General features: G+C 33.3%; 7 protein-coding genes and 2 long non-coding RNA genes across 9 annotated transcripts in view; 5 read left to right on the top strand and 4 right to left on the bottom strand.

Annotated features, from left to right (window-relative positions):
• The window catches only part of LOC105170817 (ABC transporter G family member 28), an 8,170-nt gene extending 5,586 nt beyond the window's left edge, over window positions 1-2,584 (top strand). Inside the window, exons 11-15 of the mRNA XM_020696776.1 lie at window positions 128-616; window positions 843-991; window positions 1,295-1,584; window positions 1,666-1,796; window positions 1,962-2,584. Coding sequence (XP_020552435.1) covers window positions 128-616; window positions 843-991; window positions 1,295-1,584; window positions 1,666-1,796; window positions 1,962-2,118 — 1,216 coding nt within the window. The 3' untranslated portion in view covers window positions 2,119-2,584. The remainder of the gene's footprint in view (window positions 1-127; window positions 617-842; window positions 992-1,294; window positions 1,585-1,665; window positions 1,797-1,961) is intronic.
• Window positions 4,744-9,609, top strand: LOC105170275. Its single transcript, XM_011090958.2, has 10 exons — window positions 4,744-5,046; window positions 6,301-6,351; window positions 7,079-7,195; window positions 7,316-7,762; window positions 7,839-8,269; window positions 8,371-8,470; window positions 8,567-8,632; window positions 8,736-8,825; window positions 8,911-9,030; window positions 9,133-9,609. Exons 1-10 carry the CDS (start codon window positions 5,002-5,004, stop codon window positions 9,442-9,444), a joined length of 1,779 nt encoding a protein of 592 aa, XP_011089260.1. The 5' UTR covers window positions 4,744-5,001; the 3' UTR covers window positions 9,445-9,609.
• LOC105170818 (lysM domain receptor-like kinase 3) lies at window positions 11,969-13,726 on the top strand. The gene has a single exon (XM_011091739.2). The coding sequence runs from the start codon at window positions 12,251-12,253 to the stop codon at window positions 13,553-13,555; it is 1,305 nt and encodes a 434-aa protein (XP_011090041.2). The 5' UTR covers window positions 11,969-12,250; the 3' UTR covers window positions 13,556-13,726.
• LOC105170276 (110 kDa U5 small nuclear ribonucleoprotein component CLO) lies at window positions 15,626-23,068 on the bottom strand. The gene is made up of 11 exons (XM_011090959.2): window positions 22,912-23,068; window positions 20,506-21,261; window positions 19,764-19,832; window positions 18,457-19,650; window positions 18,230-18,328; window positions 17,999-18,157; window positions 17,770-17,855; window positions 17,495-17,693; window positions 17,057-17,167; window positions 16,740-16,946; window positions 15,626-16,164 (listed from the first exon to the last, which is right to left on the bottom strand). The coding sequence occupies exons 2-11, from the start codon at window positions 21,247-21,249 to the stop codon at window positions 16,066-16,068; spliced, it is 2,967 nt and encodes a 988-aa protein (XP_011089261.1). The 5' UTR covers window positions 21,250-21,261; window positions 22,912-23,068; the 3' UTR covers window positions 15,626-16,065.
• On the top strand, window positions 32,799-38,750 carry LOC105170277. The gene is made up of 5 exons (XM_011090960.2): window positions 32,799-33,026; window positions 33,941-35,441; window positions 37,045-37,445; window positions 37,548-37,608; window positions 37,976-38,750. Exons 2-5 carry the CDS (start codon window positions 33,948-33,950, stop codon window positions 38,438-38,440), a joined length of 2,421 nt encoding a protein of 806 aa, XP_011089262.1. The 5' UTR covers window positions 32,799-33,026; window positions 33,941-33,947; the 3' UTR covers window positions 38,441-38,750.
• On the bottom strand, window positions 49,598-50,951 carry LOC110012613. The gene is made up of 2 exons (XR_002287833.1): window positions 50,845-50,951; window positions 49,598-50,051 (listed from the first exon to the last, which is right to left on the bottom strand). It is a non-coding gene; the product is annotated as an uncharacterized LOC110012613 (long non-coding RNA).
• Window positions 55,159-56,065, bottom strand: LOC110012597. The gene is made up of 2 exons (XR_002287817.1): window positions 55,905-56,065; window positions 55,159-55,649 (listed from the first exon to the last, which is right to left on the bottom strand). It is a non-coding gene; the product is annotated as an uncharacterized LOC110012597 (long non-coding RNA).
• LOC105170819 (alpha carbonic anhydrase 7-like) lies at window positions 61,640-64,223 on the top strand. Its single transcript, XM_011091740.2, has 7 exons — window positions 61,640-61,839; window positions 62,455-62,672; window positions 63,148-63,254; window positions 63,350-63,452; window positions 63,555-63,722; window positions 63,833-63,886; window positions 63,957-64,223. Exons 1-7 carry the CDS (start codon window positions 61,749-61,751, stop codon window positions 64,038-64,040), a joined length of 825 nt encoding a protein of 274 aa, XP_011090042.1. The 5' UTR covers window positions 61,640-61,748; the 3' UTR covers window positions 64,041-64,223.
• LOC105170821 (lysM domain receptor-like kinase 4) lies at window positions 64,948-66,759 on the bottom strand. Its single transcript, XM_011091741.1, has one exon. The coding sequence runs from the start codon at window positions 66,757-66,759 to the stop codon at window positions 64,948-64,950; it is 1,812 nt and encodes a 603-aa protein (XP_011090043.1).

Here is a 72,089-nt window from a genome sequence, read left to right on the forward strand (position 1 = left end):
ATTCTAGATATTGCTTATCATCTACTTGTGAATATATATGTTCTTGAAAAAGTTGATTTTACTGACGACTCAAAAGCCTAACATTCAGACATTTCTGATGTTAATCATTGGCCATTTCTTTCTGTAGTTACACCTTATTCAAGATGTTTGATGATTTGATACTTCTAGCTAAGGGTGGCCTTACGGTATATCATGGATCAGTTAAGAAAGTTGAAGAGTACTTTGCAGGCATCGGGATCAACGTCCCTGAAAGAGTGAATCCTCCAGATTACTTTATTGACATCTTGGAAGGAATTGTTAAACCACCCGCAGGCGCAGCTGTTAAATTTAATGAGCTTCCTCTCAGATGGATGCTCCATAATGGGTATGCTGTACCGCCAGACATGCTAGATTCTGCGGGGATGGCATCACCTGCGCCTGGAGGTTCAACCCCCGGAGCAAGTCCAGCTGCTAAAGCTGTTGAAGAAATATCTTTTGCTGGCGATCTGTGGCAGGATGTCAAGTTTGCTGTTGGACAGAAGGCAGACCAAATATTGCATAATTTCACGAAGTCTGCAGACTTGTCGGAACGACAAACTCCTAGCATCTTGCAGCAGTACAAGTATTTCTTGGGAAGGTAGTACTTTTATGTTCTTGATTTCGTGCTGTTAATATGGTTTCATACAACTGTCCCTTTCATGGCATGCAGTGATATACAGTGAATGCTTGGTTGTATGGTGAATTCAGTTTGAAAATGAAAATGATGGCGTCTTTTATCTTCGATTGCAGATGGACTTCATTTAGTGCTTTTTTGAAAAAATGGCATCTGGTTTGATCTTTTGACTGAATTTCTCTTTTCTCAGAGTCGGAAAGCAGCGACTAAGAGAAGCAAGAACACAAGCTGTGGATTATTTGATATTGCTACTTGCAGGAATCTGCTTAGGAACACTCGCCAAAGTGAGCGATGAAACTTTTGGTTCAACCGGATATCTATACACAGTCATTGCAGTTTGTAAGTTCAGAACTCCAATCTTGATGCCTTTTATGTTCCTGAATTGCACAGGCTGAAGTTTCATGCTTATAAGTTTATTACATTCCAACATCTTCTCCCCAAATTTCCATGTCTATCAATGTGAGATCTCATCCTTAGTCTTTTAATCATTTCTCAATAGGCGACAGAAATTTCATGAAAATCATACACATTAAGTACCTTTGCAGTATTAGTGTTTGTGCTCTGAAACAGATACTAGTTCACAAAATATTTTCCATGCCCTCTGGGTTCTCAAATCTGACATGTAGGACATTGTTTTCATAGCTCTACTCTGTAAGATTGCTGCATTGAGGTCATTTTCTTTGGACAAGTTGCACTACTGGAGAGAGAGCGCTTCTGGCATGAGCAGCTTGGCATACTTCCTAGCAAAGGACACAATCGATCACTTCAACACAATCGTGAAGCCTGCTGTTTATCTATCAATGTTCTATTTCTTCAACAATCCCAGGTCTACCATTTTGGACAACTACTTGGTCTTGCTCTGCCTAGTATATTGTGTTACTGGCATAGCTTATATTCTTGCCATCTACTTTCAACCTGCTCCAGCCCAACTGGTAAACTTTGTTTTTCCATGAGATGTTATGGATTGTTTTCAAGTATGAATCAGTTTTACATTCTAGTTCTGATTCTTGCAGTGGTCGGTGCTGCTCCCTGTCGTTTTGACTCTTGTTGCCAACCAAGAGGGCGATTCATTTATCAACAAAGTCGCAGATTTTTGCTACACTAAGTGGGCTTTGGAAGCTTTTCTGTTAACAAACGCGGAAAGGTTTGAAGTTACAACCTTAAATACTATGGCTACAAATGAGCGGATAGATCCTCCCTGAAAATTAAATTTTTTAAGACAAAAAACATGAAAAAGAATGAGTTTGAATTGGCCTATGATCAGAAACCATCTTACAAGTCCGTCTAATGGTTGCTGTTCCATCCGCAGGTACTCTGGAGTATGGCTTATTCAAAGATGTGGTGCACTAAAACAAAGAGGCTATGATCAAAAACACTACTATCCCTGTCTAGCATACCTCATAGCCACAGGCATTGTCAGTCGTGCGTTTGCTTTTTTCTGTCTAGTCACATTCCAGAAAAAATGAGTGAAGGGAATGAACGACTACGCATCTGGAAATGGAGGGAGATTGCAAGAACCAAGAGTTGGGAATCCTCAGACGAATGTTGTTGTTGGGTAGACAAAGGTTTTGCACTGAATGTTTGTTCTGATGTTTCATCGGTGAATTCTTATTGTGTAAATCAACGCAAGGCAATGAAACTAGAAAACATGAGAAAAGTTGTTGAATCATCTTATCTGATCAGCAAAATACACCATGATCTATTTATCATTACACATGTGAAATGAGCAGTTCTAAAACGCAGACAACACATATTAGAGGCCAAGGGGACCTTTTGAAAACGAGGCTGAGAGATTTGAGATCTGCAGGGGTGATTCGATTCTGGATCATACCAAGAACAGGCTTCTGCTCCTACCTTCGACAGGATGGAATTGGAATCCCTTACTTGCAGTTAATTTTAAAGTAGTCATGCATGCAACCATGACATGTAACGTTTTCATAATCACATAACTCTAAGTAGGGGTGACTAAAGTTGACTGAAAATGCCATTAAAATGCGCTTAAGCACAATGACTTTTGTAGAAATTAAGATGGATATGATGAATTCAGACATTTTCGGATATGACAATCGACTGACGGACAATAATTTTTTTCTAAAACAAAAGGGAAAAAAGATTTAAATGTACTTTGCCAGTGAGATTCTGTTTTGCAGCCGTGGAATACAGAATTCTCAGTTCTAAATTCAGCAAACATGGAAAATATTTGCAGTCCTAGGTTTGTGATTGTAATAAAATACATTTTCTTTCTTCTTTTTATGTTGAAGAGCAGTGCAACTAAGAATTTCGACTAATCAATATATATTTATATATGAAATCCAGAAAAAAAGAAAAAGAAAATATATGCCTTCCACATAGCAAAATTGTAATCATAGGGATTAAGAAGAGTAGACACTGAATACTAGCAAGAAAAACGAAACATAAAGCCTAGCATGGTCACATATTCTATGTATGTGCTTAATTTTATTTTTATGTGAAATTAAAACAAAAGAATCTATTTTCATGTGATATATATACTTTTTCATACATATTTTTGTTTGAATTAATTATATAAAAAACATAATGTTAAGAAATAATTTTGATTGGAGAAGAGATAATAAAAAGTATATGTTTAGATGAAAGAGAGAGGATGTAGAGGACCCCCCCCCAAAAAAAAATTCAGGATAAAGAAAATTATTATTGGCTACAATAATAGTGATATGACTAAATATTTTAATCATCCTCACAAAAATCATGGCCAACAACCGTTGCATGATCATAGTTAATAATTATTTACTAGAACAATTTATTATTAACCACAACAATTAATCCTAATTAAATATTATAATTCTTGTAGCGTTTTAGGAATTTTTTTATACTTACTTTAGGCTACATATGTTACCCCATAAATAAATAGTAAAATTTAATAATTAGATACATAAATAAATAAATGCTAAATATCCTTAATTTTTACATAGTCTTATTACCAATAATATATAGTACTCGAAGCATATATTCTAATTCTGGTATTTATGTCAACCAAAACCCAAAATTTCAATCATGACAGAATTATTGCTTACCTAATTTCAATCATCAAAAATAAAAAAACAGAAAAAAGAAACAGTCATTTTCAGTTGAATTAAAGTAAATTAAGACTAATAACATATTCAATTATTGGATATTATCATTATTTATGAACGGCCAAACTCATCATTACTTTTTAACTTTACTTAAAAGATAACACAAATCTCATCTCTCCAACCAGATATTAATTACAAATATAAATTCACATAACCTCAATACAATAATTCAAAACCCAACAAAACCATGAAATCTTATGTTGTATATGTTTTCCTGTTCTGCAGAGAATTAATATAAGTACCAAATTTCAATAAAAACAAATCTTGTATAAATAATGTCTCGTCAAATTTATTATCGAATGTGTTCTTAAAGTGAATCAATAATATGTAATAAATATAATTCACTTGTCATGTAATAAGTATTAGATTTAGCAGATTAGATCTGGGAATGAACTTCTCTATTTTTATTAATTATAAGTACATATGAAGGAAAAAAAATTAGGCAGAGCCATATTCAGTCAAACCCATAAAATCAAATATGATTTAACCAAACAATTTCTCAAATTATAAAACAATCTTAAACACTTCCCAAATAAGAAGTGGCCCCATCTCATTTAATATATAAAACTACTCCTAATCTCCATCTATATTTCAATTCACAATATTTCATACACATAATATATATTATATATATATATATATATATATATTTATACAAATCCAAAACAGCAATCATTTTTTTGAAAAAAAAAAAAATCATTCTCCAATTCATTTTGGATCTTCTATTAAAAAGAATTAATTGAGTATAGTCAAACCAGATTTATGTAATAAGTTTTACCTATAAAAGAACCTTTTTAAACACTTCCCCAACAAGAAATCATCCCTACCCCCCACCCCACCCCACCCCATCCCCACAAAACAACCTGAAAAATCAAAAACAACAATTGCAAGCTACGCGAAAGAGCATAGGGCATGATGTCCCACCAAGAGCATAGGAGGTTGGGTAAGTACCAGAATATATTTGAAACTGCCCCTCCTCAACCTGATAGCTCCTTCTCATCTATTATTGAGCCTTGTTCTTCTTCTTCCTCCTTAAACTTTCATCCCTCACCAACTACATTAAACTACACTTGCTTCAACCACAAGCCTCTTCGTTTTACAAGACTACCATCTCCACCACCCTTTCCTCAACATCATCATCATCATCATCCTAAACTAACCGCCTCCCGTTGTCTGAATGTCTTTCCAAGGCCCGCTTGGCACAGGTTGAAGCTCTGCTTTCGTTCCTTTTCTCTCATGGCCGCCCATGATGATCTCTCCGTTCATCTTCCCACTGAATTCGTAAGCCTTTTAATTCTATATATGTATGTGTGCCCGTGTCTGAAATGTGAATGCTAGACGTACAATTTGGGTGCGTCATATAAGTGTGAGTGATGTATTATTTGTACACGTAAAGTAATTTTTTTTTTTCCGTTATGAATGTGTATGGTATCAGTTGTGGTACTGGATCGTGGTAAACTGGTAATCTAGGACGTTTTGGTATGTAGTGGTACGATGTAGTATGAGTTCGTTTGAATTGTATGAGGTTTTTCTTTACGAATAATGTGGACTTATATATTGGTTAATCTCCCTCTCCATATATGTGTGTGTGTTGCTAGATATTGAGTTGAGTTTGTGTGAATGTGTATTGAAATATGAATTCTAGATATGAAACGGGCGCATGTCACATAAATGCGATATATTATTTGGACACGCAACAGGAAACTTTTCCGGTATGAATGTGTGTGGTTACCATGCTATTATTGAATAATGATAAACGAGCATGTTCAGTTACATATGGATACGATGTAGTATGAGATTTTGTTCGTTTGAATGTTTTGAATTTTTGTTTGAGATCATGAATATGAACAGGCCAAAATTTTGATGAGCATGTATATGGTGAGTTAAATGTGTGGTTAAATACTTTTTAAAATGGAAAATTATAAATACTTTTTAATTATAAAATAAAACTTTATTTTACTAATTCATATATTTATTGAGTTTATGATAACTGAAAAAAGGTAAAATTAAAATAAAAAAAAATAAACCTTAATTATATAGAAAAGGAGAAAAGTAAGGAGGGAAGAACGAAAGAAAAATACTAATTTGACATTCGCTTTTGAAATAGGCTTAATTTTAAAAATATGTTAAAAGAGGTATTTTTGTTTTATTAATAGTATAGAAAATTAATTTGACTTAAAAAAAAGATATAAAACAATATAAATATTTAATATCTTTAGCACTAATTTTTCTAAAGAAAAAATGTAAGCAACCTATGTGATATTGTAAATGAGTAAATTATCCTCTTATGAAAAAAAATAGCATTTTATCTCCCAGTATTTTTTAAACTTCTCTATATTTTTTAAAAATAAAGTAATGTATTTCGTTAGAGAAGGAGGTAAATTGCTTTATTTTAAAAATATAAGGAGATAAATTACTAATTTTTTTCAAAGAGAGGTAATTTATTTATTTTTAATATCAAAAGAAGGTAAATTACTATTCAACCCTTTTTCTAATTAGTATTACTTGATTTTTTGTAAATTTGGTATATTTCAGAGAAAGAAGAAATTCATTGGACAACAGAGGAGGGAGGAACTTGAAAGAGAGGTACGGACATAATTCCATCATTCTTTTTCCATTAAACTGTTAAGCGTGTTGGTGAGAATCTTTTATCATATTTTGTTATAATACACTCGTGTTGTACTAATATGTAATTAATATGTATTCCTTTTAAAAATTAAAAATCATAATTAAATAAATTTGTAATGGTATGTAGAGTACGGAAATTTTTTGCTTAAATTAGATTTGGCCGGATTAAACTAATCACAAAATAAGTGTATCATACTTACTATGTGATTGGTAACTTTTCTTAAATTGTACACCATTGATAAGCAAATGTATTATACTTGCCATATGATTTGGTTCAAATTCAACAGCATCGGAATTGAAATAAATTTTTCCTTAGAGTACTTACTAAAATACAAAATACAAGCAAAAGTGAAGGGACTGGTCTAAAATTTACTCATAGAAACTCGATAAATTTGTATTATCAATTTAAAGTTTTTAAATTTTATCAATTTAAGAAAAATTCTAGCCCGAATTAGATTTGGTCTAACCAAGTGTGATATTCTTGTGATGGATCACTTTCCCCTAATTGTACATCAATCACACGACAAATGTATTGCACTTGTTATATAATTAATTCCGGGCTAAAATTTCACTTCAATTCAAACACAATCTGAATTTCCCTTCAATTCGAACACAATCTCAATATTGTTTTGCGAAAAACAAACAAGGTGGCATGCTAATTTTCAAAATTTTGAACATTGGACAGGTTTCTGTGCTCCACAAAATGCTGGCTCATGAACAGAAGGTGCACGAATACCTGGACCGGCTCCAGCATCGACAGAACGGTTCTGCTCTCACTATTCCAAACTTTCTACCACCAAAAGTAAGTCTTCACAACTCGGATAATTGCTTGCAATTTCTACAGTGTCCGAGAAACATGAACATTAATACAAGATTCTTGTTCTTACCACATATATGATCACAATATACTAAAATTTGACAGATGAAAGAGATACTAGCTGAACTAGCAATGGTAGAAAACGAGATAACTCGATTGGAGAGCCAGATCAAGCAGCTCCGATTTGATGTGAAGCACGAAAAGGAACTCAACATCGAAACCAAGTACAAGGAATGGGGGCGCGGAGCTCTTAAGAACCACCGTGAGTCGTCTCCTCTCCCACCAAATCCGAACAACGTTGGCAAAAGGTCGAACGACAAGGTAACGTTTGAGACCAAGGCCCTGCATTTCATCAGCAAGGCCATAAAGGGAGACTATCACATAAGTGACTTTAGCATGAACGAAAAAACGATGAACTCAAAGGGATTTCCCAGCCAGAAGGAGAATGCATATAATGAAGAGGGACCGACGTTTCGTGAAAAGGTCTCAAAACGCAGCGGTATCATCAAAGCCCCCTCCCCCTTGAGAGAGCCAAGAAATCCAACTCCGAGAGTACGAAATTCTTGACATAAACAATTTCACGTCGCATTTGTGTTGATGCTTATTGAAATGAACTCTGTTGTTGCAGAGGGACCGTTATCTCGACATTCCCACTGATATTCCATCGAGAGTTCTCTCAACTCCGTTGCACACAGAAGACGAGAACGTCCACAGATGGCCGCCAAACAAGCTATCCGAGAACATAATGAAGTGTCTCATTTTCATCTTCGTCAGGCTGCTCCGGACGTCTAGAGTGATGGAGCTAGAGAAATCCGGGCCCATTGCCCGTTCTACCAACTTTTCCCTGAGTTTCAGGGCAGAGACAGGCTCGAGCTCGAAAACGAGCCTCATGTTTCAGAAAGACTCACGACAGCAAGATCCTTATGGTATCTTTGACTCAGAAGAGTCTATTCCGAGGGACATCGGCCCTTACAAGAACTTAGTCAGATTCACGTCGAGCTCCATTGACCTGAAATGCATCCAGAACTCGAGCTCAGTTCCTCTATTTCAGAAATTAAAGTGAGTACGTGGCAACAAGATCATGTGGATTTAGGAACAAAAGAAAGAGAATCATACATTTATTGGAAGCTTATTTTCTTGCCTTTTTTTCTGACATCCAGGGTGTTGATAGATGGTCTTAAGAAGGTGGACTTGAGGTTCTTGAGTCATCAGCAAAAGCTGGCCTTTTGGATCAACATGTACAATGCTTGTATCATGCATGTAAAACCGTTTATTTTTTTGCTTAATACTTATATGTACAACAAAGTTTCATTGCTGTTTGAACTTACAGGCATCATTTATGTTTTTCAATTACAGGGATATCTTCAATATGGAGTTCCCTCTGTTTTCAGCCCTGAGAACCTGCTAGCATTAATCAACAAGGTATGATTAATTTAGTAGAAACGAGGTTGTTTTCTAGCTGCATCGTTGGTTGAATCAATCAGGCTATATACTCATTTCTTTCTCTGATGTTTTGATCAATCAGGCTACTCTGAACATAGCCGGCAACACCATAAATGCTCAAGCGATTGAACATTTTATCCTGAGAAAACCCGACGACTCACTAGTCAAAGAGGTACCTTTACACTACCGTTGCGTGCCTTCCAACAGTTGCACCACTATTTTGGATTCTCTAACAGAAACCTAGCTGTTTGGATCAGATTCTTGGCAAAGGTGAGAATGATGGTAAAGAAATGATCGTTCGCGAGCTCTATGGGCTTGAAACGCCTGATCCCAACATCACATTCGCCCTGTGCTGCGGCACTCGCTCGTCTCCAGCTGTAAGTTAACTCGGACAAAATCACCACAAACTCGTAATTAATTATGATCAATCAGTCCATTTTCGTAAATTAAGCTTGCTCGTTTTTCTTTTTATCCGACAGGTTAAGATATACACGGCTGATGGCGTGACAGCTGAGCTGGAGAGATCGAAGCTGGAGTATCTGCAGGCAGCAATAATAGTGAATAGCTCAAAGAGAATCGCGCTGCCGGAGCTTCTGCTGAGGAACATGAACGATTTCGCGGGCGACAGGGAGACGCTGATGGAGTGGGTGTGCCAGCAACTGCCCACCTCAGGCTCTCTGAGGAAATCCATCGTGGATTGTTTCAGGGGATCAGGTCATAGTGGCAAGGCATCTGCAGTTGTGGAGAAAATACCCTATGAATTTGAGTTCCAATACTTGTTGGCCATATGATCAATTTATATTAGTCTCCGATTTTTGTAGTTGAATAAATTGGCAACTACGCTAATTAAGGCTTGTCCCTTGTATTCTTCTCTTTCTTCATTGTTAGAGATAATTTTTTCTTTGAAAAATAATGTCCTTTCTTACTCATTTAACTAATTATATATATACCATCAATCGAGTTATATATATGTATATATTTATTTGCAATTTATAATGTGTTCTTGTAGTTGTATTTTTTAAAAACATTCATATTTATGTCAAAATTTAGTTTAAAATTAAAATAAAAAAATTAAAATTTTTTATATTTAGAATTATCCAAATATATCCAAAAAAATTATTATAAAACATCAATAATTTAGATTAAAAAACCCATTTAAAGAAATAAATAATCAAGATATTATTATAGAAAATAGAGATAGATATATAATTATAAAAATTGAAGACATAATCTTTCCAAATCTTTAGACTTGCGTTGGTTGATTGGGTGGCAACTTGACAGGATCATCATTAATTTATTGCCGAAAGCCGAGCGTGGGGTAGGGATCTTCACTTTTTGAGTTGACTTTTGGTTTGGGATTCATACTTGAGTTGAGTTGAGTTCTACTTCTTCTTTTTCATCACTCTGTGTGGGAATTAAGAGAATAATCATTTGACTGAGGTAGATAAGAATAATTGTAATTTTAATTAATTTATTATTTTTTTAAAATAAAAAAAAATATTTGAAATTTTACTTAAATGAGTGTCTCATAAATATTAAAGATTAACTAATAAGTAATACAATAATATTGCGCCTTCATTTCATATACAGAAAAATTTTCAAAACATACTTTTTTGGTAAGAGATATATGAAAAGCAATGAGCACTATAATAATTTATTTAATTTTATTGGCGTGGAGGATAAGAGTGCAGCATCCAATTCCAAGGTCGATACGTTCCCCTGTTTGACCTGCCAAATTAGGCGGCATTCACTTCATCTTTTTCTTGCTTTTGTAATTTAAATGATGATGATGTCATCAATGAAGTCATATTCTGACAGAATTAAGATAAGAGTCACAGACCACTACACATTCAAAAGGGCAAACAAAAATCATAAGTGCTCAAGGAAAAAAATAATAATATAGTAACAAAAAATCGTTTTTTTCTTTCATAAAAGGGACTTACAAGATCAAAAATAAAAGTTGAGATGTAATGTAATTATATGTAGTTATGAAAAATCATTGCAAATGCCGTTGATATTTGTTTTCGTGCAATAAATTAAATAGATCTATCAATTTGTAAAATTTGCTGATAGTAAAAGAAATGAATGAAAATTCATATTTATCTTCCCATTGATTTACTATAGTCTTATTATATTTCAAATAATTTTTTTCTAATCAAATTATGTATATTTATGCATCTTTATTACTAATACATGTAAAAAAATATATTTTCACCCTTAAATTATATATACAAACATCGAATTTGCTGCTGTTAATAATTGATTGTCATTGTTAAGTCGTGTATCAACATATAACATCTAAATGAAAGCTCTTATATTTGGTTTGAGCCACATCTCACAACTACTTTTTTATTCTTAAAATAAAAAATTTCATTTCCAAAACAGTATCTATACTATTATAAAAGAAAACATTTTGTCGTACTAATTTTTGAATACTCAAATTTATCATTCATTTCATATCTTTTCTTTAAAAAAAATTGATCAGATTAGTAATTTCAATATTTTTTAATAATCTCATAATTAAATTTTTATCTCTCTTAACTACCCACTATTTCACATTTATCTCTCACCTTACTCCTCCACATTTATTATAATTATAATTTATTCTTTTTCATAGATTTCTTTTTTTATACACGCTAAATTTTTTTTATATGCTTGCGAGAATAGTGTACAACGATAACTAATATCATTTAAAAGTATTAATTCAACACTACACTACTAATTTAAACACTGCTGAATTGAAATCCACACTATATTTTAGAGATGTTTTATGTTACAGATATTAGCAAGAAAGGTATACAGAAATTTAGTGTAGCGAGTGCGGGACAGGTGAAGAAGGAAGTTTCCAGTTGGAATTAGATTATTATTTTATTGGGTAAAGAAGAGCACAAATTGGGTGGGACAAATCAACACTTTGCTATCATTCACACTTTGATATACTAATAATAAAAATTATGTTTCCTTGGGACTCCTGTCCTTATCCACAACACACAAACAGCCAACATCCCAAACAATTTGAATTTAGAGTTAATTAGATTAAATTAATTATATTATACAAATTAGTATACAATTTAAATAATTTTTCATTCATTGCATAGTTTACAATGCAATTGCTATGTTTGGTTTATTCGATATCGCTTTAAATAACTACAAATACAATCTCTAAAATCAGCTTGCAAAATAGTTGAGAAAACTTGGGATTATTTTTTTAATACGATTGATCGAATGCTGGTGAAGTAAACCTAATAATTCAGTAACAAATTTCCATTATTCCAATCTATTTTATGTGTCTGTGTGTGTATATATGTATATATATATATATATTTCCTGGAAGCAGGACCAACAGCCTCAGTTTTGTTGCTGCGTACCAAATTCGCAGCCCATCAATTATTTTTTCTAATTCAAATCATACCAAATCTTCTCATGCTTTCTGCGGAATATTATTTTCATTATTGTTGACGAAAACCTATTTCATTGAATCGTTTCTTTTGAATTTCTCATCGATTTTTTTTCCTATGACTCCAATCCTCCCAGATTTTGATTCCTCGACCTCGAATTCCCAGATATCTGTCGCCATTTCGACAATCTTGTTCTGTTATGTGTAGATCGAAAATGGCGGTCAGAGCATCGGAACCCGTGCGGAACCCGAATTCAGTCCCCAGACCAGCCATGAGTGATCCTTCAAGAACTCCTAGAAATTCTTCATCCAAATCGCAAGGAGAGAAACCCTCGTCCTCATCCTCGAAAACCCCCAAAACCCCCCTCTCTGATCCCTTCCGCGGCACCTCCTCCTCATACACCGCCGCCTCCACCTCCTCGTACCCCCCCCCCTCCGTCTCCAGCCATGCTTCTTTGTCCAGCCTCCGCGATACTCTCCCCGAAAGCGCCCAAATCTACGATTTCTCTGAAATCCGCGCCGCCACCAACAATTTCCTCGGCAAGCGCCACTCCTCCACCTCCTCCTCCTCCCAGTCGTGGCGCTGCGTCGTCAGCGGCAAAGACGCCCTCGTTTTCCAGCGGAAGCTCCGGAAATCGATGACGAGGTCAGACGTCCTGCAGAAACTCACCGTGATCAGCAAGAGTCACTTCACGAGCATAGTCAAACTCCTCGGAGTTTCCATCTCCGGCGAGCATATTTACCTCGTATACGAATTCGTACAAGGATCGGACTTGGGGCTGTGTCTGAGGAACAAAATGAACCCAGATTTTACGGTGCTGTCCACTTGGATGTCGCGTATGCAAATTGCGACCGATGTCGCGCACGGGCTCGATTACATTCACAATACGGCGGGTCTGAGCATTGATATGGTCCACAAGCACGTGAAGAGCAGTGGCATAATCGTGACGGAGCCATCGTTCAACGCCAAGATCTGCCATTTCGGCGCGGCGGAGCTCTGTGGCGAGACGCGGGAGGATGGGCCGCAGGCGACGGCGGCTGCAGCGGAGAGGCAGTTTGAGGGAGTTAGAGGGTACATGTCGCCTGAGTTCAAGGCGACGGGAGTGGCGACGCAGAAGTCGGATGTGTACGCCTTCGGGGTTGTGATTCTTGAGCTGATGACCGGAAAGGAGCCTGTGACGTACAAGTTTGATCGGAGCAGTGGGAATTACCGGTTAATTTCGGTTATCGAAACGGCGAGGGAGGCGGTGGAAGGCGGTGGGGAAGAGGGCGTGGAAGGGAGGCTGAGGAGGTGGACAGACAAGCGGTTGAGGGATTCGTTCCCGGTGGACGCGGCGGAGAAGTTAACACGGGTGGCGTTGCAATGCGTGCAGGAGGACCCGGATAAGCGACCCGACATGAAATGGGTGGCGGGTAAAATATCGAAGCTTTACTTGGCATCCAAAATTTGGGCGGAAAGGGTTAAGTTTCCAACGGAAATTTCAGTCTCATTGGCTCCTAGGTAGCTTAAACTCCATTTTTTCTTTTTCTTGGGGAGTATCCCTATTTTTTTATTAATGGATAAATAATTTTGGCCCAACTTCTTTCTTTCTTTTTTTCTTTTTGGGTACTAATTTTCATAAAGAAAGACAATTGCTAACCTATTAATTCAATGTAATTGGTATATACTGTGTTTACTCGGCGTTTCATAAGTAAACATGAGATGAAATAGGTGTAGCTAAGATGAGATCTTTTTATATGTGACACATAAAGCTGTAATGATTTTAGTTGAAGTGATGCGTTAAAGCGTTAGATAAAAAACAATGTAATGATTATAACTAACCTGCTATTTTTTGTTTTGGCTTAAAACTAGTGAGATGTGTTTAAGGAATTATTGTTAGGTACTAGATATTTTTCTTACAACCAAACAAAACTTGTGCCAACTCAAATTCAATTGTTCTGCCAAGGAGCACATCCTAATAGCTCAAGTATTTGCAGCTACTATTGTCATTTTGGATCAGTTACATCAACATCTAAAACTGAACATTATATAAACTTTACGATTATTTTATGATTCAAGTTAAGTAGTAAAATTTGGATGGACTAAAATATATCAATCTGAATCTTGATTTGATACACGAGAGAGAGCATTTTGGTATTTTTCATTTCTCCAAACACGGCACCACATCAATCAATGTCGATAAAACTCAAACTCAATACCTTCTTGACATTTTATTTGCATTTGTTGGATTAATTTTTATACCATAACTTTATAAAGATAAGATTCGTAGTTCAACTCTTATAAGATATAGCATGCATGGAGCTTAATTCAATAAAATATTAAGCAAATCACAACAATTGGTTCTAAGTCGGGTTTGGGGGTTTGACTAGACTGATTTTCATTATGTGCCAGTGTGATTACCACTTAACTATGAGGTTTATATAGTTGGTGAATTTGAGGCCTCATGATCTTAGAGGTTATAGGTTCAAATCTCATCACATGCATGGAATGTTTATCTAATGCATAATATGAGTTATTATCTACTGTAATAGTAGGTCTTGTTGAACAAGATATAATTATTGTAATAGTTTTTATATCTACAAGTATAATTATAATTATAATCGATATATCTCAGTTAATAATAGTTTCACTTTTACTTAAAAAAAAAATACAATTTCAACTGCCTGCATTGCTTAGACCATTCAGGTCAAGGTCTGAAGTTTTAATTCACTAGTCCTACTCCTATTGCACCCCAAAGTCAGACCCCCCTAAAGCTCTTCAGGTTTAATTTGCTTTTACTATGACAAAGCCCCATCCATGAGTTTGTCCCACTTGCGCGATTCATCAGTCAATCTCAAACCCCGCCTTATTCAAATCATTACCCCGAATTAACACTCGACGTCGATGTCATCAGCTCCATTCTGACCGGACTTTATTGTAACTGAACCCTTAGTATATATTTATTTTACCAGGTCAACCATATGTAAATATTATGATACTTCTTTTCAAATTTTAGCGTTTGATTAATTTTAATTAAAATCTCTAGGTTTGATCCCATCTGTTCAATCAGTACAGATTGGTGGCAGTATAACTATGATTTTTATTTGTTGGATTCGGTCAACAAAGTAGGTGTTAGTATGCATACACCTGTGCAAGCTGTGTTGCTGCATGCTATTTTTTGTTATGGCTGTTCCCCCCTGAAGCTCCAGTAGAAACTGATAGCATTTCAGGTCAGTTTTCTAATTCAATTTAAAAATTGAGTAAAAGACCTCCTCCATTCAATTATGCTAATTTGACTAATCTTCAATTAGTTTACAACTAATAGAAACATAATTCTACTTTACAAAAAGAAAGCACCAGTTAAATGACAAAATCTAGTATATTTTATCACCCAAGTTGAATTCATATCATATCTTTCTTTAATGAGTACTCATATTTTAGACCAACTCAATACTTGAAAAACACTTAGAATCACTTTTCGGCTTAACTGCACGTGCCTAACAGAAGACACTTCATAGAACAATCTTTCATAGCCCACTGGCCAAAGCACCAGCCTCATCGACAACCATTCGAGAAGTCTATATTTGCCATATAATACCAAATGCAGAATCACAATCATCCCACATCAACACTCCCAACGTAGTGTTTGTTTTTCACTCTACATGAAAAAGAAAAACAGAAAACTATGAGACAAAGATTCAGCTATATGTTGGTAAGTGGGGACGTATAACACATGCAAAATAGAATTTACCATTATACATACACCAAAGCTTCGGACTCTCATTTAACTGTAGCTGCATGAACGAGGCTTGTTGAGTATAACTTTGACAGAAACTTCAAGTTACAATAGAAATTAACCTGCTTCTTATGTCACAGCGCATCATGGTTTTAGTCCGCCCTCTCTAGGAACATTTACCTCCTCTGAGCCATAACAAGTTCTCAAACAACAATTTGAAGGGTGCATGTTACAGGTCTACCTGTTCCTGAAGATCCGAAAACGTCCTCACCAATTGGGAATTGCATGAATCAGCTTTTTCACATCATCTGTTGATGAAGATCGGCAGCCTGCTGAGCTAGTTCAACAACCATCGCCTCATCGAAGAATTTATTAATGCTTACATCTTCCGACATTCCCTGACAGAAACAAATGCCAAAGCTACAGTTAATGATCTTCAAAACAACCAATGCATTTTTATATGCTTTTCTTTTTTTTCCCATGAGAACTGCTTGCCTCCAGCTAAGAACCACAAGTTTTTCTTCCCACAAACCCATTACACAAGGAAATGTACAAACAAAAGATGTTGTATGAAGAACATTGGGGAAAAATGGAGTAGGACAAGCAAACAGGCATTGATTATCCCTTCGCAGAAATCCACTATGGGAGATGGAAATGTATAACAAAAAGAAAAAAAGTACAATTTGATATTAGTGGGGACAAATAGAGAGACCAGGCAAGCAAACAGGTTTAATTTCCAAGTACGACAGTAGCACTGAAACATAAAATGAGGGTTAATCCATTGTCAGGCCAACATGCCAACCCTTAAATAAGCTGTCTAGCGAAAGGCAGCAGCTCAAATGCAGAAAATAAAAGAATCATCTGGACTCTTACATGGTGCATTAGTTGCTATAGACAGTCAAATGCTTTTTGAATCACCAAGTGAAGCATCCAGAACTGAGATGAGGAACAACAAAGTAAAGCGGTATTATACCTTACGACGCCTCGTCTTCACCATAAATTCACGGGCCAAATGCTGGATCGGAGCTGGCTCTAATGGGCGTAAAACTATACTTTTATCAAGTGGATCTCCGGGGACGATAGCCCAGTGATCAAATACTGATAAGCAAAATGCCTGCCCCTGAGTATGATACCTCAGGTCTGTTTCAAAACCAAATGACTCTATCACGGGCAGAAATGCCTAGCAAGTGTAGAAAGGAGAGGATGTTATTAATAGACAATGATCCCACTAATTCACACAATTAGAATGGAAAAAGTGACTCATTCAAGAGAGAAACTCAAGTCACAAACCTTAACAATGTAGGCTGGGGTTCCTGGTTGTGGAACATCTGCAGTGACATGACCACGTCGACGTGATAATACCGTATATATTGCGGAAACACAATCAATTGGAGTTTGTATCTGATAACAATATCCACAAAATCTCAGTTAAGGAGAATTTGTGCTGCAAGGCAAGGCACTAATACTTTCTCCAGTTATATTTCTTAATAGTGTGGTTCAGACTGCAGAAGTAGGCCTCATCTTTAGCTGATCCAAAGATCAAGAACCTCTTCCTCTCTCACACGCACACGACCCCACATGAACACCTATTAACTCTAGACCTAGAAGATTGGCATGCCATCATACAAGCAACAAAAACTAGCTAACCAAATAATGTTCATTAGCCAATAAATCTAAGGGTAACTGTTCACTACAAGACTAAATATTACGATCAGAGAGAACATTTACCTCCACATAGTATACAGGTTCCATCAGCCTAGGAGTGGCCATAAGGAAAGCTGAATAGGCGACTCGTCGAGCAGTTGGAATAATCTGACCAGTTCCACGATTCAATGGCTCAGGGGCAATTTTGGCATCAACTATTTTGAATTTCACATTTCTGATAGGCTCGTCACAGAGGGGGCCTTCTCGAGCCCCCCATTGAAAACTGTCCAGAGTGTATTATTACAACAGAGAAGGCAGAGAATAATCATGAGAAAAGCAGAATCTTAATATTAACTTACCCTTGAACAATAGAATCTTTGACTGCATTAAGCAAACTCTTATCGACCTCACTCGACAGTGTATCATCTAATAAGATATTAGGCCCCTGATAATATAGATAAAGGTCATACATAGAACAGAATCAACTGAATCAAGTACTTTAAAGGACAGAGGGAAACCAAAGTAACTAGAAGCAATTATCCAGCACAGGTGATAGACTGGAAAACATGAAGTTTGCAGTCAACTGACCTGCTTGTCAGGACCAAATGCCCAAATAGACCGAGCAGCAAGCAGATCCCAATCATACTTTGTCTGGAAGAAGTCACCAAGCTTCTTCCGTGGCCAGTCAATGCTTACAACACCATTCTCAATGTCCTCAGCAAGTCCTCTTTCCAGTGGCTCCGCAATCTAGAAATTGAGATGTAATAACTAAGCACCATTTCTAAATTCTTATCTTATTTAATACAATTGCTTGCCTACCATGGTAATTTTATTTTTCTTGTTTGGAGTTTCAGCAAAACATTTCATCGAAGAGGATTCCACAACTGTTTCACAGAATGAGACAACAGGATCTGCCACCTAGTCGACATTGAGAGGAAAAAGCAGAAGAAAAACCAATACCATTTAGCAGAAGACCAAACTTCTAATGAAGTAGAAGTATCAGGCTAATGAAAAGAATAAGTAAGAAAAATGATGACAGCAAGCACCTTGACTTCTACTTCCGAATAAAGCTCTCTGAGGTCCTTCATTATAGAATCCAGGTATAATTCTCCAGTACCTAAAATAGTATGTTCCCCAGATTCTTCGACCTTCGTAATTGCTAGTGGATAGCTCTTGCTGATCTTCCTAAGGCCCTCCACCATTTTTGGCAACTCACTGGGATTCAAAGGCTCAGTAGCAGTTTTCACCACAGGAAGCGTGTTGAACTGAAGGGGCCTGAATATGTACACATCATCATCATATTCCAAGTTGCAGAGTGTGGCAGTCTTCATAATAGAAGCATCCACACCTTCAATAAGAACCCAAGAACCAGGAGGGGCCTTGCTAATAGGAATCCTATAACGAGCTTGATAGACCCATAATTTTGTCACTTCTTTCACTGTCATGTCCTCTTCATCATCTGGAGAATAGCCTTCTCCCAACACACGCACAGTCTGCCCCGTCATAATTTCCCCACTGTAGACCCTACCGAAGGCATCAAAAACACTGCAATCAGATTTAGGATACAGTTTTGTTACGTTAACCATTAGAGGACCTGATGCATCACAATCCTCCATGGCTTGGTAGATTGTGGAATCCTTTGGCCCAGTGTAAATGTGCTCAACTTTTCGAGGTGCAGCATCTTTAGCAGATGGAATGTGTTGAACCAACATATCTGTAAAGCCGGTGGCACTACCAAAAACTGAGCTGCATGCCAATCTTAACAGAGGCCTAACATTCAATCGATAAGCCGCATTACTCAAGGTCACACCAAGTTCAGCAAGTGTAGCCTCCACACTCTTCTTATGTTCTCCAATCACTTGGCTATATATTTTATAAAGGGGTTCTAGCACAAATTGGACAAAGGACCGTTCCGCACCACTAGCAGGTTGTTTCTTCTTGAAACTTCTGGTATCAGGATCGAAGTAATAATCACCCCAAAGGCGAGAAGCAAACTTATTAGCATCAAACGGAATACCATGGAGCTTAACATATAGCTTAGCAAACGACTGCAAGGTGAATGACCATCCTGCACTGGCACTTGCAAAACAAACATTTCCAACAGCAGGGTCAACAACTTGAACATTACCAGCAGTTGAAGATGCAGCAGTTATGTGGTTGTTGATGACCTCAATTGTGTGCCTAAGCTTATGGTAGGCATCCTTTGGAGGCAACTTCAGCTCAGTTATCAATCTGTCGACCTGATTACATAGTTAAAAATAAGATATGTGCATCTTAAACAAGAAACCTAATCACACATTAAGAAACCTTCAAGTATAAACATAGAAGAAACTGATTACATTGAGACAATCACCTTATTTATCACAACTACTATGGGTATCCGCTCCTGGATAGCATGGCGTATTGCCCTCTCCGTGTTTACCTGTTAACGAAGCAGAAATTAAATACATACAGATGCTGACCGAAGTGTTAAATTCAGTGGCATTTAAAACATGCACATCAGACAGCAAATGCTTGTGCCACTGGGGGCTGCAATAGCTAATGAATCATGCATGCAAGAAATTTAAGAGGGATATCAGTATTTATAACTATGTTACTAGACATAAATAACTCACACATTTAACACAAGCAATAAGTTGCAAATGAAGTCCAAAGTTATTAGAAAAGATAATCTAGCAAGTAATAATAAGATCTCATCCTTGCAGTTCATCATCACCTGTAGAGAGGAGGCCGTAAGAAAAAAAATATAATTTTGGTGGTACACAGTTCGGGACTTAAAAAAAACTATTATCTCAAGACAGTAGGTTATGTTGCAGTCACCATGTCATATAAGCAAAATCCAAAAGTCATGTCACATGACACATGCAGTGAAACTCGATATTCCAGATAAAGGCCCGCATAAGCAATAATGACATAAGAATTGTGAGAAACAGATTTTGACTGGACAACCTAGACAGGACTAAACTAAACGAAAATTATACAACTTACTAGATATCTCATTATCTTTAATTGCTCTCTCAGGACATTGAAACCTACTCAAAACAATCCAACATTTCAAGTTGAAAACTTGTCTACTACAAATAAGAAAAACTTACCATCACTCCTTCTGCAGCATCTACAATCAACACCGCACCATCAGCGAGTCTGAGGGCAGCAGTCATCTCATCAGAAAAGTTAACATGACCAGGCGTATCCATGATGTTGCAAAGGTATGATTTTGAATTGCTATCCTCAAGAACAAGTGACATGGGAACTGCCTTAATGGATATTCTTCTCTCCTGCTCATCTATCCTCGTATCCGTGTACCTCATATGTTTCTCGCTGTTTTGATCAAAGGTTGAGATATGATGAGTCTGTTCAACCAACATGTCCATGAACGTCGTCTTCCCATGGTGCAAGTGGCCAACCAAAGCAACATTCCTGACCAACGCAGGGTTTGACATAAGACCCAAAAGGAACTGTGTTGACACATACGTTGATGAATCCTTAACCCCCAACTCGAACTTAAGATTTTTTACAGGCTTAATAATAGGTTGTTCAAGTGGCTGCTCGTCTTCATCCATAACTAAAGTTTCGACTTCTTCACCGTAAACCTCTTCTGCGGTTGGGTAGTATTTTTTATCCTCCGCTAGGACAATTTGGCCATCCATATCAACATCCTCAGTAGTGGTTAGCCACCCATTTGGTTTTCCAGGCCCATGTTCATCATCAGACACAGGCTGCTCATCCTCAGCCCTTTCAGGGAGTTCCTCATCTTCCTCCTCCCTGTCACTCTCTTGATCGGATTCAATCTCAGGTCCAATGTAGTTGCCAAACTCATCATACAAACTATCATCCATAGTTCTTTAAGCCTGCAGAATTCAATTTCTATTATCAGCAATTTTTCAGCAAACAATATAACCTAAGGTATCAAGCCAAAAACAAAGTCAGGCTTAGCAACAAGAAGAACAAACTCTAGATAGAGTTTAAACCTGACTACTATCTCTGATCATGAGAATTGATCCCAAAAACCCATTTAAACATATTACTCCTTGGGATTAGCCAAATCAGAAACAAAATTAGCTCCTCATTTAACTAATTTTATGGAAGGGCATATTCTTTCATACATCCAAACTCAATACCATGCTTCAGAATTTCTCCACTGGCATAGAAGGTAACAGCGTCATATCTATAGGGGTATTTTTTTTCTTGAACCAAATATAGAAAGTTAAAGCTATAGTAGCAACTCTTTTGCAAAAATCTATCCCCTTCAGGACACCCCAATGATTGAGAACCTAACATTTCAAAGCTGAGATGCTGGATTCGAGACCCGTTGGGCCGTGGGCGTGTGTGAGTGGATGCCCGAGTGAGTGTAACAAAATTAAAAGAAAACTCTTCTTCAGAAACAGGATCTTCATGTCTTTGCAGATATCCCATGAATTACTATAACTGACTAATCCCCGCTCAGCTCTGCAACAATATTACAAATATCCGAAAATCTCCTTAATAATGATGCCTCATGATAAATTTATTGCTACTGCCAGAAAGCTAGGTAGCTACCAGGCAGCAGTACAGTGTCGTGTTTTGCTACACATCAATGGGGGCGGCAGCAGGCTGCTAGTATTGCCTGGGACACAGCCGATACATTGCACCTACACAGGGATGATTGCTAGAGGCAAGTCGTGTCTAGCTTGTGATCATACAATGGCTGCCTATTAATAAGGTTGGTGGAGGACTGCCTGTGGAGGTGCTTGTGATGGTGAAAAGAACTTATGTGGCTCGTAACAGGGACTAGGACTGGAGAGTGAAGGCTGAATAGAAATTAGAACTTTGAGGTAAATTTCAGTGCTGATAATATGGATCAACATTCAGTCACACACTTGCACTGCAATGAGGCTACACAGTCAGATGAGTTTTACTAACCCTGGGGGTGATACTAGCAAATCTGTCGTGCTATGCAGTTCTGATGGAGTTTCAATGGCCTAAGATAGTACAATATATATACAACTTAGGCAATCTTTGTGACTTAGACCAATGGTATAAAGCATCTAACTGAAGGAGCTGAGGTCAATCAATTTTACATTTCAGTGCCAATAAAGACCCAAGTCCGTGAAGGAGAAATATTCATATGTATGACAATAATCAATTTAGATGTAGCTCAACAGAAGGACCAGCACCTGCAACAAGTAATCTCTTCCCTCTGGATAATTTACATAATACAACACCAGACACCCCAGACCCCATAAACACAGCTCCATCAAGAAATAACGACACAAACTCTTCTAAAATTCAATTAATCACTGAACATCGAACCCGGAAACTTCTTTTAGTTCCACAACAAAATCCAATTCTGCCCACCATTCGGTTTAACAAGTCATTATTGCTTCCCAAGTAAACAAATTCATGAGCTAACCGCATTTTCCACACAAACAAAAGCACGTTCAAGTTCACAAGAAGACAAAACAAAACTCATAACAACGGACTGAGCGGTAAGTGAGAAGAAACAGTAGTGCACTGAATACCTGTTGCGAAGACGGAATGGACTACAGCGGCAGCGGGGGGGCAGTCGGCGGTGAAAATGTGGGGCAGAGAGTTTCGACGGGGCTGGGGTTGGAGTAAGGGCGGTGCTAGGTTTCGGGTAGGGGGGCGGAAATGGGGGCTTATGCTGGGCGCGCCGAATTGAATTAGGATTTCCAATTTTTGTACGCCCCCACTATTTCTTTTTTTATTTAATTTTATTGATTATTTAATTTATATAAATTTTAAATCAATTAAAAGTATTTTATTAATTCTAATTAATTAATTTATATATACTCACATTACATGTGATTCAATAAACAATACTTATTAATTGTTTGTGAAAAATACACTTTATGTCATTTAACAATTATCTATATTAATATAAATAGAATATAATTTTTTTCCTGATAAGTAATAATTTGTGACATTATTATATTTTATTTTAATATATTAATAATATTTTAAGTTAATTTCTTGACCCATTTCACAATTATACTTTGAACTCCTTATATGTCATGGTTAAATAGGAGTAGGTCCAAAGCTCTAATGGGCCGTGATGAACATGGCCCATAAAAAAGTAGCCCATAGAAAACTGCTCAAAGAGGAAATGGACACTTGTATAAAAATTCAGTTAACACTTATATAATTATACAAAACTAATTAATGATACTAGATGTAAGTTTTTATCATAATTATTATTTTATTTTTTTACCAATGAAATTAAATAAATGTATGGGCTAAAGAGTTACAATGTAAATTATAATGGGGAGAAAAGAAAACAAAAATAATAATAAAAATTAAAGTGAAAAAATGATATAAAAAGGTACTAATCTTCTTGTGATTTTATTTTTTATGATATAAAAAGGTACACCAAAATAATTACTCTACACCTCTCAATGACTCAATGTTAATAATATAATGTACACCAAAGTAATTATTCTACAGTCTACACCAAGACAACATATATTTTCTCAGTACTATGTGTGTATTTAATGTGATCAAATAATTAATGATGGTAGGTAGTGTGATTATAGAAAAAATCCAAGTGAAAAAACATAGTAAAAGACACGAAAAAAGAAAGAATTAATTATATTTTGTCATTTGAATTATTATTTATTTTATATTTTAGAATTTAAAATTTTTTTTCATGTCAACAACAAAGAAAAGATTCACATAACTTAGATAACAAAATACAATTTACTCAAAAAGAAATAGATGGGCACAAACTTTGAGGAGGTGTCGGGAGGTTAGGGCACCATTGGTAGGGTTTTCATGGTCCGGCGTGGCAAACAAACGACGTCGCACTGCATGCCCATGCTCAGTCTTGCCTTTCTTTCTCTCCATCATCTCTCCTTTCCTTTTTCCTTTTCTTCTTTCTTTTTTTGTTTCTTTTTAATTGTTAGAAGAAAAGATGTGCATGATCTATTTACTTTTTTATAGAAACGATATTTATATATTATATCGATACTGACAAATTAATAAATACATTAATTCTATCAAATAAAATAATATTATAATATGATGCGTATCAAAAATTTTGTCATACCACAAGAATTGAATGATTTTTAAGAAAATTTTAGAATTATCATAGAACTAGTTTTGCAAAGTAGATATTAGCACTTCGATACTTAAGTTAATAATGAATTGAAAAAAAAGATAAAAGAAAAAACTTGAAATAGAATGAGAATAATGGTAAAATATGATTAAGGGTGATGAATATTCGTATGGATTGCAAATTATGTGTAAAATAACTCAAAAGATCGAGAGAATATAAAGCTAAAAAGTGAAGGATTGAGAATAAGAATTATGTTACCGAATGATTGTACTTTTATTTATAGGATTGTACAGAGCTTGATATGAGGTTAATTGTTGTCGTACGTCGTTAGAAAGTTATTTGAATTAGCTATCATTCAAAACAAACCGTTTGAAATTTGGATAAATATTGATTGAGACACGTGAGTTGGACTAAACCCTGTCAATTTTGCCTAAAAATTCAAAAAATGGTTATTCATAGACTTTCCAGCTCATCAGCCACCGATTTGGTTGAAACCACCTAGAAATATTATAGGGTGATGTGTACAAATGTGTGGACAAGCTATATGAAGTGTCCTCCCGCAGTATAATAACATGTCCGGCTGACAATTGACTTATTTTTTGGGCCTGCTAGTTCAGTCAAGTAGCAAGTCAGTATGTGGCATTTCTTCTCTGTTGATGGATTTTATCCGTCTTACTTGTGAGCTTTTATTCATCATGTTGATAAGTTAGTTGGACTTTTAACCAGTTGAGTTAGTATGTCTAATTTACGAATTTGGCCTCATAAATTTAGGAAATGTTACAATAAACTCATATAAAACAGTGAACTCTGAACAATTAAATTAATTATATTAAAATATATAATACTAATACTAATCATCGCCAACCGGATTTTCAAAAGTTGCAAACCATATTCAATATAATCCACACATGAATTCATTTAATAAATAAACTTTTGGACTTGTAATCATGGGCCCAATATGATTAAGACGTGTCTTCGTTTCAATTGGGCCATCCCGAATGCCACGTAAGGAAAACCGCTACTCTTTAAGATATATAGAAAATGTTAGTAAAATTCAAGTCGTAATTAATTTTCATGGTTAATATATTAAAATTAGATTTATTTTTCATATGTATGTGAATATTGATAACAAAAAGTTGGAATTACTGAAATTTTCTATCTTTTAAAACAAGAAATTTCATATCTTTTTAGATTTTTAGTGAGATTTTAAATTTTAAATATTATCTAAAAAGTATAACATTATTTAAAAGAATAATTGGTAACACTTAATTTTAACCCTTGTTTCTAAAGGAGATGGGCACAAAAGAAAAGTGAATTGTGGGGGTGGGGGGTGTGTTGGGAGGTTAGGGCACAATGTGTAGGGTTTTGTTCCCACGTGAAAAAGAGTGACGTCATCACATGTGCAGTCGTCATCCATCCCCGTCCACAGTTGTTTCTTTCCCATCAATCATCTTTTCTCCTTTCCTTTTTATGTTATTTTCCTTTTTGCCAAGACCAACTCTTCTGAAATTAATATTGCTTTTGGGAACAAAATAAAAAACACTCCAAAATATTTATATAAATTAGTAAGCGTCATCACATTTTATATATGTCCATAATTTTTATAAAATATATTATTTATTTATTTTATAAATTTAAAAAATATAAAAGATAAAATAAAAATAAAACAATAATTGTGAAAAATCATCATGCGTGTGAAAGTTAAAAATAATTATTTAATAAAAAAACTAAAATTTAACATATCAATAAATTGAAGACATCAATAAAGTATGTATAATATAGATTTGGAGAGCCAAATAATACTGAGAAATCTCCAATTATAATTTCTCTGTACTTAAATTAGTGGGATAGTAAAAACATTCAAGTATTTAATAAAATTGTTCTTGGTGTGTAGAAAAATATTATTGTTAAATTATTCAATTAAATGTGAAGTATTATTAGGTTGATGTGACTTGCACCAATCTTTGGTCAATTTTATATCAAGCAAAAGTCCGGGGACATTTATGTTATTTTTTTATGATTGCAATGATGCTGCCCCACATCAAATATTATGGCAGTTAATAAAATTTTAAATAAATTATGTATTTAAGTATATATAATAATGTCACATTTTCAGCTTAAAGATAGATATTCATTTTCACCAATTTTTAGAAACTGGAGCCAAATTGTTAATGAAAGTAAATTAGTTCACGAAATTGAAATCCCATATGTATAAGGTTATTGATTGATTCAAAATCTCATGATAATGGGGGCTCTATAGTTTAACACTATTTATTGATTTACTTTAATTATAATTATTGATTAATTATAAATATTTAATGCTAATAGTTAATATATCAATTGTTATAGTTGTCATAAATTGAACTATAATAACTCGATTACTCATAAATATAAAAATATTGAAACTGAATTTAATATGCAGTAACATACGCATTTTATTCAATATATATTTAATTATCAAAGTTTTTGAAATATGTGTTTTTTTTAATATACCACAATTCACTTTCTTTTAAGAAGGAAAAAAATTATACTTCACATTTTTACCGTACTACTACTATGAATCCGTAGAGCATTTAAAAAACATTCATATTTTTTTTTGGTAAATTGTAGCCATTTAATTTTAATATCCATCTAATAATAAGTCAATTATGTTGAGTTTTTATTTAATTTTTGTAGTGAATTAATTAAAATAATTTAGTATAAAATAGACCCTCTAACCCTCCGCTTGACCACATGCCGTGATAATTTAATTAGAAAAAAAGATACAAAAACATCATTTTCCTTTGGGCTGGGTAAAGGAAAAAGGAGGGGGAATGCAATTTTAGTACTATAAGTTTAGTACAAATTAATCGAAAAATTATATGTAACTTGCACATAACCCAATTAAGGGGAGTCGGTATTTTATACTCTTACAATTTAGAAGGCGTTAGCATTTTTAGTCTTCTAACTTATAAAAGTTGGAATTTTAGTCTTGTATGAATTAATTTACATGACTAAAATAATTTTAATCAGATTATGTGAAAGTCACATGTAAATTTTTTAATATTAAAAAGATTAAAGTTACTAAATATAAAATTAAATCATACAAAGTAAAAAATATTATTTTTAAATTACTAATAAAATTGCAATTTTTTTTTGGAGGGGGGTTGGATGATATGATTGTTGTCCACAGGTGCAGCAGCGACAGAAAACTGGTACCCCCTTGTCGACTTCTAACAACAAAAAATAAGAAATAATATTGATAAGACTTTTATTGGTCTAGTTGTAGTTGATACATCTTTATTGAGCCTGAATAAAATAAAAATTGTATAATATTACTTTATAATGTTTAATTCAGATTATCTTGAAATATTCCTCGATGTTGATAATTGTAATTCCACTAGCACACTAACACGTAAGCCCAAATTTCAGTTGATCATATATTATCAGGTCATAATACACATACATAAAATATTTATATTCTTTGACATTTAAAAGAGATTTAAATATATAGCGCTTGAGTGAAATGTATGTAATGTAACCAGTGACGAGGGATTTGCGACCATTTAAAATAAATATTTATTAGATTATTATTAAAAATATATTATTTTTATTTACAATTTCTAATTTCAACTACTTGAATGGATTAATTTAAATTTAAAGTTATAAACAAACTCTTATCAATTCCTGCAATTTACTAATAAAATTAAAAAACTTATAATTATTTTTCAAAATATTTGAATTTTATTTTTTTCAAATACTTTCAATTTTTTTACTTACCTTATATATATATATATATATATATATAATAATTCCACCGCAAAATCAATTTCTTTTACAAACACCCTCTTTAATTTGAGCGAGAGCGATGAGTGCTTGCAATTTATTTCTTTCACCTTTCGCTTCGTTAAATTGACAGTAATTTCTAAATATGACGATTGGCTTAGGTACTTGGACTCGTCCCGTTTGAAATGGATTTGGGATAGATTTTGGCGGGACAGGGTGGATTTGGGGTGGTTTAGTCGGGACTCGATCGGATTTGGGGTCGGGTACGGGTTTTGTCTCGGCCCAGCCCCACCCCGAATTTTATATATTTTATTATTATTTATTATTAATATATAGTCCATTATTAATAAAAAAAATATATAGTATTATATGTAAATTCTTAAATATATTTTGCATATATCCAACTCTATAATTTAGATAAGAATATAATTGTTTTATACAATTCTATTTAGATTGAAGATTATGTTAAGATATTTAAATCTAAACTGACATTTATTAAAAAAAATATTAATTGAATGTATTCTTTGTATTATACACTTCGTTGTAGACCGTGACATAATAATACTTGATCAGAAAATTAATAATTTAGATGAATGTATACTTTGTATTATACAATTCATTTTAGAATGAAAATTATGTTAATGTATTTAAATATAAATTGATATTACTTATTAAAAAATAAAATATTAGTTGAATCACAAATATATTTAAGTCCAATTAAATGATTAATTTAAATTATTCTCTAATTAATAGTTGTTAATTAAAATACAATACAATTATTTATAATTAAAAAAAAAATATTAAAACTTAAGAGTCAAAACACAAATCCCTGTTTGCGGGAGTGGATTCGAGTCCGATCAGACTCGTACCAAACCCACCTCATTCACATCACTACTAATTCCATCAAAGATGATGAAATTCTAGGGAAAAGCTGAGTCGTCTGATCTCAGCTCATCTCCAGCAAGCTACTCTGAATTTTGTGAAATTAATTGCCAAACACATATATTTCTAATTTTTCAACTCAGCATCTAATTTTAAAATATTTTATTAAATAATTAATGCAGGTCCTTTTATAATTAAACTTTTAACATCACTATAATAATATATAGAAGATCAACAACCAAACATCAAATGATCTTTGTTTTTTCACAAAAACATAAAATAGAACTGATTCGACGATTGAACTTTACTTTTATATTCAAATTAGAATTGGACTTAAACTTGGATCTTGCTTAGAGTCGGCTTTCACTTTCATATCAAGAATGTCGACTTGCACTTGCAATATCGAATTGGATTTTCCTCCATCCTTATTCCTGGATTATATTCACAGAGGCCACTCATAAGAATACGACGTTCATGACTTTGATAATGACTAAATTTTCTTAAAAGACATCTTAACAAGAATTAGTAACGAAATTAAAACAGTGCACACTAAAAAAAGTTAGTAAAAATAAAATATTTTTAGTAACAATTTCTTTATAGAATTTTCATCACCGGTAGTTATATATATTTGATAAAATTAAAATAATTATAATTCAGTATATATTTAGTGATAATTTGTAATTATTATTTAATATTTTATCATTAGTATTATATTTATGATGACTTACAACATATTTTTTTTTAAATTTACTATAGTTATAACTACATCATCATTGTTTAAAAATTATTTAAAATCAACGATTATTTAATAAATACTTTTCGTAACAGTATACGATAAAAAAATTTCTTTAAATGGATATTAATTATAAATAATACTTTTTTATATTTTTTTAATTTATATAATTATAATAAATTTTAAGGAAGACTGATTGTCGTGGAAGACATAGAATTATGTGTTTTTGTTCAGAGTGGTTTTGATGAATAAGTTGATGTGATTAAAGTATGAAGAGGAGGGAAGAATTAGGTGGGCAGGGCTAGAGATGTGAAAAGGACAGGCTGTAATCTGGTGATGATTGCGTCACCTGTGGGTGACAGGGCTGGCCTTGGGGATTGCACAGTGGGGGGTTTGGGTTTGGTTATGGTATTTGGGTCTGCTCTGCTAAAGATCTTTTGCTTAGCTGAAGTCGCCATATTATCAATTACCCATAAAAAGCTGCTCAGTTAAACCGTACGGCAACACAAACAACCCCTTCAGACTCAGTCTCAGAAACCCACACATAACTCTCAGTTCTCACCTACATGCCATATTTCCATCCATTCATTTTCGGGAAAAACCTGCTCATCTCGAACCTCCAACCCTTGCTCTTGGACACCGTGTTTGGCACCACCGTATCCGAATCATTATAACCTCTTCCTTTCCTTTCTTTTTCCCTTTGGCTTTTTGTTGCTAGAATAAATCATTTATGCACAAAAAAGCTTAAGTTTTAATGCTAGTGAAATTTAAATGAATTTTACTGAAATAAACATATTTTTTTATTATTTTTAAAATTAAAAAATTATTATGAATACTAATTAACCACGATTATGAAAAAAATTGAAATCAAAGAATTTGAAAAGAAATCAGTACTTATAATATTATAAATAAATTGCAGAAATTAATAAGTAGATTCTATTTCAATATATAAATGCTATATGTATAAATTTTATTCTTAAATAACATACAAAATATGATCTTTATATATGCAACCTGTGTATGCTGAATGAAGTATATGATGAAATAAAATTTGAAACAAAAAAATCATTCCGAGATTGGAACCAATTAGCTCATATTTAGATGAATGGAATTAAATTAGAGAGAATGGTTTGAAGGTTTAAATGACTTTATTCTCGAGGAATTTGAAATTCAAGTTGAATAATTTTTGAAAATTTATAATTATTTAAATACGTTCAAAGAATTCGTACGGAATATTTAAAAATCATAATTTTTATAATCCATCAATCAATCCAAATATAGTTTGATAAATTCTTTAGCAGTAGTGTATGGACTTACATCAACTGAAAATTAGAGTCTCATCTTTAATTTTCATCCACGGAGGAGGAGAAAGAAAAAGCGCTTACAACCAAAGCAGGGTACCTCCAAACTAGCTTTAAAGAGATCTACCTAACTGTCCTTCATTTCATTTATGAATTTTAGTACTTACCCTATTTCAACTTATTAATTTAATTAGAGGGTGATGCCACCCATTTATTTATATCTTCTTACAATTTATAAGACGTCATATCTTATTATAAAAATAATTTTTAAAGAATTTAGATTGAAAAGAATGATGAAAACTTATAAGACGTCGGTAACAACAATTCTGTAACTAATATGATGAAAATTGAGATAATTTGCTAAAAATTTAGAGTAAGTTAAGATTTCTTTTTATTTTTTTTAAAATAACTTATAACTTCTTATTTTTTGTCGACAACCCCGTTCTACTAAAACATTTTGAAAAATTTATAAAATGTTATAAAATATTTTGAAAACTTGTAAGTTCTTATAAACGATGAATTACTATTGAGGATTTTTTTCAAAAAAAAAAAAAATTGTATATAATTTTTTAAATCGTAATTAGTTGTTCTAAAACCTATTGTTAAAAACATGGCACCAGTGACCATAAATCAATAATACAACGTTAAACCACACGAAATTTACTCAACTTGTGTAACTTTAGAATGGACTAAATTAGTAGTAGCAATAATAACAAAAAGGAAAGTTCCATTAATACCCACTGTTAATTTTGCACCAACCATAAAGAGCACTAAAAGATAATCCATTTTTACCATTAAAGAAAGTCACTCCTTTTTATTACACAGACACAAGAACGTTAGGCTAACACATGCTGAGTTTAGTTGGTAAAAACGGGCCAATTATGTGCTCGAATTTCTCTATTAATGTCAAAATTATAATATTACATACATAATTAATGAAAAGATATCTCTGTAGACGACTTATGGTTCTTGTGATACTTTCCGATTATTAAAAGATTTATTTTTTTTGTTCATTTTTGTAGCATATTTTATATGTGATCGATTGTTATATTTAAAAATATATTTATATATGTGGAAATTAATTTAATTTTGTCCTTTTGAGGAAAAAAGAAAGAAAGTGAAGCAAGATGTTTCGGAAAAAAAATGATAATATGTTTTGATTAATTAATGAGATTATATTTTATATTAAATTAATATATTTTTAATAAAATTACGTACGAACAAACATATATTTACTTTACTCATTGATTTAGAAATTGAAAATTGGAAAAAAAAAAAAACAGAAATAAATAGGTGAGAATAGTGGAAGGTGGTATTTTTGTAGTAAATGATGCAATTAAGGGGCGTATCCGAAAAAAGAAGGAAAATAGGTGGGCCGACAATTATTAAGTTTTCATTTTTATTTATAATTAATAGAGTGGGGTGGGGCCGGATTGAGAAATTGGGAAGCACAACACAAATTTTCAGTCCTGATTTTCTTGTAAGATCCATCCATCCATCCATGTCAAATTTGATAGATTTTTTGCAACAGTTTGATAGATATTCGCCGTCAAATGTAACGGCAGAAGAGACGTTAATTCCCCTTCCATTCCATTTGTACAAAACAGCAACGACAACAATAATAATAATAATAATACGAGAAACGCGAAAGCTTTATGAATTTCTTCTTGTTTATTCGTTGAAGCCAAACGGCAATTATCACCTCAGCAGCAATCATTGTCCCTACACTTCTCTTCTCTTCCTTCCAGCTAGCTCTGCTCCTCTCTCCGCTCCTACCCCACCACTCAACTCAACTCCCTCTTGGAATCTTTGCCGGAAACTTCCACCGGAATCTCTCCTCTTTCAAATGGGTTTTTCTTGAAAATTACAGATTACGAGAAGGTAATACATGGAAATTCTGAGAAAATATCAGTTCCATGACGTTGCGAAACCCTTTTTCTTGATCTTTTTGCTTGCTTCATTTCTCTTGTTGTTTTACAGTGTAAATAGTATCTCTTTCTCGTTTTCTTGAATTCTTGCAAGTTTGATGAGCTTTGCAAGAAAGCAAACATGCAGATTCAAGAATACTTTCTTCTTGTTTACTGAAGTTCAGGGTTTTCAACCAAGAACCCACGGATTTTCTAGTTGCTTTTTTTTTTTTTACTTAGTTTCTTCATCTTGATCGGTATTTGGCTTCATGAATCGGATCTTCTTGAAGATTATGATGCCGATCCGCTATTGGTGTGCGACAGTTCTTTCAGATCTTCTGTTCATGGGAGAATTCTTCGAGTCTTGAAACTCTAGGGTTTTGGTGGTATACGGGAAGCTTTTTCGATTACTTTATGTGTAAATCTCTATCACACTGCTGTGTACAAAACAGTATGTGGTCCAGAGATTTCTTTCAAGTTTTTTGCAGTTCTGGGCTAAAGTTTTTGTCTGGTTTTTCTCTCCTTTTTCCAGAGTTGAGACGTATGTATATATATGATTGAACAGTGAGTCCTAAGTCTATTCACTGTTTGCTTGGCTGAGAAGCATAAGTCTGAGACATTAAAATAAAGGCTTTTTCGCTTTCTTTTTCTTGCCTATTACTCGGATTCTCCGTAGTTTTCCTGCGATCTCTTGTCAACATCTCACTTCTCCAAGATTATTACTTTTCTTCACATGGAGCTGCATTTGTTTCTCATATGTTGTTTTCTCTTGTCTATTCGATAACTCTCTCTCGTCTCTCTCTCTCTCTCGTTATGAGGAGAATTTTTGCGTGTCTGTGTGTTTTCTTTTCTCCAGTGAATTCACATGCTGTGCTTTTCTACGCTCAGGCTATTCATGGATATGAGCAACTTTAGGCCTGAACTCCATGTTGCGCAGCAAAGCCGTCGAGATAAGTTGAGAATTCAGCATGATTCGAACCCACCCCATTATCAAGTTTATCCTAACAATTTGCAGCAACTTCCTCCCCATGATGCTCTAAATTATGAATCCAACAACCTTCGAAACTGTCGACCTGGGAATATATGCTATGACTCTTCAGACTTTTGCTCAGAAATGCCTAATTTTTCCATGAATTCTCAAGGTATGTTAGCACAAAAGGATGCCGTGATGGTTCATCAAGAACCCGATAAACGGGTCGGTGAAACTTTCTTTGGGAGTTTATCTAGAACAATCCCAAACACCTTCAATCCTTCAGCCACAATTAGTAGTGACCCACAATACTTTACCACATGGAAAAGCATTGGCTCACAATCGAGCAGCGATTGGGTGGCTAATCAAACCCCAATATTTGTCGGCGAGGGCCTGTCTGGATCTTCATTGAGAATCATCAATAGTTGTACTCCTATTTCCACATTTGAGGTCAAACCTTATCTAGGATATCAAGAATTACATCCACCTTTGAATAATCCAGCTACTGAGGTTTCTAATCCGAGCAGCCAGAACAAGCACTATGGGGATATGCATTGCAGTTCTTCGCTTTACCAAAATGCGTTTCAAGAACTTGTTGCCGCTCCAAATGATCGCTCTTCTGGCGTAGAATTGAGGCAAAAAGGTTCTGAGGAAACTAGCCATGGGCCTTGGGTGGTTGGTGGGGGTGAACTTCTACTTCTTCCAGCTTATGCTGATCAATTGCGCCTTAAGAGTGTTTCGCAATCAGTAAATAGGCCGGCCGACGGGTGCAATCAGTGGAGTGGAGAATTGGATTATGCAGCTGCTAAAAATGCAGACAATTCCAACAATCAGACCCTTTCATTGTCCCTTTCCTCCGTTCCGTCTCCCAAAGTGCATGCAACTCATATTGCTGATAGAGATATCGCCATGGATTTGCACTGTACAGATGTTTGTGCTGGTGGTAATGTTCAAGGTTCGAGGACCTTGAAGCCGGAGAACTTGCTTTCCGATCCAAATTTGTTGACCGGTGGTAAAGTTTTAGGAAATGTCCGTGCCGATATGATGGCAATTCCGGCTTTGACTCATAGAAATCCTGGCCCCCTCGGTCCATTCACCGGCTATGCTACAATTCTCAGAAGTTCAAAGTATTTGAGGCCGGCCCAGCAATTATTGGATGAGCTCTGCATTGTTGCCCGGCCTAAGCACATTGAAATATGCGAGGGGCCCCATAAGATCTTAGAGGAGGTTAGGGTTTCAAGTGATGCTGTTAGTAATGCTGAAGTACCAGCCGTTACAGGTGATTCCAGTGGTTCATCATTCGTGTTCAATGCTTCGAATGATAAGGGCCGAGAGCCAGAGGGTGCGAGCTGCTCGACAGATTCTTATCGGCCCGAAAATCTTCAGAAGAAGGCAAAACTTATGTATATGCTGGATGAGGTTGGTGATCTTTTGATTGCTTTATTATCATTTATGTACTTTACGTGTGTTAAATATTCATTACCATGCTTATATATATGACAACTTGAGGACTCTTTTCCATTGTTCCTGCAATGTTCTTCAGTGTTTAGGCTGCCTTGATGTAGCATGTGCAGTTCTCCATGTTTGTTTTCACTGTGAATAGAAATCTTGTTTTGTTTTCTTATATTTCCTTTTTTCTGCCCTTCGGACCAGGGTGTGGTAGCTCTATTTAGGATCGACTATAGCCTATGCTCGTGTGGTGACTCTATTTAGGATAGACTATAGCCTATGCTCGATCGGACGCGTTGGCAAATTCTCAGGATGGGTTGTTTAACATCTTCTTTTCTCGGCAGGCTTTTGAGATTCTTTTGATGATTAGTCATTTAAAGCATTTTGTTCATGTTACAAGAAAAATGGTAAGGTGTATTTTTAATGAAGTCCTCTAGAATAACATGTTTTGTGTTTCATTAAACTTTGGAAGTCTATAGGCCTTTCTTTTTTTAATTCTCGAATTCCATATTTTCGTTTTTTGTTGTTTATAAACACACATTTATGCCCGAAATTATCATTTTCATAATGATGATGTGTAAATAGTTATATTGTGGACATGTCCAACACATTATCCAAACATATTTTCAATTATGCAGGAAAACCAATTAAAAGTGAATTCATTTTAGAAATGCTGCGCATGCTAGATTTTATAAATAGCCGTTGTGAATAAAAGCATACGAGCTCCATGAGCATGAGTTTTAGTGGATTAGAGAGGAATGTATCACATACTTTTACTAATCCCAATTAATGTTCTTGACTTCCTTGGCTCTTATGCTACAAAATGTTAGTGGCTATTCCCTTTTCCTAGTTGCAGAAAGACTACTCTAGAACTATCATTACTCAGTTAGACAGCTACCGACCAACTATAATATGGTTTACTTTCAAGGAGTTCATCTAGACCGGTCTTAAGAGTAGGGTAGCTCAATTCTTGCCGTTTTCCACTATATTCCAACATCACGAGAATCCCAAACTTTGTAACTTAACTAATTATTTTCAATTTCCTACATGGACCAGATATTGGACTTGCAGATTCTTCAAGCATCCCAATGTCATTTCTTTCATACATAAATGGTTGATTTCAAGCCCTGATGAAATTACCTCTCTTTTAGCTCTAGTTTGATCTCAATAATCAAGAAAAAGTGCATCTCCATCTGGGGTTTGATCAATAGTAGTATGTGAACAATATTGCAACTTTTCCCCTTTTATGAGCTTTGACGCTCCATCCATTTCTTCTCTTCGCAGCTCATGATTTTCATCCTGTTGTGTTAGAACATTAGTTAAACTTGTCCACGTACAGCCCGGGCAAAAGAATCCCGGTGCATGACAGAATATATGGGCCACCCATGTATTTCTCAAGCTGTGACATGTGATGTGTCTTTGTAAAAATTTAACTTTTTGCATGTGTGAGACATTTTCAGTTGTCTTCTTATCTTTTCCCAACCCCACATTTATGCAATATCACAGTGTTTCAACTATTAGTGACCATGTAAGAAGTCGAACTTATGAAAAAATTTCATATGGTTTGTGAAAGGTCTGCAAAAGGTATAAACAGTATCAGCAGCAGATGCAAATGGTGGTTTCATCCTTTGAGTCAGTGGCAGGTCTTAGTGCCGCCACTCCTTATGTTTCTCTAGCTCTAAAGATGGTCTCCAAGCATTTCCGATGTCTAAAATCTGCAATAGCCGACTCACTCAAGGGCATAATAAATGCCTTGGGAGAGGACTTGTCGTCCCCCACTGCCGGCACAAGCACGAGCAAGAGCGACGCTGGTGTTTCGATGCTGAAGTTCTTTGACCAAAGCTTTCAAAGGCAGAAAGGAGCAGCTGGTCTAGGCATACTTGAAGGCCAACATATCTGGAGGCCCCAGAGAGGCCTACCGGAACGTGCTGTCTCTATTCTGCGGGCATGGCTTTTTGACCATTTTCTTCACCCGTAAGAGTTCTTTGTTTACACCCACAATCACAGACTTTCAGACAAACATGATGGTTTTATTCGTATGAACTTCTGGGTTGAGTTTGTTTTTTTTGTGTGAAGGTACCCCACAGACACCGACAAGCATATGCTCGCCGCACAAACTGGCTTAACCAGAAATCAGGTATTTTTGCGTTTATTTTTGCAGTTCATTCTGTAGGAAAGCAGGCTGTCTTCTTTTATATTAGTTGACTCTATCGTCACTCCGATTGGTCACAATCATGGACTAAATCATGGAACACTTGATGGCATGTTAAGTTTCTTGTTTTGAAGCAAAAATATAGATGTGTCGGTGCTCTACAGGAAAGATAACTTAGGTCTTGAAACTCCATCTCTGTTGTATCTATATATTTTTATTTTCAAGCATTCTTGATCATATATATATATATATATATTAATCGACACGTATTCTTGATCATATTATATTCATGTACATGTTTTTGGCGATGCGAACTTTCTAACATCAATAGCATCTTCGTTGTGCAATTCAGGTATCAAACTGGTTCATCAACGCTCGAGTCCGTCTATGGAAACCTATGGTTGAAGAGATACACATGCTGGAGACCAAAGGACTAGCGGCCGAAACAGGATCTGATGCTGGAAAAACCAATGGGATGAAAGTCGCAATTGAAGGTTGTGATCAAGCGAACAAGCAGCAAGTGGAATGCTCAAGCATTAGTCCGTCGGGACGTGAAATCGACCGGTTGAACGCAAACACATGGAATCAAGAAAAGCGTTCAAGAATCGAGTATCACGTTCCATCAAGTGTCGACGGTTCGTTGATGGGCTTGGTGCCGTCTCACCGGAGTGGGGTTGAGTTTGGAGGGCTTGGGGCCGTATCACTGACTTTGGGCCTCAGGCAAAGTGCGGAGAATGCGCAACGGCCATCTTTGCAGCAAGAGCATCACTTGAGGCCACATTTCGGAGGTCACATAATTCGAGATTTTGTTGGCTGATTGATGTTATAGCTTGTTAGTTGCAATCGGGGAGGTATTGGTGGGATTAAGATAGAAATAAAGAGGTGAGAAGAAGGCTGCTTCTTGCTATCATGCTACAAACCTTAGGAAACTCAAAAAGCTTCGAAAATGAGGTGCAAGTTACTAGAGCAATTTTTGCTGGATGTTAAATGGAGAAAACCTGTATATTTTAAGGTTAAGGGTCTGAATCAAGTTGCAATATTTGTAAAATTGTGGTTGGTATTAACCATTTCTTGCGGCTAATATATGTCGGAATTTGTGATATTCTACCTATTCTGTTGTCGATTTATTTCACATACTTTTGTTTTTGTGGTTAAAGACCCCCGGTGTTTATGCGGGGTTTGGCGTTGATTCTTACCGATTTATTTAAAATTTCCATAAAGTATTCCTATATAACAACAAAACCAGTAAACGAAGAAGATTTACTCCCTGTATAAATATCTTATCTCTATGTAATCGTTTTAAATAGAATACCCTTAATAAAATCACAAGGATTTATTTCACATAGTTGCTGTGGACCTGTGGTATTTGTTACAACAATAGCCTATTTTGATCCTATCATTTGTTAACCCTTGAGTTGCAAATGTTGTTTTCAGGATTATTTGACCTCTTCTGTGATCATTACCTTTGGGGTTAGATGCATAAAATCAATTACAGAAATCTGAATCCAAGTCTATATAACTTTATTCTACAATTGATTTTAGATAAATTAATTTTTTCATGAGCAAGCAACGGGTGGAATTGGGCAATGACGCGCATGTGTGGAAAATACGAGGATGTTGTTGGCCCATAATACTCAATTTAAGCCCATATGTTTACATTTATTTTGGAGGAATGCAGACTCACCTAAAAATATACTCCAAATATCATAATTAAATTGAACGCATCTTACCTAGCTAATATTACCAAGTACAAATATAGGTAATTATAGATTTAATTGCATACTCATTTTTAATTTTTATAAAACTACAATTACAATTTATTGCTAGTATGCTACACTGGATATAAACTGTAATTAATAGTCATCGATTATAAAACTGGTCCATATATAAACTCTCTCTATATACGGAGATGGAGAGGGTGAGATGAATTGGGCATGTACGCATACATACATAACAAAAACAATTAATATTGTGGTAAAAACTAAGTGCATATATATATATATATTCACACGTTAATACACATATGTATATCTTACATGAAAAGGATCTTCAAACACTAGTAAGCAAATGCAGGGTGATGCAGCTGCTCATATAATTATTGAATAAACATATATAGTGAAATTGTGGTAAATACAATAAACATAGATATAGGGCATGCATGTATGTATGTATACACAGAAACAGAGAGACATGCATGATGGATCAGTCTCTCCCTGGACATGAACCACCACTCTTGGAAAATTCCCTCCACGAGCATTTATGATGAGGATCCCAATCATCCAAACCACTACGACTGTCATCACCTCCATCCTCATCCTCCATCACCTTCTGCTTATCGTCCACCTTTGCAGCCACCACAGACCCCCCGCCCCTCTCTTTCATGATCATAATCAGTAGCAGCAAGACAACAAGCAACCTCATTTTACCCATCTTTATTTGCATCTCTCTCTCTCTCTCTCTAATTTGTTGGTGTAGGCAGAAGATTGGTGTTGTTATATACAGAAATCGATATTACTGGTGCAGGGATGATGGGCAGGGTGTCCACCTCCACCAAATGAGGCAACATTAAGTGGGATGCCTATAGATTGCACCATTGATAAATCATGTTATAGGATTATATATTCATCACCGTAATTAATCAACCAAATGATGGAGTTGACGGAAATTATGTGTATATAGATTAGGCCATTCTGGATGACCAAACTATATATGAATATGATCCCTACCCACTCATAATTCAAGTGGATGAATTTAAACAAAAAGTCCAAGGATTACAGTGAAAACCGCCCTGCTGCTCTTGTTTTTGCATTCTGATGCTACTTGTGAGGTAATATTAATTGGGTTCACTGCATTTTTTATCCCTAATTTATACGTTATTTAACGTTTTCATCCTTTAACCTTTTAGGATATTTGCATCTTTTTAATTTTTACAATTTTAGTTATTTATTTATTTATTTTTTGTCGGAGTTCACATACTGTAAAGAAAGGTAAACTGATCCTCCGATCAGAAAAAAATGGATTGAAAATCATGAAAGTTAAAAAATATAAGACCAAAATGCTACCCTATAAAATTAAAGGACAAAAGACACTGGCAAAATTAGGCCCGTATATGAACAATAGTCCCAATTTTGAAAGATTGCGTGAGATGTACATGCATTTTTCTGGTGAGAAGTGTGAAATCTAAAAAGAAACTAAAATAATTGAAATCACAAATGCAGGATGAAAATGCTGCTTTAGAAACTTAAAGAACGAAAATGTCAAATGACCCAAGTTACAGGACCAACAATGCATTTAAACCATATTAATAGGAGGGAAATTCTAGCCCAAACCTAATTTAATAAATTTGAATCAATCATACGACAAGTGCATTACACTTTGTTAAAAATGTAATTATGCAAGGGTTAACTACCTCTAAATCTAAGTGTATTTCATCAACCATAGGTGAAAGGGTTAACTACCTTTAAATCCCTTAAAAATTATGTAATTATACTATGCCCCTTTTGTTTTTTCGAAATTATACTTATACCTCATTCATATTGAAAAGCTCAATTTATAAAAAATGTTGATATTAATAAAAGACTAATTGAATGCCAAGTTCATTCTTACTCAAGGCTCAATCTAAATTATCAGCCAAATTAAATCTTCTTCATAGTATTTTGAAACTTGTATATAGTTCAAGCTGAGTAAATCTAACAAAGTACTGTTATGAAATTATAATAAATGGAGAAAAAATTACTCATTTTTTGTGTTTTTTTTTTAAAAAAATCTTTCTATATATACAAAAGCAATGTGGAAAAGAAAAACAAATTATAACGATTTTTAAAACAATAATAATTAATAAATCTCAATCTTAAAAGATTGTTTTACTGCCGCTAGACCCATCGTTAAGTTGTTGATAATGAACCAATGGCATTAATAATCATACTAGCCCTAATTTGTGAAATTAATTATTTTCAAAGTGATGTACTTAATTAGTAATAGTAATCATTGTAAGAACTATATTAAGGTAAATAGCAATTTACCCATATGATATTGAAAATCAATAAATTATCTCTCTATGAGAAAAATATAATATTTACCCCTTTATACTTTTTAAAATAAAACAATTTACCTCCCTGTCTAAGGAGTCAAATTGCTTCATTTTAAAAAACATAAAGAGATAAATTGTTGTATAGAGATAAATAAAATTTACTTTTTTATAGGGGATAATTTGTTATTTACATTAATATCACATAGTGTTGCTTGCATTTTTTTCGATTTTTAATTGTACCAAATTGATCATTGTTAGCTGTGATTAAATATCATTAGGGGCATAATATGAGAGAGCATTATTGACAGTGGCACATCCAGGAATAGACATCTCCACTAAACTTGATATTACTATATATGTGTCATTTCTTCTTCAACTTGTTGGCATAACATAATTGTTCTAACTGTAGTTATCTAAAATTATATCAAATGTGTCACCCACCCACAATATCAGTATATGATGATGTTGATTGTGCCACTAGCTATATACCTGCAAAATTTTAATTTGAATTGAGTTTAATCAAATTTAAATTAATTATATAATATAACGAGTGTAATATATACATATTTTTTTAAGTATAAAATAGAAGAAAAATAAAATGAATAACCCACTAAAATTAATAAAATATATTAAATTTAAATTTACATGAATAAAAAGTAATTAATATAATTAATTGATGTCCAAAAAATATTTGGCCCAAGCAAAGGCCCAATTTACATGAAAGCCTGATAAAAAGGCCCATGAGTGTACGGGGCTCGACAGGAAGTGACCTCTACCCAGCAACTATTTCACAGAGTAGGCCCCTTTGGCCAGCTTGGCTTCTAGAAATATCTCCCTCACACATGTTAGGAGGCACACTCATCTAACATGGAAAAGATGGTCGCGTAAGCTATGACAAAGGCATGAAGATATAGGAAAGATTTCCCATGCATCCCAACAACCCTTGGGAAATTTGATCCCTTTTCCCCTGAGAGACTTATTTTTGAGCTAGGATTTCTTATCAAATACAAACTTCTCAAAGATTCTAGCCAGTCACTTCCGGATTTCAAGAAAACTTATCCACAACAATAGTTGATCGGAATCCCAGGAAGTACACTTCTCTAAACAATAGTTGATCGGATTCCAAGAAAACTTATCAACAACATGCACATATATATTACATTAAACTCCAAGTCTCTAAACATAAAAACGTCACACAAATTATACAAAATATATATAGAGTAGCTTGTGTACATAATCTGGTGATTATTAAAGATATATATATATATATATATATATGTAGCTAATTAATGTATGTGTGATGATCAGTGTTGCCCTGGACATAAACCTCTCACATAGTCCCCCAGCGAGCAGCTATGGTGTGGATCCCATGTTTTACTATCATCAACATGATCAACTACATGATCCTGATCATCATCCCGCCACACCACCATCTATTATAGATTTCACCATTTCTTCCAGGATTAATCACCTTAATCAACCATATAATGGAGTTGAAAGAAATTAATAGTAATTAGGGCATTCTGGAAAGAGCAAATTATGATCATATTCTCACATAATGTCCAAGTGGATCGAAAGTCCAGGGATTATAGTGAAAACCCTGCTATTTTTGCATCCTGATGGTACATCATGTCTGATGAATTAGATGAAATTATTCCATTTCATTGACTGAAGTTTGATGTTTACTAAGCCAAGCACTAGTGCCAAAAAGTTGTACGTTTATTTGTAATTTTAGTCCTATATATACTTATAGAAAATGACAATTTTAGTCATGTTGAAATGACAGTACATCATTACAATTTTTAAAAAAATGACATACTAAGGACAAAATCTGTTGAAAATTGCAAATTTGATCGGAATTTGTTATGTGTCTCTCACCTGAGCCTAAAATTCTGACAAAATTCTAAATTTTGGTGATTTTGTGTTTAATGTGTCCAACTTCTAAAATAGCAAATTCTACTCCAATGTAATTAAAATTGACACCCACTGTAGTTACCGGAGTAAAATGATAATTTTTACCCCTATGTATTTCGGACAGCCATATCATGTAATTCAACTATACTGCTTTTTTTCTCTTTTCTTTCTACGTATGTTTTTGCGTTGGGAAAAGAAAAGTAGCAAATTGGAGAGGGTATTTGGTTCCCAATGTAACATGTTGTTATTAGAATTAGGCGACTAATTCAGTCATTTTTTAACTGAGGAATGAAGTAAATTGTTCTGGCATGTCCAGAGCTTTTGTTCATCCACAATCCTAATCAAATTCTTGATTATGTTTAGACTTCTTCAAAATAATATAATTAAATTTTAACCTTTATAATTTTAGAAATTACATTTAAAACCCCTCAAAAAATGTTGTGATATCAATAAACGTCACCCATATAGTTAGTGGATGAATAGGGGAAAAAGAAAATTTTTGTTCTATAACTTTGATTTGAATTCATTTTGGTCTTTTATTTTCGACAATATTAGATTTGATCCTTTCTCTATCAATTTTGTATAGATTTAGTCCTTTTGCCTAATTCATGATTTTTTTACACTTTCGTGATAAAGGTTAATAGTCCATCCTAATCCTCTAAATGTAATATAAACAAGTATTTTTTCAATAAATTTAGGCTCGTGGCGAATATCGGCTACGTGATGCAAAATGAATGGATATATATGGACTAAAATTGCTTTTGAAATGCTGTGTAGGGGTAAAATTATTCGAAATTGGGTCAGAGAACTAAAATTAAATAATTTTGAGAGTTATAGGACTAAAATTAAAACAGATAAATCTAAAGAACTAAAATTAATAGCAAATAAAAAAGACTAAACAAATAATTTTCCTGATCGAGTAGTATGATCAATTCTATAAGTACAATTTATACATCTACATTTATTTTGATGAATAGACCATATTTTCAACTGATCGTACATATACATCCATAAAAGATCCATATAACATGTCGACTATAATACTTCAATGCTATAACCCTTCTTCTTGAAATTTCTAAAAGTTGGGGCTGGCTCGAGCATTGAAATATTATCGCTAGTAAAATGATAATCTTTTTTTTTTGGCATCTACATTGATATATGGAAAAATGCAAGTAGTCTTCTAATGATATTGCAAATGAGCAATTTACCTTCCTATATTTTTTAAAATAAAGAAATTTACTTCCTTGAACAAGAAGGTAAATTGCTTCACTTTAAAAAGCACAAAGGCATAAATTGCTATTTTACTTTCACATGGAGTAATTTGCTCATTTTTAAGATCAAATGGATAAATTGCTATTCATCCTATATATATCTTACCTAATACAGTGTCCAATTCCAAGATATCTAGCTATGTGCAAGACTGGAATTACTCCAATTATGTCAGTACAAATAAACTCTATCAGATATTATACAAAGTTGTTTATTTTTTAATTTGATCAATAAATATACCTCTCTCTTTCTTTTTCTTCTTCTTCTTCTTTTTTTTTGTTTAACACATGATCCATATTCATCGATCATAAAACTGGTGCAAATATAAACTATATATATATATATATATATATATATTGCTAAACTAGATTCTTTAGGGTCTTATCGATGCAGCATATATGTATATATATATATATACATCATATATATATGTGGAGAGGGAGAGGGAGAGGGAGAGATGAATTCGGCATGTAAGCATACATACACAACAGAAAAGCAATTAACAGTGGTAAAAACAAAGTTGCAACCCCCCATCACACAATAATACACATATGTACATCTTACATCAAAAGGATCTTCAAACACTACTAAGCAAATGCGTGCATGCATGCAGTGAAAGCTGTTCTTATAATTAATTATTATACAATAAACATATATAGTGAGACTGTGGTAAATACATGCAGATATATATATATATATATATATATATATATATATATATATATATATATATATACATGCAGATATATATATATATATATATATATATATATGATATGTGTACACAGAAACACACACTGATGGCATGGCATGGCATGATGGATCAGTCTCTCCTTGGACATGAACCACCATGCATCATAAATTCCCTTAACGCGCATCCATGATGCTTCTCCCAATTATCCAAACCACTACCATCATCACCTGCATCCTCATCCTCCATCACCTTTGCCTTATCAACCTTTGCAGCCACCACACACTCCCTCTCTTTCATTATCGTAATCAGTAGCAGCAGCACAACAAGCAACCTCAGTTTACCCATCTTTATTTGCATCTCTCTCTCTCTATAATTTGTTGTTATGAATTAAATAGGCAGAAGATTGGTGTTGATATATACAGAACTAAGTACTGCTGCAGGGTTGATGGGGTGTCCACCAAATGAGGCAACGTTAAGTGGGTATTGCACCAATGGTTGTAGGATTCATCACCTTAATTAATCAACCAAATGATGGAGTTGATGGAAATTATTAGGCCATTCTGGATGACCAAATTATCTATGATCTCTAGTCATAATGAATCTAAACAAAAAGTCCAAGGATTACAGTGAAAACCCTGCTGCTCTTGTTTTTGCATTCTGCTGATGCTACATCTGAGGTAATATTAATTGGGTTAAATGTATTTTTTATAGGTCATTTGTCGTTTTCGTCCTTTAACTTTCTAATGTATTTGTAATTTTTTAATTTTTATAATTTTGGTCATTTTTTTTTTTGCAGAGTTCACATTCCGGAAAGAAGGGTAAATTGATCCTCCGACGAAAAATAGATTGAAATTATGAAAATTTAAAAGATATAAGACAAAAATATTACTCTAAAAAGTTGAAAGACAAAAATACTGGCAAAATTAGGCCAATATATAAAAAGTAGCCTCAATTTTGAAAAGTCCCATAAAATGCACATGCATTTTTTTCTGTCAAGAAGGGTGAAACCTGAAAAAAAATTAAAGGACTGAAATCGCAAAAATTAAAAAAATGTAAGCTCAAAATGCTCTCGTAGAGAGTTAAAGAACGAAAACCTAAATTATAAGACCAATAATGCATTTAAATCATATTAATTAGGTGAAAGGGTTAACTACCTCTAGATCCCTTAATAATAATGTAATTATACTTTGCCCCTTTTGATTTTTCGAAATAATACTTAAACCTCATCCTAATTAAAATGATCAATTTATAAAAAATCTGATATTAATAAAAACATAATTAAATGCCAGTTTCGTCCTTACTAAGGATCCTTCTAAATTATTGGCCAAATTAAATTTCCTAGATAATATTTTGAAACTTATATGTAGTTTAAACGAGTAAATCTAACAACGTACTGTCATAAAATTATAATAAATGGAGAAAAAATTACATCATAATTAGGTGAACATACAGTAATAAAAAAGTATGAATTGACTGTATGTGCACAGTAGTAGAAACATGAACTCTTAGATGAACACCACCAAAAATTGAAGTTTAATTATAAGTACACTTCTATTTAATGGCACAATATCACAAATACACCCCCTAAGTTAATAAGTTTCATGGATAAGAAGTGTATTTATAATTTTGTAAATGATATAAGATGTTTTATTTAATTAAATTTAACTTTAGATATTATTGATATAATTAATTAATTCAAAAATCCTACATTATTAATGGCCAAGATTTAAAAAAAAGTATAGTAAATAAATATTAAATCCACCACGGTCAAAGAAAATCAGTGCTCAAATTTTAAGTAATTTTGGCCATGCTCAATCATATGATTTTAGCTACTTGGTAATATATTTGCCATGATCTTTGATTATAACTAATGTTTTGACCTCATTTACTGAAAAAAAAAAAAAAAAAAAAAGAAGAAGGAGAAGAAGAAAACAATGGTTAAAATCATTGTTGTTAGCCGTGGTTAAATTCACCATAATAATTTATTTCTAGTCATGATAATTAACCATAACAAAGAGTTATATTTCTTCCGGTGGAATATATTGACACGATTGATTGTTCTAAAGTTGAATTATATGATCAGTGATTAATAAAAAGGAGTAAAACTGTTTTTTTAAAAAAATGAATTTAGAGCATGGAAAAGGTCATTAGAAGCATAATGTGTGAGAGCAATATTAACAGTGGCACATCCAGAAATAGACTTCTCCACCAAACTGGATATCTATTTTATATAAATAGAATATGCCTTTTTAACTGTTACGACATCGTAATACCAATTTTTATCATTATATTAATAATATCTCTAAGTTAATTTTTTTTTCTTTGTTGTTTTTTTTAGAAATATAATGTATTGATTTATTTATATTTTTTTTATAATATATTTTAAAATATAAAATATTATTATCATATGCACTCATAAATCACGTATCCGACAGCAAGTTACTATATATGTGTCATTTCTTCTGCAACTTGCTAGCATAACATAATTGTTCTAATTGTACTCATCTAGAATAGTATCACTATCATTAAATGTGTCACCCGCCCACGATATCTGTATCTGATGATGTTGATTGGGCCACTATATTTCTTACTATTTCTCCGACGGCAAATTCTAATTCGAAATAAATTTAATTAGTTATACCTATAAGTATAATATATATGTAATTTTTAATTATAAATAAAAATAAAATGAACAACAAACTAAAATTGATAAAATAGATTAAATTTTAATTTATATGGATAAAAAATAATTAATATGATTAATTGATGTCCAATAATTAATATGATTAATTGAAATTCGGATTCTATCTTCGTTGGAAGACTTATTCCCCTTAGGTTTTCTTATCAAATACAAACTTTTCAAAGATTCTAGCCAACCACTTTCGGATTCCAAGGAAACCTATCCACATCAGTTGTTAACCTGATAGAGGGTTGTTGCTATAAAAACCATCATTCCTCCCCCTGTAAAGCGTAATGCAAGTTTTAGCATAAATATTCGCATATGAGTACTCTAGCACAATTATTCTTTTATTACTATTCACTAACTTGAGTGTCAGAATGCTAACGTATTTTTTGAAGTTCCCTCATCCTAGACTTGGGAAAGTTTTGACTCAAGAAATCCAGATTCAAAATATATCCAACGTGCTTTTGCTTGCATCAGTAATTAATTAAAGAAATGGTTACTTATGGGAATAAATAAATTTAAATCAGGTATTTTAGTTAATCCATATTTTGTCTATCAAAAGTAGTTTTCTAAGGTCTTGAGCCATAATTTATACAATCTACATGATATTGTTAAGGTTGAGGGGTGTAAAGTAACTACCTTCACGTACGTTATATGTATGGACTAAACCACCTGTATATATAAAAATAAAATGACAAGTAAATTCTTTCCCCTTTTTCCCTTCTCTCATCTTTTGGTTTTCTTTTCTTATTTTTCATCTCCATTATATTGTACTTTTTATCACCTAAATTATACAATGCTTTTAATTTGTAAATACATTAATAGAAATCATGATAATTAGCTCATTTATTTATTTAATTCTTAAAAATCAAAAAAAAGATATTTATCATAAAAAATTACATTCAATAAAATCGCATTAATTTTTTATTTTATGTGTCGCGACCCCTAATATATAGTATAGATATAAATGGACGGTGGGACTTTAATAAGAGGAGGAAGGAATTAATAAGGGCGACGTGGGTGTGATTAATTAAGGACCAAGTTAGTATTTTTTTTCTTGCAAAGATCATGTTAATTTATTTATTGTACATTAAGAACAATCAAATCCGTTAATTAGGTTGAACATTATTAATTAATATGAAACTTTATTTTATTAGTATTAACAATCTAATGGTGTAAACGATAATTACTTCTAAATAATAATGAAGTGATAAATAAACTATTAATTGAAATATTTCCTTTTCCAATATATAATTATAAACAATAAATATACATACAATGATTATTCAAAATACAGCAAGACATATATATATATATATATATATATATATAAGCATGTAATTGGGCACATAAAAGAAAGCAAGTGCATTTACCCTATTTAATTAAGGCAACCCTTCATCACATATATAGCACACGCACATATATATTACATTAAACTCTAAACATAAAAATGTTACACAAATTATACAAAATATATATAGAGTAGGCGAGTTTGTATAATCTGGTGATTATTGAAGACACATACGTATCTACGTAGAGCTGTATACTTCGATAGTTAATGTATGTATGTATGGATGATGATGAGTGATCAGTGTTCCCCTGGACATGAACCACTCATATAGTTCCCCAGCGAGCAGCGATGGTGTTTACCGTCATCCCATGTTTTACTATCTTCATCATGATTGACTACATGATGACCCTCATCATCATTCCTCCACACCGCCTCCTGCTGCTGCGTTTCGGCCACCACTCCCCACCAACACCGCATAATCACTGCCACTACAACAAGCAGCACGACCAACCTCCTCATTCTGCCCATCATCTTCCACAACTCTACCCTGCATGCCAGCCATATATATAGAATTAGTTCATGCTATACGACGCCCACATCCCTTCAGTTTTAAGTATATACAAGAAAACCCCTTATCTTTGAAAACTTGTACCGCATGCATCCGCAGTGCTCATATGTTATCCATAGATTTCCTTATGAAGATTGGAGTATTATAATGTAAAATATGACCGCAACAAATGCCACTTTAATTAATATTTCTAAAATCGAGCATATTTTTTTTTTTGTATAATATATATGTCGATATGATCAAATATCATGCCTTGATTTGATTATTTCCCTCCATTCAAAGGAAAAATGAGGAGACTTGCAAATATTATTTTACTATTTTTTTTTTATTAATTTGAGGCTGAAAAATATATATCTTGTTGGCTTTATTGCAACTTTAGTCCTATAATTATAGGCATTTGGTGTTTTGATCTTTTAAAAAATGAAACTTACGGTTTTGTTCTTTATTTTTGTAGACTTCACAATTTGAGAACACAGTTTTTCGGTCTACCAAAATTTGACACATGCAAGTCATGTGTCACCTTAAATTTAATGACACATGCTTGCAATTTTCAACTTTTTGAAAAAATATGTCTCAGATTGCGAAATTGGAAAAAATAATGGACTATATACATAGCAGATTCCATTTTTTAAAGGACTAAAACCATGAATACCATAATTAAAGGATCAAAATTGCAATAAAGCCATGTATATATATACTACAAAATAGCATTAAGCAAGTATGATTAGTGTTACGAAACTACTTTATTAATTAGATAGGGATTAGAACTTACTCAACATATAGTGATCGATGAATACTCGTAATTTGTTGCGACGCAGAGGTGTGGACTGGTCGATGTTCAGTCGTTGGAAATTAGAGTTATAAGGAAGCTGCAGGGCATGTTAATTTATATACATTACAATTAGTGATGTGTTGATGAGGGTCCACCAAGATTAAGTGGGATGCCTATAGATTTCACCATTTCTTCCAGGATTAATCACCTTAATCAACCATATAATGGAGTTGAAAGAAATTAATAGTAATTAGGGCATTCTGGAAAGAGCAAATTATGATCATATTCTCACATAATGTCCAAGTGGATCGAAAGTCCAGGGATTATAGTGAAAACCCTGCTACTTTTGCATCCTGATGGTACATGATGTCTGATGAATTAGATGAAATTATTCCATTTCATTGACTGAAGTTTGATATCACTAAGCCAAGCACTAGTGGCAAAAAGTTGTATATCAAATTGTCACTATACGTCTATACGTAATTAGTGACATTAATAACGATCTACTTGATAATAATTATTCATTTGTTGTTACATTTGTGTTGTCAAAAAATTGTTATGACGAGCCCAAAATTGTATATCATTTGATATTTGGCGTTTAGTATTAATATACTATGTTGTAGCATTTATGTATTTGGTTTTAATGTTAATTGTATAACTCGCTGAATAAATAAGAAGATCGATCAGTATTTGTAGGGTTTGAGTTTTCTCTAAGCACGACATTTCATTTTCATTGAATGTAATGTCTCTACTGATTAAAACCTTAAAACCAGGTTGACTGCGTACTCAAAGTCTATATCCCTTAACCCCCACGGATAACCAATAAAAACACATTTTATGGCCCTAGGTTCTAATTTATCAACAGATTGATGAACAAATGCAGCACATCCAAAAACACGTAATACAGATAAATCAGGAATTTTACCAGTCCAAACATGTTCAGGGGTTTTTCCAAGTAATGGCACAGAAGGAGACAAATTAATCAAATGTGCAGCAGTAAGAACACCCTCACCCCAAAACGTTTTTGACAAACTAGAACTCACAAGTAAGCATCTAACTTTATCAAGCAATGTTCGATTCATTCTTTCAGCAACTCCATTTTGTTGGGGGGTATAGGGTTGGTTTTATGCCTTTTTATGCCATGTTTATCACACATTTCAGAAAAGCTTTGATTACAAAACTCCAAACCGTTATTAGTACGAAGAGATTTCAACCTTTTTCCAGTTTGGTTTTCAACTAGAACTCTCCATTTTTCAAAATTTTCAAACACTTCAGATTTGTGCTTCATTAAGAAGACGAAAACTTTTCTAGAAAAATTATCTATAATAGATAAGAAATATCGATTACCACCATGAGTAGGCACATTCGAAGGTCCCCAAACATCAGCATGCACATAATCAAGAATGCAAGTAGATATGGAGGGATTTGGGGAGGGTGAAGCAGGAAAATGCACTTTATAATGTTTACCAAGAACACATTCATCGCAAAAATCCAGTTTCTCAAAGTTCTCAATTCAAATGCCATCTTTTCTTAAAAAATCAAGACCCTTTTGACTGATATGACCAAGTCTCTTATGCCATAAAGCAGTTGAATCACATTCAGAAACAGATGCAACAAGATTATCATAAGAAACAGTGCATATATAAAGATTGCGCTTACGTTCAGTTTTGAAAACAACTAATGAGCCCTTCATGATTTTCATGAGGCCTTTGCCCCATCTATCCTCAAGACCATCTTCATCTACTGCGGCACAAGAAATAAGATTATGGCTCAAATCAGGAACATATCTGACATTTTTCAAAGTCATTTTATAGCCATCTTCAAAACACAAAGAAATGTCACCAAGACCTTCAATTTCGCATCTTTTCTCATTTTCCATAGAAACAAAACCAGCATGCTCATATCTGAAATTAGTGAAAATATCTTTGAAAGGACTCATATGAAATGTGCAGCCAGAATCAATCAGCCAATTCATGCATATCAAAAGAAGTTTGCTTCGCACACAACAAAGACTTCACCATTATTCTCATCAGAAACGTTATTAGCCTTTTCTTTTTCTTCATATCTATCTCGATTATCCTTTCTAGGTTTTCTACAATCTTTAATGTAGTGTCCTTTTATATTCTGCTGATAACTACCGTTGATATCTCGTTCTATATTACGGCTGAAATATTATTATTTCTGTTTTACCGCGGTTAAGCCCCCTAATATCCCTCTTGGCCGGACCCTCGAGGTCGTCGGGTACTGGACGGGACTTAGGCTGGTGATCCTCGATTTCTGGTTTATTACTATTGATCTACTGTGATCTCTTTATCTGTGTGATATTGATCTGTGTAATCTCTTAAAACTGATTCTTAACCTCGATTTTCTTGTTTTATTTATTTCTACAACCCTAAACCTAATCAGTTAAGTCATCTCTCTCTTCCTCCCCTCTCTTCCGCCGCTGTTTTTGCTCTCTTCTCTCTACCTAATATCCTCCATGGATATTCTTGTTCCAACTTACCGGCATTATGGAAGGAAGCTTTCCAAAGCCAAATCAATGGCTTTCTTGGAAAGCTTCCTCACCCTCCTTTCTCATATCTCTTCTTGGCCCCTATAAATACCGTCTTCTTCCTTCGGCTAAAAACACAAGAGAGAAATTATCCTTCACCTCTAAAGCTTTTGAGAACATTACTGTTGGGTCTCTGTGACCAGAAAGAAACTACGATCTGTGTGATAGTTCTATCTACGTCTCTGTGACCTTAGAAACTGGGATCTTTGTGATCTAAGGAGGCCGGTTGTTTGTGGGGTAGCCGTGGGCTTGATCGTGCTGTGTGGTTGAAGTCTCAGTGACGTTCTTCAAGCTTTTGTGAGCCGTTCGGATCTGGTTCTATCTGAGCCCCTCTTTTCTTTAACATATAATCTGTTTATATCTTCTTTTCATATTTGGTCTGGAATTTTTAAGGAGTTTAGTACTCCAATATATTTCTGTAATAGTTTGTTAGGCCATTTGTTTAAGGTATCACTGAGGGGATTACCACCCTACAGTATTATTTTCAATTAATGAATTTAATGTTCATGTCATGCATAACGTGAGCATTATTGGCAGTACTTGTCACACTCACACCTAGGAATAGAGGGTCTTAATTTAGGAGTGCACCGTGCTCAAAATATCGTGTCATGTATCTCTAATATATATATTTTTTAAAAATAATTGTATTTACATTCACTAGTCTATGTACGTATTCCTCGCTGTTGCAGCAAAAGCAACGAGAAGCAAGGGAGATGGATGCATTTCTGACGCAACTGGGCGAGGGTCCACCGACAATAATTTGTGCACCAGATGCCAACTAAACTCCGATCGAGGCTGCGGGGCAGCCGGATGTGCGCAGCTGGAAGATGGGTCCAGGCCGTCTTTAGATTGAATGCAGCAAAGGGAGATAGTTTTGATGTATCTCTAACATGTCCTCTTAATTATAAAAATATGAACAGGGCAAACACGCAATGCTCATAATTATACCTGATGTAGCCTGGGATTGGCCTATGTATATAGTCATCTTCCATTTCACACTGAAGCTCATCCTAGTTACACAAACATATGGCTTATACAAATATATGTTTGATCCTAGTAACACAAACATAAGGTTTTTACATATATATTTGAGCTGGAAATGGAAAAGGAGAGTGAGTATATTATTTTCTATTACGTTTATGTTGTAATTTTGTTCTATATATATTTATAAAAATGACAATTTTAGTCATATTGGAATTCAACTTGACAATACATCATTACAATTTAAAAAAAATAACATACTAAGGACAAAATCTGTTGAAAATTGCAAATTTGATCGGAATTTGGTATGTGTCTCTCACGTGAGCCTAAAATTCTAACAAAATTGTAGATTTTGGTGATTTTGTGTTTAATGTGTCAATTATTTTAAATTATGAGACTTAATTACCAAATTCAATTCCAATATAATTAAAACTGACACCTACTACAGATATTCGACTAAATTATAATTTTTACTTTCATGTATTTCTTACCGTTATATCATATAATTGAACTATAATGGTTTTTTCTTTCTTTTTTTTTTTTTTCCTTGGTATGTTTTGGGTTGAAAAAAGAAAAGTAGCAAATTGAAGAGGTATTATATGGTTCCCACTGTAATACATTTAAATCCCTAAAAAAATGTTGTGATTTCAATAAACCTCATCCATATTGTTACGGGATATGGTAATCGATTGGTATCAATTCTTCTATAAGTACAAATTTGCACATCTACATTTAATTTGATTAATAGACCATATCTTCAACTGATCTTACACATATATTCATAAAAGAGCCACATATATATACACACATATATAACATGATGACATACCTCCATATATATCAATCCCAACATCACATGACAGTACACATATTACATTGGTAATAGAAGGATATTCAACCTCCTAATAAAAATAAAAGCGGCTAATACATAGCATTATATATTTATATATAGTATTTCCACACCAAATTATAGTGAAAATGAGAGTTAGATGATATATATATAGTGATGTGATGATCAGTTTCTCCCTGGACATGAACCACCATGCATGACAAAGTCCTGTAAGGACCAGCCATGATGATTGTCCCCATCCAAACCACTATCATCTCCATCATCTTCACTACCCTCCATCACCTTCTGCTTTTCCACCGTCATCTGTTTTCCAGCAGCTGCCGCCACTACTCTCCTGCCTTCTCCCAACCAAGAGCTCATAATCAGTATAACCAGCACCGCAACCAACCTTATTTTGCTCATCCTCGCGTCTGCCTACCTACCCTGTCATTCATAAATCAAAATGTAATATTCATATATATATATATATATATATATATATGTATATGCACACACGGTGTACATCAAGGGATATATAATTACGCTAAAATGAGACATCGATTGATGGATCACTTGCAAAAACGAATTATTTTTTGCCATCTTCTTCATTGAGGGCTAAACCATATATATATATATATCTAGCTAGTATGTAGTACTGTTAAAAGTAATTGTGGGACTTTAATTGTATAAAGATTTTACCTTATGCACTTCAGTAGCGATGGATGGATAGGAGTAATTTCTTGCAGTGATGAATTAGAGGTGTGATCAAGGATCAGTTGTTGAATTTAGAGCGAGCAGGTTGGGGTTTATATAGACACACACACACACACACACATATATATATATATATATTGATATTTTCATAAAATCAAGTGTAGATGGAGTCCACCAATGAGGCAAGATTAAGTGGGATGCCCATATATAGATTGCACCATTAATTAGGGTAGGATTAATTAATTAATTAATTGATGAAGTAAATGATGGTGTGGCAGGAAATTATGAGACCATTCTGGAAGAACAAATATGGATCATGATTTCCCATAAATCCCCAAGTGGATCAATATAGCAAAAGTCAAAAATACTAATATGGTAAATTATATTTTTGGTCCCATATATAAGGGATATTTCTTTATTAGTCCCCTGCTTTATCGAATTTTTCTTTTGGTTCCATTTTGTTAAAAAAAGAATTCAAGTTAATTTTCCATAACTTTTACCATTAATTTTTAACGGTAGAAATGGTTAAATATTAGTCTAATAAGGAAATGCGCCTTCTTTATGGAACCAAAACAGAAAAATCCCATAGTGTGGGACTAATAAAGAAATGTACTTTTTTTTGTAGGACCAAAAAGATAATTTAGCCCTACTAATATTGAAATTAATGGTAAGTTTTTTTTTAGTGAGAATTCACTTTTCTCTCAAGCGAACGAGCTTTAAAAGGATTAGCATAACTGTTTTTTAATTATTACATTTACACCATGTAGTAAAAGGTCATTAGATGCATAATGCTCAGCATTATTGACAGTGAATATATAATGGCACATCTTGGAGGGAATAGAATTCTCCACCAAACTTGTTATTACTATATATATGTGTGTGTGTCATTTTCTCAGCAACTTGTTTGGCAGAACATATTTGTTCTAATCCTACTATTTTATAAATTATATATATAGCATCATTAATGTGTCATAAACCTAGACATAAATCGAGACATGATTGTGCTCTTACCTTTCTGTATTTCTCCTCCAGCTACATTTCCTAGGAGATGTCATTTCATGTTGGATTTATCCACATGATATATTGATGTGACAAAAAATGATGTAATTAATAGTTCATTTGTTGTAAAAATATAAAATTAAAATATAACCTCAATAAAAACTATACGTATCATTTCTGATTGGGAACCAAATATCACCTGCCAAAATGTTTGAATACCATCGGAGATGATAAAAAATGACAAAACACCTTAGAAATTTCTGTGTTTTCTTTATTAGGGTTCAAATTGTCCTGTCCTAAACCTAATTTGGGTAATTGTAGAAATAATCCATTAGTTGAGCCCCCTTACTTTAGGTCCATTTTGCTATTTGGGCCAGCCCAAAATTGAAGATCCATTCTCTAATTTTGGGAAATTCTAATCTAAATTATATATTTGATTTATGATGTAATGGTTTATCCTTGATCGATCACTGGAAAAAGAAAATTGTTAATAGAATATTTGTGGCATTTTCTCTCCAATTCTTACATTCATCTGAATTTAACCAAAATATGTCGAGGAAGGTTATGTATTTGAATAATCACCAATGAATGATTTAATAAATAGGTGCTTATTTTATTTAGTAGTTATATAGTACAATAATAATTTCTCTTTTTCTTTTTGAAGGAAACAATGATTTCTTATTGGTTCTCATTGAAAGTTATATTTTAATTTAAATTATTAATGTATTTAGTCAATCTTTAATATTTTACAGTTCGATACATATACTGAAAGATATAATTATTTTAAAGTTCTAGAGATAGTTTTATGCCGAAAAGTAATTCTTTTTTACTAAAAAAATAAAAGCATATGATTGGACAAGCCGATCACATATTGCTTTGACCGTAAATATATTGAACGTATATTTGATCTCATTCGAGTTATTAATATATTAAAAAATACTTTTTAAATTTAAATATATCAAATGATTTAATGAATCATATACAAGAAAAAAAAAATCACAAGGCTTCAATCTTACCACTCGTATTAATGAAAGTAGTCAAACCCAACTAAGGTTTTTTATTATGACTGGTAAAATCATGTGATTTGTGTTCAAAGAAATTGAAGCAGCAGCATAGAACATTTGCAGCAGTAATTCGGAAATATTGAATCCTTGTCCCCTGCGTTCCTCTCTTTTCCTAATGTTGCTTCTCTCTTACCTGTTTCCTTGGAAATTCTGGACGTTTCTGTACCCTTTTTTGGGGAAGAACGCTTTGAATCTTCCTTTGACTTGCCTGCCCTTTTTACATTAATTAATGTCCAATTCATAAGCAAAGATCACCAACCTGAGATTTTTCCAAGATTATTACAACTAATTCAATAAACTATGATTCCTTTCTACGACTGTAATGACTGCTCCTGCTCCCACCGGTTTCAAATAATTCAATTTTGATTTTGACCCCTCTCAAATACTTTATGCACAAAATATACACTCTTAAAATTAAGTCCCGAGTCATTTTAATATACTGATTGTTGAATGTATACTATGATTATTTCACATTGGACATGGAGACGGCGAATTTGAACAATATAAATTAAATATATAGTCTCCTCAGCGAGACGTCTTTTCAAAAATAAATTCACGATATTTCGACTAAAGCAAAATATCTAATCAAGATAAGAAATTGTACACCACAAGATTATATTATTTTCAAGTTATAATAATACATTGATATAACTAAAAAGTATGAAAAAATATTTCAAGATTTTGGTGATGAAAACAGAGATCCGTCGACCCAACATATATATCAAATTGGTTAAGCAAATTCCCACACATGGCTATGACCAAAAAACAAGAAAATCATTAAAGAGTCTCAATTCTTGAATTCAGTCACTTTTTCAAAGTTTTTGGTAAATGATTAGAAACACGGGCAATAGAGAAATTACGTCAATCCATTATATATATGTCACATAATTGTTCATACTTCTTGTCATCGGTACACTTCAATTTGTCTTAAACTAGATTTTAATCAATAAAAATCTTAGTTAGTGATTAAAATTGAAGTTTTATGAACAGATTTGAATCCCATCGGACGTATGGGTATTTATTTCACTTTATTTAAGTTAATTATAATAATTTATTTTATCATTCTTTGTAATTATATTGATATATTGTTAATTTATTATAATTATTTTATTTTTGTACTAATCCATATTTGTTAGATTGAAATATGAGATTCAAACACATGAATTTTATTTTTACTTTTTTACAAAAAAAGGGATAATTTAATTATAAGCGTCATGTCTTTCCTCATGTGGCGGCGGCATATAATAATATAGTGCATCTCTATTAATTGTTGGTACGGCACCGTAATTTTTTATGCTGTTCATATTCGGACAATTCAAAACATATTGGTGCATTCCAAATCTACAAGAAATGTCAAATGTAAAAATAACTTCCCTTATATAATAAAATTATATTACGTCTTTTCTAGCAAGATTTAATATATAGGACATGCATAATATTATAATTGATTGATTATATATCTAAGAAATATACTCATATAATGTATATGTATTTTATTTTGTAATAAAATCAGAAAATTATGACGTGCAGCAAGTGTGACATCTCAATAACATGGATTAAGGTGTGTTTTTTTTTTTTTAATTACGCATTTTGGATCAATAATTATACGAAGTTTGGAGAATATTTTTGAATACTTAAAAGAATTCATAAAATTAGAACCACGTACAAAATAATCATAAAAAATAGCAAAAGGAATAATTCGTATATTCAATTTGAGTGTACTGTATGCATCACAATTTTATATTATTTTCGGCCAATTAGAAATCCAATAATATTTTGAAAAATAGAAAAAATATCATTTTCATTAGAGTTAAATATATTTTACACCCCTGAACTATGCATAAAGTACATTTACACCCTTGAACTATAAAACGCAACAAAATGACCCTTCATGATATACATTAATTTTTTTATGACGAAAATGCCCTTATTATTTACACCCCTAAAATATCTCTATTGACAATCATTCTGCTAAATATAATCTGAATTATTATAAATTTTTTTATTTAAAAATAAAGACTATCAAAATTTATAATTTTTATATTGAGTATATCATTTGTATAACCTCCATAAATTTACAATTCTTATATTTTTTACACAAGTAGTAAAAAATTTACATAATTTTTGCATGTGTTGTTATATATATTGACATTTTTTTAAAAAATAAATTATCAATACAAATTTAAAATATTGCATCGAACATATATATACTGTAAAATATGAATCTATAATATAATTAATATATAATATTCTATATTTTTTTAAGTAATGATATGATATACTTTAATTGTGTGGACACGTGATTGAATAAAAATTTATAAATTATATAACATACTTTTTCTATAATATTATATGCATTATGTATTGATACATATTTACATGTACCATTTAACATATATAATTTATGTACTTTGTAAAATATTTTTGCATATATTGAGCTTATATATATATTTTTTGTGTTCCATAATTTATTAAAAATTATAAAAATTATTTTTAAAATAAAATATGAGTAAAATTTTAAATCACTAAAAATAATTTGGTGGAGATATTTTAATAAAGCATATTTTAGGAAGTAGAATAAAAAAGTATAGGAGTAAGTGAGAAGGCATTTTTATCCTATCAATACCAAACTATTTTGTCAGGGAAATTTTTGTTATCTTTCATATTTCAAGAGTATAAATGAAATAAAATACATAATTTGGGGGTAGAAAGTGTATTTAACCCTTTTCATTATTTGAGGGGGGTGGTTCTTTTCTTGCATTCGTGGTGAATGACACAATGACAAGACCAAGAATTCAAACCATATGATACATATAGTCAAATGAACAGAGAGGGGAGGGAAAAAAACGTGTTCGATGTCGCATGTTTCTATATTCTAAACTCGCTATCAAAGAAACTTCTTTTTGCTTCTGAACCCATGGGTTATGTTTGGATAGGTTTGTTGAAATTCGCGATCCCACCCGTTTGAGAGTTGGTATTCATTAGATCCGATTTAGATTTCTAATGTTGGTTTTATAAAAAAGTACAAATTATTTTAAATTATATCATCATTTTAATTTCTAAAAGTATTGCTTTTATGTATTATGTGGAGAATAAACAATTAAAGTATGTACATATATTTTTTATATGTGTATAAAAATATATTATATAGTTACATGTACAACGGATACATATATATATATATTAAAACCACTAAGTTCGAATTGGATTCAAGTCAAGATTATCAAAACTCGAATCTCACCTCAAAATATTAAATGTTGTTGTTTCAAAATTCATTTCAAATTATATCAGTTCGAATTATAATCGGAACTTATTGTCACCCCTGCTACAACGAACACCTCTCCAACGTAACCTTCTCTTGGGATCAGCAGCCAAGGCCCAAGAGAGATCAAATTCCAGAAAAGTCCTGGCGGGTCATTTTCCATAGTGTTAAATATTGATTTTGATGGAAATATGATCAAATTTTCCCATCAATATCTTATGATGTGTTCAATTCTGACAGTTCATTTGACATTTCTTACATCAAAGTCCAATCAAAATCAACCACTTCCCTTTTTAGCATTCACATTCATTTCTTACATTTAATAGTGATAATAATAATAATTATGGACTTATGGTTGTTGTCTCTCTCTCTCTATATATATACACATAAGCAACTCCACTGCATGAACCCTCCTCCCATAACCACTCCTGCACTCATATTAATCAAATTCGTCATTGCAACTGCAAAACAAGAAGATACAGACAGAAGCTAACAATAATTACAATGAAGCTTAGGAGTTTTTCTCAATCCTCTTTTATTGTTCTTGTTCTTGTGCTCCCATCATTTGCATGCTTCACAAGAGCTCAAGAAGTTGGTAAGTTTCTTTTAAGCTATGTTTTGGGGTTCTTTTCGTTTCCGTTTTTTCTAGATAATTTTTCAGGGAAATATATATCACGAATATTTTATTTCAAGGTGTGTATATATATATATATATATTGTGGAAAAAAATATTATTTCGAACAATTAATTTATTAAGATAAAATCTAGGACGTGATTCGTTTAGAAGTTTGCATAATTGAAGTAATAATTAGTTTATTTGAGAAATATAAATTTACTCGACTCTTTTTTTTAGGGTTTTAAAGAATAAAGTTGAGCAACGTGCCGGTTTAAGTAGGTTATTTCTTTTGATACTATGTTTCAAGCTAATTATCAAAATCAGCTCGGATCTTAATTCATAATAAAATATTGTTATATCTCATGTTTCACTTAACATATACACAAAACATACATAATATTTCATGTTGTCTCTATATTTAAATGAATATTTTATGCATGTAGATCGTACGTATATATCATATATAGAAAAAATACGAGACACAATACAATTTTTTAATTAAATATTTGAACTCGATCCAAACCAATCTAGACAGTGACTGTTGCAATAAAAAGTTTTGTAATATATCTTAATCATGATGAATGTTGCATGCAGATGATGAGAGGCAGTTCAGTTACGAAGAGGACAGCGAGATCGGGCCGAGCAACTGGGGGAAAATCCGACCGGAATGGAGTCAGTGTAATTCGGGGAGATTGCAGTCTCCCATTGACCTGCTGAATCAAAGGGTTGAAGAAGTGTCCCATTTGGGCAGACTCAAGAGGAATTACAACCCTTCTAATGCTACACTTATCAATAGAGGCCACGATATGATGGTTAGCTTTACTTAATTTCATGGTTTTTGAAATATATATATATATTTTACTCGTATATATAAATTTTGGGCACCAATAATAATTCAATAATTATTTACATTTCAAATCCAGAAAAAAAGCTCTATGGGAGGAGTTTTATTGAACAATTTATTTAGTGGATATGATAACAGTCGATAAATCAATATTTATTTATAATTTTTTTAACTGAAGTCCTCTATATGCAAAAGGGTCGTTTGACTTTCAATTTCAAGCGCTTAAATTTATTTTATTCACTATTTATTTAAAAAAATATGATCGAGACACAAAAAGGAAAATTTTCTATTAATTTTTTAAAATATTTACAAATAAAAAAAAAACACAATACTGGATATAGTAAAACAAAAGAAAAAGTAGAAATCTAGAAATGGAAAAAAGAATTAAGTATTTTCTTTTATAATTAATTTCTAAATTATTGTTTAAATTTGTTTCTTGGCAGTTGAGATGGAGAAATGATGCAGGGCACATCCAGATAAATGGAACCCTATATCATCTTAGGCAATGCCATTGGCACTCACCTTCTGAACACACCATCAACGGAAAAAGGTATTTTTCATTTCTTTTCTTGAATTTATACCTAAAATTATTTTAATTCCACATATCTTTTAGTAAAATATAAATAAATTAATATTCGATAACAGGTTCGATATGGAAACTCATCTGGTCCATGAGAGCGACGACAAGCGTACAGCTGTGATTGGAATCATGTACAAAATCGGACGTCCAGATGCCTTCTTGTCCATGGTAAAGCACATATTTTTTTTAAAGTGTAAATATTAATAAACGCTCACCTATCTCTAACTTGTTGCAATGTTTTTATTTTATTTTATTCCGTACAATTTACAGCTGAAACGCGACTTTGAAGCAATCGTTGAAACGCGAGATGTAGAAAGAACCGTGGGAGTTGTTAATCCAAAACTCGTGGAATTGGGCAGTCGAAAGTATTACAGGTACATGGGTTCTCTTACAGTCCCTCCTTGTACTCAAGACATCATCTGGACAATGGTGAAAAAGGTATAATTATAAAACCTGTCCTTTTTTTTTTTTTTTTTAAATCCACTCATTTCGCTATATATGCATGTAAATTATATATATTTTTAATTTGTTTCACAATTATTTACTAGGTGAGAACTGTGACAAGAGAACAAGTTGAATTGATTCGCGAAGCGGTACATGATGTAAGTATTCTACTCAATTTTATGATTTTTTTTCTGTAATTTTGGTTATAATTATGTGTGGATTGTGCAGGAATCGGAAATGAATGCCAGACCAATCCAGCCAATGAATGAGCGTCCTATAAATCTCTACACACCAAAAGATCGTGAGAACTGAAATATGATTATACTTTGTATAAATACTATATATACTTTATTATATATATAAGAATTAATTTAAATGTGTAATTAGGGTTATTATTATCATTTAAACTATACTTCACCATGTAATTTTCCTTCACATGGTCCATCTGTTGTTTCATTCTTATGGATATCAATAAAGATGACACGTTTTTTATTATTTATATAATACATGATGCCCGTGTATTATTATTATCTCAAGTATAATTAGATATTATTTTTTAATAGGCGTTGCGAATTTAATCAAAGTCGTAGTTATGATGCATCTCGAGTAAATCGCATGATAAGTGAATTGTACTTACTACTTTATTTATGTATAATTTTTTTAAAAAATAATTAATTATGTGACATGTGCAATAATACTTATAATATGATCGTTTGATGTAATAAGATATAAATCGAGCTAGAGTTTTTTATAGACAACAACTAAGGAATTCCTAGCGACCTTATATATGGCGTCTGTATGAATTTGAGTCCTACTTGACATGTACATACTCGTTTCATAATTTTATTTGAGTTTGTTTCAATACTGTTATTTAATTGTTATTTGTAATTGGATAGCAATAAAACAATATTTGAAGTATGGATTGATATCTTAATATAATAATTTAATTATTTGAAATAAAAATAAAAATAACCGTAACGGGTAGGCCAGCAGATAATTAACTAAAGAAATGAAATAATAATAATAATAATAATAATAGATGGTACTAACTATATACCCTAAACCAACAAAAACATGATATCTATTAATACTTTGTACAAACACAAACATAAAATTGCAATTCAAACATATACATATCCTCGATGAACAAACACATACTAAACATTCCATTCTTAGCAACACAATTTCAGCCAACATTTCTCAGGACTCTCTTGTTGAATCACACCATTCTTGCAAGTACTTTAAGTACATCATCCATAGATGGCCTATGCAGAGGGTCATCCTCAACACAAGATCCAGCCAGAACTGCTAGACACAAGGCCTCTGCCAGTGGATAATCATCCTTCAGACAAGGATCCACAAACTTCCTCAACTGATCAAAGCACCCTCCCTCATTACATCCACCTCTCAAGAACCTCATTGATTCACTCAACATTTCCCCATTGACGGCCTCTCTCCCTGACACGAGCTCAAGCAGAATAACCCCAAACGCAAAGATATCCTCTTTTGTGGCCACCGTCCCACGCGGGCTCGTTGAACTCTCACATTCTTGTTCGAAAACGGCGACTTTTGCCCTCCAAGTTGAGGTCAGGTACACGTTTTTGCTACTTATGTTCAAGTGAGTGTAGGCAGGAACAACAGAGTGGTGCAAATAGTGGAGCCCCGTTGCAATGTCGAAGGCGATCTGAGTCCTTCTCAGCCAGTGAAGAGCAGCAGAAGAGGCTGACAGACAGTCCCTCAGGCTGCCACTGGAAGGGAGCTCGAAAACGAGATAAGACCATGAGAAATCATCCTCACCATAGCAAACACCGTGCAGCTTCACAACATTTACATGGTTGATCTTTGAATGAACGTCGATGACTCGTCGAGTGCCCTCAACCTTCATTTGTTTGATCATCACCTCACCGTTGTCGATCACTCCCCTGTAAACGCTGCTGCTGATCCTAGCATCTTGGCTGAAGTTTTTGGTCGCTCGTATCAGCTCTTCCATGCTGTAGTTGCATATGGAGTACTTTATGCCGACGAGGAAATCAGGGGACAAGCATGAATTCGTGGAGCTTCTCGTTGGAGGGCCAGAAAATGGACAGCTTCTTGGAGTCGAACACGAGTGCAATGAGCTAACTCTATGTGTCGAAGAATGAAAGTTTTCTGCCTTGAACTTCTTTAAGGCCTTGATGTACAAACCGCAGGCGAGTAGTACAGCAAGAATCAGAGAGAAACCAATCACTGATGCAGCAATGTAGAGCTTCTTCAGCTGAGAGAATTTGGCCCTTTTCTCCACAGGCATTGTGGGAAGAAACTGAGGGGCTGGAGGGTCAGAAACCGGAATGTTGAAATTTATGAAAGGTTTGTCCTTGAGGGGTACTAAAACAGTTGTGTTTGGATACACAGTTGGTGTGGGATCCATATGGTTAGCCTTCCATATTTCCTCGCTAGAAACGTTAAACTTTTCACCCAGTTTCAACGTGTCGTCCCCTTCCACAAAAGGGTACGTGACGAGAAACTTCACTTCATCACCACCTGAGAGATCATCAGGACAAGCACATCTCAAAGGCACACGAAGCAACGAACCAGCAACAACGTTGTCGTTCTCTGCTAAATGATTTTCCTCTGCCAACGTAATTGATTTCACCAATCCCTCAAACACCCCACAAGCAATTTCTGATAGTGCTGCATTTTCAGTCACTCTGTAGGTGAAGTTTGCCTGAGAGAACTCACCTGAGCAGGAACACAGGGCCGGGACAAGCACCTCATGGCCGGTTTCAAGAACCTGAGATGAAGCTGAAACGTTGTGATTGATAGAAACTAAGATGTCTGAATCAATGCTGAACAAACTTGAGATTCTTGCAATTGTTCTAGACTCATTATTAACACGATAAACAAGGAAAGTTTCACATGGATTTCTTGAGGCACGGCAGGTGTACCTTGTCCCTGGTTTATTGGTACCCGAAGAACATAATGTCTCGTCATAGTACTGCTGGCCGGAGCTCAAACTAAACCAGAAACATGTCAGAAACCATACATAAATCATCATTAAGAGGAAGAAACGGCACACATCAGCGTCCCGGATGATCGTTTTTTATCTAAACAGGTCATGACTAGCAGCAAAAAGAAGAATGAATGGTGGTTGATGAGAAGCAAAATTCTGGTTGGGAAGAGTTGATTAAGGAAAAGGCCAGCAGCTGAGGTAAGCAGCTTATTCCAAGTTAGGTTTAAGCAGAAAGTGATGAAAAGGTTCAAATTTTGTGATGAAATTTGAGGGTAACATCAATGGCCGGCTGATATAGCATGGTAGAGTCCAGCTAGTGCTAAAAATTAAAGAGCGGTGTGGAATGTTTCCTCTTGTAATTTTGCCTTGCAGAACCTTTCAACTTCCATCATCATGAAATATAATTATTTTTCATGGATCGAAAAAAATAATTTATATGACATATATAGTGAAAATGATGTCTTGTATTTAACTCTATTTGATAGATCGCATATTTAGTTAAATGCAAGAGGGCCTCCTTATGAAAATAAAATAAAATACAGCCTTGTGAAGCTTAAACATGAAAGAGAATTCTTTGCATATTAGTATTTTACGAGGAGTAAAATACAAATAATTCAACATATATGTGTATGTCTGTGTGCATGTGTACGTATATATTGGTTAATAATACTTGAAAAATCAAATAATTAAATAAATAAAGACAATTTCAGGTTGGGGGCAGAATCTTTTGTTTATTGAGATTGGCTTTTTTCGTGAATTGCTGAAAGTCCAAACATGTAAATTAGATCTTTGAAATTTTGCACGTGGTGATTTTCATATGATGGGCTTTCGTATGCCAAAAAACAGATCTCAAAATAATAGTTCATCCAAGCATGTCATGTATAAGTGAAAATGATGTGTGAATTCTGGGTTTTTATGTTTGGATCGGATCGGATCCAACAAGACTCATCTTGACCCGTACTTGGATCCTATATATGAACGCAATCTAAACCAACTAAGTTTTGGGTATTTGGTATGAGATCCAGAGAGATATAATTCGGCCCATTCATCCATATTCCTCCCACCTACTTCAACCACAATTCTTTCCTCTCCTCTCCCCTCTTGCCCATATCACTTGTTCAAACATTTTTATTCAAATTAAATTTGGTCAAATAGCATTAATTGCATAATAAATTTGATATATTTATTATATAAACGGTCATATTTCTTAAACTTTATATTAATCATTCAATAAATATTTTATATTTATCATATATTTGATTTTGATATGATAAATTCAATTCAAATTAAAATTTTCCATCATCTGGTAGTGTTAGATATTGCACCAATTCAAATATTCATCTCTCCCTTTTGCTTTCCATCCTTTTCTCACATTCCCACAATTTCCGACGCACATTATATATCAATCCTCCAACCATATATACCAAACTCACTCACAATTACACTACATGTGCAGAAAATTAAAATATATATAGTAGTTAACTCTGAATATTGTTAGATTAGACAAACGCAAAAATATAAATATAAATACTTTAAATAATTTAACCTATATATTAAAAACGAAGGTAAAATTCATATTACCCCCTATGATTCCCAAAATGTATAAATAAGTCCCTATAATTAAAAAAAAAATACCACATAACCCCATGTGTAATTTAAAAAGATACATATTACCTCCTCTACTCTAAAATTGTCTTTTACAAGCTCAAAATGAGACTGAATATGTATTTTTTGCCCCTAAATGATCAAATTATCCCTATTTTTAAGGTATATATATTTTTAAAATATAATATAAAAATATTATTTAAGTTATGTGTATATATATGTAAAGAAGCCTAAATAAATATAAAATAGAAAAATAGAGATAACTCGCCGACAAACGAGATTGGAGGTGGGTGGGGTGTCAAAATGCTCATCGCTGGACAGGCTTTCCAATGATACTAGACTCGAGTTTAGAGGTGGTCGGACGACAGAGAAAAAAGCAATAGAAGATGGGGGCGTAGGTTAGGATTTTTTGAGTGAAAAAAATATAACTCATCAACGAGCAAAGAAAAAAACAATAGAAGATGGGGCGTAGGTTAGGATTTCTTGAGTGAAAAAAATATAACTCATCAACGAATTGGAGATTTCAGGTGGGTGAGGCATCAAAATGTTTGTTGTTGGAAGAGCTTTCCAATGATGGTAAGCTTGTGTCAAGAGGTAGTAGGACGGCAGAGAAAAAAATAATAGAAGATTAGGAGCGTGGGTTGGGGGTTTTTTTAGCAAAAAAATGAGGATAACTCGCCAGCGAATTGGAGATTTCAGGTGGGTGGGTATCAAAATGCTTGTTGTTGAACGGGTTATTCAATGATGGTAAGCTCGCGTCAAGAAATGATCGGATATTGAAGATATGAAAAGAGAAAAAAAATTAGATTTAGGATATACATACAAATATATATTAAAATAATATATTTTAATTTATTATATGTTTGATTAAATCTGAGCCACAAATTTTAATCAATTTAAATTGGGTATTTCATTATTTCAACATAAAACGCATATTTAAATACACTAGGGGCAATGTGCATGTTTTAGAATTATACAGGGAACTATGATATTTTTTTTATTATAGGCATCTATCTGAACATTTTAAGGATGAGAGGGGTAATATGAATTTTACCCTTAAGAACGAAGCAAGCACATACCCCTTCGGATATCCACTGGTTATATTTAATTTGAATTTTGTCTAACTCTCATATACAAAAAGTAGTGGCCGGCCCGGCCGTCTCAACTCTCATCTCATGCAATTAAGCTCAATATTTTCCGGGGCCAAATATATAATAATAATTTGGTTTTTCCACCAGACAACGGCATAAGGAGACTGCAGTATTGCAGTATATATAAATTCTGTGGAATTACGTAAATTCAAATATTTGAAGGTGTCAAATTAATTTTATTGCCATTAATTTCTTGAAAATAATTAGTATTAATTATTCTATAGCATGATATCTCTCTCTATCATTAATGATGTTTCTAATTGCGATGACTTATTCCTGCAAATTAAAGTAATATTCCATTCTTTCTTTCTTTCTTTTTTTTTTTGGAGGAATATTCCCTTCAAGTTCTTTGTTGTTATGATAATTCCTGCAAAGAAATTTATCAAAAAATTGGCAATATATAAAAGTCAGTTGGGCGAACTGCACATTCACCGAACTTAAAGATTATTCAAGTTTCTTTGGGTATAATTATGGGCCAGCAGCTAGCTAGTTAGGTTTGGAGGTGGGAGTTAAAGATGTCGCAGTATTGCATGCATGCATGGTGAACATATATATATATATGAGTTGAAAAAGTTGTGGTCCGAAACTCATATTAGAAACACTTTGCAACACCCTCTACTGTTGACCCTCTGTTTGGTGTTATTGTATCTGTATTGCACCCAATGAATGCCCGTATTCGGAGCAAAGTTCGAGTTGTGTCCAAGACCCACCTCAAAATTAAACCCGCCCGCTCCCAACACTTTTGGTTCATACATGTGCGTATTCATAAACAACACACTACCAAAACAAAAAATTATTGGATACAATTTTAATAGTTGTGGATTAAAATTTGTGGTAAATAATTTTTATTAATTACGATTAAATAAAATCGATGCAAAAATATAAATTTTCTACCAAGAAAAAGTTATTTGTCATGGCTTTTTAATTAGCCACTCTTGCAGATATCACGGCTAACAACCATTGCATGGCCGTGATTAATGACTATTTGCTACGATTATTTTAATTTTAATCATAATAATTAACCATAATTGAATGTTATATTTTTTGTAGTGACATGACTAAAATTTAAATGATATCCTTCAATTGAAATGGAAAAACAAAATTAAACGAATTTTACAAGTTAGAGCCGTTAAGTCCAAAGGCGAATGGGTGAAGGGCTGGGGTTTGAGGTAAATCTCGAATTTTGTTAAGCATAAAAGGAAGAGAATTGTGAATCATGGGGTAGCTCAACTTGTAGTTTTTGCTACATATCACACTATATATATATATATATATATATATATATTTAATAGGGAGAGGATGAGAGTACTGAGATATAGTATAATATAATAATGAGAGGTTCACTTCATCCATAAATTCAAGTCATGAAATGTCTGTGAGAGATGAGCCTAGTCATTAATTGTTTACTACCTAGTTACCTACCCTGTCTTTTAATTAATTCATGTTTATTACTTATAAAGGGCCTATGTGTAATATTCATTAATATTTATGTACAACTACTGAAGGAGACATGCATGCTCGGCCGGTTAATCAGTAACTCACTTCTTCCATGGGCTGTTCAGCAACCTGTAATAATTAATATCACATCCATTAATCTCTCTCAAACTTGATTCAAGAACTACTCCAACCCTAATTTAACTAAGCCCCCCTTCTAATATTTTGTCGCCGTGTTTAATTAATTTGTATATGTTAATGTCTCTGTTTGTGATAACCAATATCTGAAATTATATATATTGAGAGAGAGATAAGCAAATTTTTTTTACACGAATCTCAAAGTTTTCTTTTTTTCTAATATTTTGGGAATTGATGATGATGGTTTATTTAGAAGTTCATCATATGTACATATCTCATGTCAAAGTCTAGACCGACTAAGTACCAAACATAGTAATACACTCAAAATAGAAAATGTGTAATTTGGTTCAAGTTTATATGACCTTTTCTTAGTCTTTTCAAAAGGAAACGACAGATTCTACCTGTCATTATCTAACCTATTATGATTGATTAATTTAATATAATTATTATCTCTAAATTAAAGTAAATCAAAAGTACATAAATAAGTACAATAATTAATTAAGTCTCTGCAGTCGAATAATATGATAGTTGAGTACAACCATCATGACGACTCCATCGACAAACCTATATGTTAATAGTAACATTTTTACAAATTCTATATTACCTCAAACATTTTATGTATAGGGGTTGGAAAAATTTTATTTTTCAGTCCACGTTCATGAAATTTTCAAAAACAGTCTCGTAATAGGCAAAATATCCCATTTTCAATCATCCTCCAGCTTCAATTAGAAAACTGAAAGAATAACGTGTAAGTCACGTAGCTAGTCGTTATATTTTCATAATAGAGGTAAACGGCCACGTGACTTGCACGTGGTCTTTTTGTCAATTTTCTAATATAAGTTTATAGAAGCATTGGAAGTGAATTTTTTTTAAAAAATTTCATAAATAATAAAATTAAAAGTAGATAAAATTTAATTTATGAAATGAAAAATGAAATATCCCCTGGCAGGGTCAATTAATGAGGCCCACCCGTTGGCTAAAATGAATTTTCTGATGCCCCATACTTATCATGAGAAGTTTGATTTTTGAAGCATAGTCCTGTGA

This window comes from Sesamum indicum, linkage group LG9 (assembly GCF_000512975.1).
Source record: "Sesamum indicum cultivar Zhongzhi No. 13 linkage group LG9, S_indicum_v1.0, whole genome shotgun sequence".
NCBI lineage: Eukaryota > Viridiplantae > Streptophyta > Magnoliopsida > Lamiales > Pedaliaceae > Sesamum > Sesamum indicum.

Bases quoted from the DNA above. Each gene is read 5' to 3' on its own strand.
- LOC105170276 (XM_011090959.2), bottom strand. From the start codon at position 21,249: ATGGATGATAGTTTGTATGATGAGTTTGGCAACTACATTGGACCTGAG. The intron at 18,158-18,229 runs GTAGGCAAGCAA...CTCAATTTCTAG, and splicing joins AGAAAAATAAAATTACCATG to ATTGCGGAGCCACTGGAAAG. The intron at 17,168-17,494 runs GTAAATGTTCTC...TATTGTTATCAG, and splicing joins AACCTGTATACTATGTGGAG to ATACAAACTCCAATTGATTG.
- LOC105170821 (XM_011091741.1), bottom strand. From the start codon at position 66,759: ATGATTTATGTATGGTTTCTGACATGTTTCTGGTTTAGTTTGAGCTCC.
- LOC105170275 (XM_011090958.2), top strand. From the start codon at position 5,002: ATGGCCGCCCATGATGATCTCTCCGTTCATCTTCCCACTGAATTC. The intron at 5,047-6,300 runs GTAAGCCTTTTA...GGTATATTTCAG, and splicing joins TTCATCTTCCCACTGAATTC to AGAAAGAAGAAATTCATTGG. The intron at 9,031-9,132 runs GTAAGTTAACTC...TTTATCCGACAG, and splicing joins GCACTCGCTCGTCTCCAGCT to GTTAAGATATACACGGCTGA.
- LOC105170819 (XM_011091740.2), top strand. From the start codon at position 61,749: ATGAAGCTTAGGAGTTTTTCTCAATCCTCTTTTATTGTTCTTGTTCTT. The intron at 62,673-63,147 runs GTTAGCTTTACT...GTTTCTTGGCAG, and splicing joins ATAGAGGCCACGATATGATG to TTGAGATGGAGAAATGATGC. The intron at 63,723-63,832 runs GTATAATTATAA...ATTATTTACTAG, and splicing joins TCTGGACAATGGTGAAAAAG to GTGAGAACTGTGACAAGAGA.
- LOC105170818 (XM_011091739.2), top strand. From the start codon at position 12,251: ATGTGTAGATCGAAAATGGCGGTCAGAGCATCGGAACCCGTGCGGAAC.
- LOC105170277 (XM_011090960.2), top strand. From the start codon at position 33,948: ATGGATATGAGCAACTTTAGGCCTGAACTCCATGTTGCGCAGCAAAGC. The intron at 37,446-37,547 runs GTAAGAGTTCTT...TTTTGTGTGAAG, and splicing joins TTTGACCATTTTCTTCACCC to GTACCCCACAGACACCGACA. The intron at 37,609-37,975 runs GTATTTTTGCGT...TGTGCAATTCAG, and splicing joins CTGGCTTAACCAGAAATCAG to GTATCAAACTGGTTCATCAA.